This window comes from Schistocerca serialis, chromosome 5, assembly GCF_023864345.2.
Source record: "Schistocerca serialis cubense isolate TAMUIC-IGC-003099 chromosome 5, iqSchSeri2.2, whole genome shotgun sequence".
Taxonomy (NCBI): Eukaryota; Metazoa; Arthropoda; class Insecta; order Orthoptera; family Acrididae; genus Schistocerca; species Schistocerca serialis.
The window spans coordinates 772,317,751-772,389,839 of NC_064642.1; positions in this window are offsets into that span (position 1 = coordinate 772,317,751).

Below are 72,089 nucleotides of genomic sequence, written 5' to 3' on the forward strand. Positions count from 1 at the left end.
ATGCCATTACATGTAAAGCTTAACGTTGTCTGAGCTACCTTAACGAAGATATCCTCGAGTTTTCAAAAAACATTTCACATGGTGACGAGGCATTTGGCTACCTTAAGAGAGTCATAGTACCCCTGCCTGCTGCTCCCACTTTTCTAAGCGTTTCTATCATTCTTGCTATGGCCTGTCCTACGGAACCGATGTGCCACTATATGTCCACGTTAACGTCGTCACTGTTACTCCCACTACGAGTCTCTCGAGTTAGCAAATGTGCCTCGCCAGATGACGAGGCATTTGGCTACCTTAAGACAGTCATAATTACTGCAGCCAGCTGCTCCCCCTTCTTTGAATCTTTCCTCTCTTTAATTCGTACTGTGGTCAGTCCTGCAGAAGCTATACGCCACCACCTGTCCATGTTACCGTTGTCTGAGTTACTTCAACGACGATTTCCTCGAGTTTTCAAATAAATTTCGCCGAGTGACGAGGCATTTGGCTACCTTAAGAGAGTCGTAGTTACTGCTGCCAGCTGCTCGACGTACTTTGCATCTTTCCACTCTTTAATTATTACTGTGGTCAGTCCTGCCGGACAATATGCCATTACATGTAAAGCTTAACGTTGTCTGAGCTACCTTAACGAAGATATCCTCGAGTTTTCAAAAAACATTTCACATGGTGACGAGGCATTTGGCTACCTTAAGAGAGTCATAGTACCCCTGCCTGCTGCTCCCACTTTTCTAAGCGTTTCTATCATTCTTGCTATGGCCTGTCCTACGGAACCGATGTGCCACTATATGTCCACGTTAACGTCGTCACTGTTACTCCCACTACGAGTCTCTCGAGTTAGCAAATGTGCCTCGCCAGATGACGAGGCATTTGGCTACCTTAAGACAGTCATAATTACTGCAGCCAGCTGCTCCCCCTTCTTTGAATCTTTCCTCTCTTTAATTCGTACTGTGGTCAGTCCTGCAGAAGCTATACGCCACCACCTGTCCATATTACCGTTGTCTGAGTTACTTCAACGACGATTTCCTAGAGTTTTCAACTAAATTTCGCCAAGTGACGAGGCATTAGGCTACCTTAAGAGAGTCATAAATACTGCTGCCATCTGCTCGACCTACTTTCTTTCATTCCACTCTTTAATTATTACTGTGGTCAGTCCTGCAGGAGCAATATGCCACTACATGTAAACCATAACGTTGTCTGAGCTACCTTAACGAAGATATCCTCGAGTTTTCAAAAAAAATTTCACATGGTGACGAGGCATTTGGCTACCTTAAGAGAGTCATAGTACCCCTGCCTGCTGCTCCCACTTTTCCAAGCGTTTCTATCATTCTTGCTATGGCCTGTCCTACGGAACCGATGTGCCACTATATGTCCACGTTAACGTCGTCACTGTTACTCCCACTACGAGTCTCTCGAGTTAGCAAATGTACCTCGCCGGATGACGAGGCATTTGGGTACCTTAAGGGAGTCATAGTTACTGCAGCCAGCTGCTCCCCCTTCTTTGAATCTGTCCTCTCTTTAATTTGTACTGTGGTCAGTCTTGCAGAAGCGATACGCCACCACCTGTCCGTGTTACCGTTGTCTGAGTTACTTCAACGACGATTTCCTCGAGTTTTCAAATAAATTTCGCCGAGTGACGAGGCATTTGGCTACCTTAAGAGAGTCGTAGTTACTGCTGCCAGCTGCTCGACGTACTTTGCATCTTTCCACTCTTTAATTATTACTGTGGTCAGTCCTGCCGGACAATATGCCATTACATGTAAAGCTCAACGTTGTCTGAGCTACCTTAACGAAGATATCCTCGAGTTTTCAAAAAACGTTTCACATGGTGACGAGGCATTTGGCTACCTTAAGAGAGTCATAGTACCCCTGCCTGCTGCTCCCACTTTTCTAAGCGTTTCTATCATTCTTGCTATGGCCTGTCCTACGGAACCGATGTGCCACTATATGTCCACGTTAACGTCGTCACTGTTACTCCCACTACGAGTCTCTCGAGTTAGCAAATGTGCCTCGCCAGATGACGAGGCATTTGGCTACCTTAAGACAGTCATAATTACTGCAGCCAGCTGCTCCCCCTTCTTTGAATCTTTCCTCTCTTTAATTCGTACTGTGGTCAGTCCTGCAGAAGCTATACGCCACCACCTGTCCATGTTACCGTTGTCTGAGTTACTTCAACGACGATTTCCTAGAGTTTTCAACTAAATTTCGCCAAGTGACGAGGCATTAGGCTACCTTAAGAGAGTCATAAATACTGCTGCCATCTGCTCGACCTACTTTCTTTCATTCCACTCTTTAATTATTACTGTGGTCAGTCCTGCAGGAGCAATATGCCACTACATGTAAACCATAACGTTGTCTGAGCTACCTTAACGAAGATATCCTCGAGTTTTCAAAAAACATTTCACATGGTGACGAGGCATTTGGCTACCTTAAGAGAGTCATAGTACCCCTGCCTGCTGCTCCCACTTTTCTAAGCGTTTCTATCATTCTTGCTATGGCCTGTCCTACGGAACCGATGTGCCACTATATGTCCACGTTAACGTCGTCACTGTTACTCCCACTACGAGTCTCTCGAGTTAGCAAATGTACCTCGCCGGATGACGAGGCATTTGGGTACCGTAAGGGAGTCATTGTTACTGCAGCCAGCTGCTCCCCCTTCTTTGAATCTGTCCTCTCTTTAATTTGTACTGTGGTCAGTCCTGCAGAAGCGATACGCCACCACCTGTCCATGTTACCGTTGTCTGAGTTACTTCAACGACGATTTCCTCGAGTTTTCAAATAAATTTCGCCGAGTGACGAGGCATTTGGCTACCTTAAGAGAGTCGTAGTTACTGCTGCCAGCTGCTCGACGTACTTTGCATCTTTCCACTCTTTAATTATTACTGTGGTCAGTCCTGCCGGACAATATGCCATTACATGTAAAGCTTAACGTTGTCTGAGCTACCTTAACGAAGATATCCTCGAGTTTTCAAAAAACATTTCACATGGTGACGAGGCATTTGGCTACCTTAAGAGAGTCATAGTACCCCTGCCTGCTGCTCCCACTTTTCTAAGCGTTTCTATCATTCTTGCTATGGCCTGTCCTACGGAACCGATGTGCCACTATATGTCCACGTTAACGTCGTCACTGTTACTCCCACTACGAGTCTCTCGTGTTAGCAAATGTGCCTCGCCAGATGACGAGGCATTTGGCTACCTTAAGACAGTCATAATTACTGCAGCCAGCTGCTCCCCCTTCTTTGAATCTTTCCTCTCTTTAATTCGTACTGTGGTCAGTCCTGCAGAAGCTATACGCCACCACCTGTCCATGTTACCGTTGTCTGAGTTACTTCAACGACGATTTCCTAGAGTTTTCAACTAAATTTCGCCAAGTGACGAGGCATTAGGCTACCTTAAGAGAGTCATAAATACTGCTGCCATCTGCTCGACCTACTTTCTTTCATTCCACTCTTTAATTATTACTGTGGTCAGTCCTGCAGGAGCAATATGCCACTACATGTAAACCATAACGTTGTCTGAGCTACCTTAACGAAGATATCCTCGAGTTTTCAAAAAACATTTCACATGGTGACGAGGCATTTGGCTACCTTAAGAGAGTCATAGTACCCCTGCCTGCTGCTCCCACTTTTCTAAGCGTTTCTATCATTCTTGCTATGGCCTGTCCTACGGAACCGATGTGCCACTATACAGGGCGTTTCAAAAAGAAAGAGCAGATTTCAAACATTTATTTCTCAAAAACTACAAATGATAGAAACACAATTCAAACGTTTCTTGTCAGAGAAAGGTTCAAAGTTTTTCAATGGTCCGCGCAGAAGTTCCATGCAAATCCGCAGTGGCGCTGGCGTTTGTTTGTAGGAAAATGGCGACGACACCACAGGAACGATCATTTTGTGTGCTGCAATTTGCAAAGTTAGAGTCCATTGTTGGTGTGCAACGTGCATTCCGCCGTCAATTCAACAAACAGCCGCCTCGTCATAAGCAAATTTATGAGTGGCATCACAGATTCGTAGAAGATGGTTGCATCTGCAAGCGAAAAAGCACGGGTCGTCCACGCACATCGGATGAAAATGTCGAGCGTGTCCGTGCAGCTTACGAAAGGAGCCCTAGAAAATCCACGGCACGGGCAAGTCACGAACTAAACATGTCTAAAACAACGGTATGGCGCGTTCTGAGTAACCGTCTGCACATGAAGCCGTACAAACTGCAGTTATTGCAAGCATTGCGTCCTGACGACCACAACAAAAGGTTCGAATTTTCAACTGCAATTCTACAGGACATGGAAGAGGACAATTTTGCCGAACGATTAATTTTTTCAGATGAATCAACGTTTCACATTTCTGGTAAAGTTAATCGGCATAACGTACGAATTTGGGCGAGTGAAACTCCGAGGGACGTTATTCAACATGAAAGAGACTCACCAAAGGTTAACGTCTTTTGTGCAATTTCGGTAAACAAAGTTTATGGACCTTTCTTTTTCATGGAGAAAACTATCACAGGAACCATTTACCTGGACATGTTAGAAAACTGGCTATTTCCTCAACTTCAGGAAGATTCAAATCACTTCATCTTCATGCAAGATGGCGCCCCACCACACTTCTCTGAACCTGTACGACGGTACCTAAATAACACCATTCCAGGACGGTGGATTGGAAGAGCAGGAGCACAAGATCAATGTCATCGTCTGTGGCCTCCCAGGTCACCAGACCTTACTCCCTGCGATTTTTATTTGTGGGGGTACATAAAGGACTGTGTTTATGTCCCACCTATGCCCGCTACTCTTCAAGAGGTACGACATCGAATTGTTGCGGCCGTGAATTCGGTAACTAAAGACCAGTTGCGTCGTGTGTGGCAAGAAATGAGATACCGGTTTGATATTTGTCGTGTAACAAATGGTGCTCATATTGAGGTACAGTTTTGATATTTGTTGTGTAACATTTGGTACTCATATTGAGTGAAGGACCGTTGGAATTGTGTTTCTATCATTTGTAGTTTTTGAGAAATAAATGTTTGAAATCTGCTCTTTCTTTTTGAAACGCCCTGTATGTCCACGTTAACGTCGTCACTGTTACTCCCACTACGAGTCTCTCGAGTTAGCAAATGTACCTCGCCGGATGACGAGGCATTTGGGTACCGTAAGGGAGTCATAGTTACTGCAGCCTGCTGCTCCCCCTTCTTTGAATCTGTCCTCTCTTTAATTTGTACTGTGGTCAGTCCTGCAGAAGCGATACGCCACCACCTGTCCATGTTACCGTTGTCTGAGTTACTTCAACGACGATTTCCTCGAGTTTTCAAATAAATTTCGCCGAGTGGCGAGGCATTTGGCTACCTTAAGAGAGTCGTAGTTACTGCTGCCAGCTGCTCGACGTACTTTGCATCTTTCCACTCTTTAATTATTACTGTGGTCAGTCCTGCCGGACAATATGCCATTACATGTAAAGCTTAACGTTGTCTGAGCTACCTTAACGAAGATATCCTCGAGTTTTCAAAAAACATTTCACATGGTGACGAGGCATTTGGCTACCTTAAGAGAGTCATAGTACCCCTGCCTGCTGCTCCCACTTTTCTAAGCATTTCTATCATTCTTGCTATGGCCTGTCCTACGGAACCGATGTGCCACTATATGTCCACGTTAACGTCGTCACTGTTACTCCCACTACGAGTCTCTCGAGTTAGCAAATGTGCCTCGCCAGATGACGAGGCATTTGGCTACCTTATGACAGTCATAATTACTGCAGCCAGCTGCTCCCCCTTCTTTGAATCTTTCCTCTCTTTAATTCGTACTGTGGTCAGTCCTGCAGAAGCTATACGCCACCACCTGTCCATGTTACCGTTGTCTGAGTTACTTCAACGACGATTTCCTAGAGTTTTCAACTAAATTTCGCCAAGTGACGAGGCATTAGGCTACCTTAAGAGAGTCATAAATACTGCTGCCATCTGCTCGACCTACTTTCTTTCATTCCACTCTTTAATTATTACTGTGGTCAGTCCTGCAGGAGCAATATGCCACTACATGTAAACCATAACGTTGTCTGAGCTACCTTAACGAAGATATCCTCGAGTTTTCAAAAAAAATTTCACATGGTGACGAGGCATTTGGCTACCTTAAGAGAGTCATAGTACCCCTGCCTGCTGCTCCCACTTTTCCAAGCGTTTCTATCATTCTTGCTATGGCCTGTCCTACGGAACCGATGTGCCACTATATGTCCACGTTAACGTCGTCACTGTTACTCCCACTACGAGTCTCTCGAGTTAGCAAATGTACCTCGCCGGATGACGAGGCATTTGGGTACCTTAAGGGAGTCATAGTTACTGCAGCCAGCTGCTCCCCCTTCTTTGAATCTGTCCTCTCTTTAATTTGTACTGTGGTCAGTCTTGCAGAAGCGATACGCCACCACCTGTCCATGTTACCGTTGTCTGAGTTACTTCAACGACGATTTCCTCGAGTTTTCAAATAAATTTCGCCGAGTGACGAGGCATTTGGCTACCTTAAGAGAGTCGTAGTTACTGCTGCCAGCTGCTCGACGTACTTTGCATCTGTCCACTCTTTAATTATTACTGTGGTCAGTCCTGCCGGACAATATGCCATTACATGTAAAGCTTAACGTTGTCTGAGCTACCTTAACGAAGATATCCTCGAGTTTTCAAAAAACATTTCACATGGTGACGAGGCATTTGGCTACCTTAAGAGAGTCATAGTACCCCTGCCTGCTGCTCCCACTTTTCTAAGCGTTTCTATCATTCTTGCTATGGCCTGTCCTACGGAACCGATGTGCCACTATATGTCCACGTTAACGTCGTCACTGTTACTCCCACTACGAGTCTCTCGAGTTAGCAAATGTGCCTCGCCAGATGACGAGGCATTTGGCTACCTTAAGACAGTCATAATTACTGCAGCCAGCTGCTCCCCCTTCTTTGAATCTTTCCTCTCTTTAATTCGTACTGTGAAAGTCCTGCAGAAGCTATACGCCACCACCTGTCCATGTTACCGTTGTCTGAGTTACTTCAACGACGATTTCCTAGAGTTTTCAACTAAATTTCGCCAAGTGACGAGGCATTAGGCCACCTTAAGAGAGTCATAAATACTGCTGCCATCTGCTCGACCTACTTTCTTTCATTCCACTCTTTAATTATTACTGTGGTCAGTCCTGCAGGAGCAATATGCCACTACATGTAAACCATAACGTTGTCTGAGCTACCTTAACGAAGATATCCTCGAGTTTTCAAAAAACATTTCACATGGTGACGAGGCATTTGGCTACCTTATGAGAGTCATAGTACCCCTGCCTGCTGCTCCCACTTTTCTAAGCGTTTCTATCATTCTTGCTATGGCCTGTCCTACGGAACCGATGTGCCACTATATGTCCACGTTAACGTCGTCACTGTTACTCCCACTACGAGTCTCTCGAGTTAGCAAATGTACCTCGCCGGATGACGAGGCATTTGGGTACCGTAAGGGAGTCATAGTTACTGCAGCCAGCTGCTCCCCCTTCTTTGAATCTGACCTCTCTTTAATTTGTACTGTGGTCAGTCCTGCAGAAGCGATACGCCACCACCTGTCCATGTTACCGTTGTCTGAGTTACTTCAACGACGATTTCCTCGAGTTTTCAAATAAATTTCGCCGAGTGGCGAGGCATTTGGCTACCTTAAGAGAGTCGTAGTTACTGCTGCCAGCTGCTCGACGTACTTTGCATCTTTCCACTCTTTAATTATTACTGTGGTCAGTCCTGCCGGACAATATGCCATTACATGTAAAGCTTAACGTTGTCTGAGCTACCTTAACGAAGATATCCTCGAGTTTTCAAAAAACATTTCACATGGTGACGAGGCATTTGGCTACCTTAAGAGAGTCATAGTACCCCTGCCTGCTGCTCATACTTTTCTAAGCATTTCTATCATTCTTGCTATGGCCTGTCCTACGGAACCGATGTGCCACTATATGTCCACGTTAACGTCGTCACTGTTACTCCCACTACGAGTCTCTCGAGTTAGCAAATGTGCCTCGCCAGATGACGAGGCATTTGGCTACCTTAAGACAGTCATAATTACTGCAGCCAGCTGCTCCCCCTTCTTTGAATCTTTCCTCTCTTTAATTCGTACTGTGGTCAGTCCTGCAGAAGCTATACGCCACCACCTGTCCATGTTACCGTTGTCTGAGTTACTTCAACGACGATTTCCTAGAGTTTTCAACTAAATTTCGCCAAGTGACGAGGCATTAGGCTGCCTTAAGAGAGTCATAAATACTGCTGCCATCTGCTCGACCTACTTTCTTTCATTCCACTCTTTAATTATTACTGTGGTCAGTCCTGCAGGAGCAATATGCCACTACATGTAAACCATAACGTTGTCTGAGCTACCTTAACGAAGATATCCTCGAGTTTTCAAAAAACATTTCACATGGTGACGAGGCATTTGGCTACCTTATGAGAGTCATAGTACCCCTGCCTGCTGCTCCCACTTTTCTAAGCGTTTCTATCATTCTTGCTATGGCCTGTCCTACGGAACCGATGTGCCACTATATGTCCACGTTAACGTCGTCACTGTTACTCCCACTACGAGTCTCTCGAGTTAGCAAATGTACCTCGCCGGATGACGAGGCATTTGGGTACCGTAAGGGAGTCATAGTTACTGCAGCCAGCTGCTCCCCCTTCTTTGAATCTGACCTCTCTTTAATTTGTACTGTGGTCAGTCCTGCAGAAGCGATACGCCACCACCTGTCCATGTTACCGTTGTCTGAGTTACTTCAACGACGATTTCCTCGAGTTTTCAAATAAATTTCGCCGAGTGGCGAGGCATTTGGCTACCTTAAGAGAGTCGTAGTTACTGCTGCCAGCTGCTCGACGTACTTTGCATCTTTCCACTCTTTAATTATTACTGTGGTCAGTCCTGCCGGACAATATGCCATTACATGTAAAGCTTAACGTTGTCTGAGCTACCTTAACGAAGATATCCTCGAGTTTTCAAAAAACATTTCACATGGTGACGAGGCATTTGGCTACCTTAAGAGAGTCATAGTACCCCTGCCTGCTGCTCATACTTTTCTAAGCATTTCTATCATTCTTGCTATGGCCTGTCCTACGGAACCGATGTGCCACTATATGTCCACGTTAACGTCGTCACTGTTACTCCCACTACGAGTCTCTCGAGTTAGCAAATGTGCCTCGCCAGATGACGAGGCATTTGGCTACCTTAAGACAGTCATAATTACTGCAGCCAGCTGCTCCCCCTTCTTTGAATCTTTCCTCTCTTTAATTCGTACTGTGGTCAGTCCTGCAGAAGCTATACGCCACCACCTGTCCATGTTACCGTTGTCTGAGTTACTTCAACGACGATTTCCTAGAGTTTTCAACTAAATTTCGCCAAGTGACGAGGCATTAGGCTGCCTTAAGAGAGTCATAAATACTGCTGCCATCTGCTCGACCTACTTTCTTTCATTCCACTCTTTAATTATTACTGTGGTCAGTCCTGCAGGAGCAATATGCCACTACATGTAAACCATAACGTTGTCTGAGCTACCTTAACGAAGATATCCTCGAGTTTTCAAAAAAAATTTCACATGGTGACGAGGCATTTGGCTACCTTAAGAGAGTCATAGTACCCCTGCCTGCTGCTCCCACTTTTCCAAGCGTTTCTATCATTCTTGCTATGGCCTGTCCTACGGAACCGATGTGCCACTATATGTCCACGTTAACGTCGTCACTGTTACTCCCACTACGAGTCTCTCGAGTTAGCAAATGTACCTCGCCGGATGACGAGGCATTTGGGTACCTTAAGGGAGTCATAGTTACTGCAGCCAGCTGCTCCCCCTTCTTTGAATCTGTCCTCTCTTTAATTTGTACTGTGGTCAGTCTTGCAGAAGCGATACGCCACCACCTGTCCATGTTACCGTTGTCTGAGTTACTTCAACGACGATTTCCTCGAGTTTTCAAATCAATTTCGCCGAGTGACGAGGCATTTGGCTACCTTAAGAGAGTCGTAGTTACTGCTGCCAGCTGCTCGACGTACTTTGCATCTTTCCACTCTTTAATTATTACTGTGGTCAGTCCTGCCGGACAATATGCCATTACATGTAAAGCTTAACGTTGTCTGAGCTACCTTAACGAAGATATCCTCGAGTTTTCAAAAAACATTTCACATGGTGACGAGGCATTTGGCTACCTTAAGAGAGTCATAGTACCCCTGCCTGCTGCTCCCACTTTTCTAAGCGTTTCTATCATTCTTGCTATGGCCTGTCCTACGGAACCGATGTGCCACTATATGTCCACGTTAACGTCGTCACTGTTACTCCCACTACGAGTCTCTCGAGTTAGCAAATGTGCCTCGCCAGATGACGAGGCATTTGGCTACCTTAAGACAGTCATAATTACTGCAGCCAGCTGCTCCCCCTTCTTTGAATCTTTCCTCTCTTTAATTCGTACTGTGGTCAGTCCTGCAGAAGCTATACGCCACCACCTGTCCATGTTACCGTTGTCTGAGTTACTTCAACGACGATTTCCTAGAGTTTTCAACTAAATTTCGCCAAGTGACGAGGCATTAGGCCACCTTAAGATAGTCATAAATACTGCTGCCATCTGCTCGACCTACTTTCTTTCATTCCACTCTTTAATTATTACTGTGGTCAGTCCTGCAGGAGCAATATGCCACTACATGTAAACCATAACGTTGTCTGAGCTACCTTAACGAAGATATCCTCGAGTTTTCAAAAAACATTTCACATGGTGACGAGGCATTTGGCTACCTTAAGAGAGTCATAGTACCCCTGCCTGCTGCTCCCACTTTTCTAAGCGTTTCTATCATTCTTGCTATGGCCTGTCCTACGGAACCGATGTGCCACTATATGTCCACGTTAACGTCGTCACTGTTACTCCCACTACGAGTCTCTCGAGTTAGCAAATGTACCTCGCCGGATGACGAGGCATTTGGGTACCGTAAGGGAGTCATAGTTACTGCAGCCAGCTGCTCCCCCTTCTTTGAATCTGTCCTCTCTTTAATTTGTACTGTGGTCAGTCCTGCAGAAGCGATACGCCACCACCTGTCCATGTTACCGTTGTCTGAGTTACTTCAACGACGATTTCCTCGAGTTTTCAAATAAATTTCGCCGAGTGACGAGGCATTTGGCTACCTTAAGAGAGTCGTAGTTACTGCTGCCAGCTGCTCGACGTACTTTGCATCTTTCCACTCTTTAATTATTACTGTGGTCAGTCCTGCCGGACAATATGCCATTACATGTAAAGCTTAACGTTGTCTGAGCTACCTTAACGAAGATATCCTCGAGTTTTCAAAAAACATTTCACATGGTGACGAGGCATTTGGCTACCTTAAGAGAGTCATAGTACCCCTGCCTGCTGCTCCCACTTTTCTAAGCGTTTCTATCATTCTTGCTATGGCCTGTCCTACGGAACCGATGTGCCACTATATGTCCACGTTAACGTCGTCACTGTTACTCCCACTACGAGTCTCTCGAGTTAGCAAATGTGCCTCGCCAGATGACGAGGCATTTGGCTACCTTAAGACAGTCATAATTACTGCAGCCAACTGCTCCCCCTTCTTTGAATCTTTCCTCTCTTTAATTCGTACTGTGGTCAGTCCTGCAGAAGCTATACGCCACCACCTGTCCATGTTACCGTTGTCTGAGTTACTTCAACGACGATTTCCTAGAGTTTTCAACTAAATTTCGCCAAGTGACGAGGCATTAGGCTACCTTAAGAGAGTCCTAAATACTGCTGCCATCTGCTCGACCTACTTTCTTTCATTCCACTCTTTAATTATTACTGTGGTCAGTCCTGCAGGAGCAATATGCCACTACATGTAAACCATAACGTTGTCTGAGCTACCTTAACGAAGATATCCTCGAGTTTTCAAAAAACATTTCACATGGTGACGAGGCATTTGGCTACCTTAAGAGAGTCATAGTACCCCTGCCTGCTGCTCCCACTTTTTTAAGCGTTTCTATCATTCTTGCTATGGCCTGTCCTACGGAACCGATGTGCCACTATATGTCCACGTTAACGTCGTCACTGTTACTCCCACTACGAGTCTCTCGAGTTAGCAAATGTACCTCGCCGGATGACGAGGCATTTGGGTACCGTAAGGGAGTCATAGTTACTGCAGCCAGCTGCTCCCCCTTCTTTGAATCTGTCCTCTCTTTAATTTGTACTGTGGTCAGTCCTGCAGAAGCGATACGCCACCACCTGTCCATGTTACCGTTGTCTGAGTTACTTCAACGACGATTTCCTCGAGTTTTCAAATAAATTTCGCCGAGTGACGAGGCATTTGGCTACCTTAAGAGAGTCGTAGTTACTGCTGCCAGCTGCTCGACGTACTTTGCATCTTTCCACTCTTTAATTATTACTGTGGTCAGTCCTGCCGGACAATATGCCATTACATGTAAAGCTTAACGTTGTCTGAGCTACCTTAACGAAGATATCCTCGAGTTTTCAAAAAACATTTCACATGGTGACGAGGCATTTGGCTACCTTAAGAGAGTCATAGTACCCCTGCCTGCTGCTCCCACTTTTCTAAGCGTTTCTATCATTCTTGCTATGGCCTGTCCTACGGAACCGATGTGCCACTATATGTCCACGTTAACGTCGTCACTGTTACTCCCACTACGAGTCTCTCGAGTTAGCAAATGTGCCTCGCCAGATGACGAGGCATTTGGCTACCTTAAGACAGTCATAATTACTGCAGCCAGCTGCTCCCCCTTCTTTGAATCTTTCCTCTCTTTAATTCGTACTGTGGTCAGTCCTGCAGAAGCTATACGCCACCACCTGTCCATGTTACCGTTGTCTGAGTTACTTCAACGACGATTTCCTAGAGTTTTCAACTAAATTTCGCCAAGTGACGAGGCATTAGGCCACCTTAAGATAGTCATAAATACTGCTGCCATCTGCTCGACCTACTTTCTTTCATTCCACTCTTTAATTATTACTGTGGTCAGTCCTGCAGGAGCAATATGCCACTACATGTAAACCATAACGTTGTCTGAGCTACCTTAACGAAGATATCCTCGAGTTTTCAAAAAACATTTCACATGGTGACGAGGCATTTGGCTACCTTAAGAGAGTCATAGTACCCCTGCCTGCTGCTCCCACTTTTCTAAGCGTTTCTATCATTCTTGCTATGGCCTGTCCTACGGAACCGATGTGCCACTATATGTCCACGTTAACGTCGTCACTGTTACTCCCACTACGAGTCTCTTGAGTTAGCAAATGTACCTCGCCGGATGACGAGGCATTTGGGTACCGTAAGGGAGTCATAGTTACTGCAGCCAGCTGCTCCCCCTTCTTTGAATCTGTCCTCTCTTTAATTTGTACTGTGGTCAGTCCTGCAGAAGCGATACGCCACCACCTGTCCATGTTACCGTTGTCTGAGTTACTTCAACGACGATTTCCTCGAGTTTTCAAATAAATTTCGCCGAGTGGCGAGGCATTTGGCTACCTTAAGAGAGTCGTAGTTACTGCTGCCAGCTGCTCGACGTACTTTGCATCTTTCCACTCTTTAATTATTACTGTGGTCAGTCCTGCCGGACAATATGCCATTACATGTAAAGCTTAACGTTGTCTGAGCTACCTTAACGAAGATATCCTCGAGTTTTCAAAAAACATTTCACATGGTGACGAGGCATTTGGCTACCTTAAGAGAGTCATAGTACCCCTGCCTGCTGCTCCCACTTTTCTAAGCATTTCTATCATTCTTGCTATGGCCTGTCCTACGGAACCGATGTGCCACTATATGTCCACGTTAACGTCGTCGCTGTTACTCCCACTACGAGTCTCTCGAGTTAGCAAATGTGCCTCGCCAGATGACGAGGCATTTGGCTACCTTAAGACAGTCATAATTACTGCAGCCAGCTGCTCCCCCTTCTTTGAATCTTTCCTCTCTTTAATTCGTACTGTGGTCAGTCCTGCAGAAGCTATACGCCACCACCTGTCCATGTTACCGTTGTCTGAGTTACTTCAACGACGATTTCCTAGAGTTTTCAACTAAATTTCGCCAAGTGACGAGGCATTAGGCTACCTTAAGAGAGTCATAAATACTGCTGCCATCTACTCGACCTACTTTCTTTCATTCCACTCTTTAATTATTACTGTGGTCAGTCCTGCAGGAGCAATATGCCACTACATGTAAACCATAACGTTGTCTGAGCTACCTTAACGAAGATATCCTCGAGTTTTCAAAAAAAATTTCACATGGTGACGAGGCATTTGGCTACCTTAAGAGAGTCATAGTACCCCTGCCTGCTGCTCCCACTTTTCCAAGCGTTTCTATCATTCTTGCTATGGCCTGTCCTACGGAACCGATGTGCCACTATATGTCCACGTTAACGTCGTCACTGTTACTCCCACTACGAGTCTCTCGAGTTAGCAAATGTACCTCGCCGGATGACGAGGCATTTGGGTACCTTAAGGGAGTCATAGTTACTGCAGCCAGCTGCTCCCCCTTCTTTGAATCTGTCCTCTCTTTAATTTGTACTGTGGTCAGTCTTGCAGAAGCGATACGCCACCACCTGTCCATGTTACCGTTGTCTGAGTTACTTCAACGACGATTTCCTCGAGTTTTCAAATAAATTTCGCCGAGTGACGAGGCATTTGGCTACCTTAAGAGAGTCGTAGTTACTGCTGCCAGCTGCTCGACGTACTTTGCATCTTTCCACTCTTTAATTATTACTGTGGTCAGTCCTGCCGGACAATATGCCATTACATGTAAAGCTTAACGTTGTCTGAGCTACCTTAACGAAGATATCCTCGAGTTTTCAAAAAACATTTCACATGGTGACGAGGCATTTGGCTACCTTAAGAGAGTCATAGTACCCCTGCCTGCTGCTCCCACTTTTCTAAGCGTTTCTATCATTCTTGCTATGGCCTGTCCTACGGAACCGATGTGCCACTATATGTCCACGTTAACGTCGTCACTGTTACTCCCACTACGAGTCTCTCGAGTTAGCAAATGTGCCTCGCCAGATGACGAGGCATTTGGCTACCTTAAGACAGTCATAATTACTGCAGCCAGCTGCTCCCCCTTCTTTGAATCTTTCCTCTCTTTAATTCGTACTGTGGTCAGTCCTGCAGAAGCTATACGCCACCACCTGTCCATGTTACCGTTGTCTGAGTTACTTCAACGACGATTTCCTAGAGTTTTCAACTAAATTTCGCCAAGTGACGAGGCATTAGGCCACCTTAAGAGAGTCATAAATACTGCTGCCATCTGCTCGACCTACTTTCTTTCATTCCACTCTTTAATTATTACTGTGGTCAGTCCTGCAGGAGCAATATGCCACTACATGTAAACCATAACGTTGTCTGAGCTACCTTAACGAAGATATCCTCGAGTTTTCAAAAAACATTTCATATGGTGACGAGGCATTTGGCTACCTTAAGAGAGTCATAGTACCCCTGCCTGCTGCTCCCACTTTTCTAAGCGTTTCTATCATTCTTGCTATTGCCTGTCCTACGGAACCGATGTGCCACTATATGTCCACGTTAACGTCGTCACTGTTACTCCCACTACGAGTCTCTCGAGTTAGCAAATGTACCTCGCCGGATGACGAGGCATTTGGGTACCGTAAGGGAGTCATAGTTACTGCAGCCAGCTGCTCCCCCTTCTTTGAATCTGTCCTCTCTTTAATTTGTACTGTGGTCAGTCCTGCAGAAGCGATACGCCACCACCTGTCCATGTTACCGTTGTCTGAGTTACTTCAACGACGATTTCCTCGAGTTTTCAAATAAATTTCGCCGAGTGACGAGGCATTTGGCTACCTTAAGAGAGTCGTAGTTACTGCTGCCAGCTGCTCGACGTACTTTGCATCTTTCCACTCTTTAATTATTACTGTGGTCAGTCCTGCCGGACAATATGCCATTACATGTAAAGCTTAACGTTGTCTGAGCTACCTTAACGAAGATATCCTCGAGTTTTCAAAAAACATTTCACATGGTGACGAGGCATTTGGCTACCTTAAGAGAGTCATAGTACCCCTGCCTGCTGCTCCCACTTTTCTAAGCGTTTCTATCATTCTTGCTATGGCCTGTCCTACGGAACCGATGTGCCACTATATGTCCACGTTAACGTCGTCACTGTTACTCCCACTACGAGTCTCTCGAGTTAGCAAATGTGCCTCGCCAGATGACGAGGCATTTGGCTACCTTAAGACAGTCATAATTACTGCAGCCAACTGCTCCCCCTTCTTTGAATCTTTCCTCTCTTTAATTCGTACTGTGGTCAGTCCTGCAGAAGCTATACGCCACCACCTGTCCATGTTACCGTTGTCTGAGTTACTTCAACGACGATTTCCTAGAGTTTTCAACTAAATTTCGCCAAGTGACGAGGCATTAGGCTACCTTAAGAGGGTCATAAATACTGCTGCCATCTGCTCGACCTACTTTCTTTCATTCCACTCTTTAATTATTACTGTGGTCAGTCCTGCAGGAGCAATATGCCACTACATGTAAACCATAACGTTGTCTGAGCTACCTTAACGAAGATATCCTCGAGTTTTCAAAAAACATTTCACATGGTGACGAGGCATTTGGCTACCTTAAGAGAGTCATAGTACCCCTGCCTGCTGCTCCCACTTTTCTAAGCGTTTCTATCATTCTTGCTATGGCCTGTCCTACGGAACCGATGTGCCACTATATGTCCACGTTAACGTCGTCACTGTTACTCCCACTACGAGTCTCTCGAGTTAGCAAATGTACCTCGCCGGATGACGAGGCATTTGGGTACCGTAAGGGAGTCATAGTTACTGCAGCCAGCTGCTCCCCCTTCTTTGAATCTGTCCTCTCTTTAATTTGTACTGTGGTCAGTCCTGCAGAAGCGATACGCCACCACCTGTCCATGTTACCGTTGTCTGAGTTACTTCAACGACGATTTCCTCGAGTTTTCAAATTAATTTCGCCGAGTGACGAGGCATTTGGCTACCTTAAGAGAGTCGTAGTTACTGCTGCCAGCTGCTCGACGTACTTTGCATCTTTCCACTCTTTAATTATTACTGTGGTCAGTCCTGCCGGACAATATGCCATTACATGTAAAGCTTAACGTTGTCTGAGCTACCTTAACGAAGATATCCTCGAGTTTTCAAAAAACATTTCACATGGTGACGAGGCATTTGGCTACCTTAAGAGAGTCATAGTACCCCTGCCTGCTGCTCCCACTTTTCTAAGCGTTTCTATCATTCTTGCTATGGCCTGTCCTACGGAACCGATGTGCCACTATATGTCCACGTTAACGTCGTCACTGTTACTCCCACTACGAGTCTCTCGAGTTAGCAAATGTGCCTCGCCAGATGACGAGGCATTTGGCTACCTTAAGACAGTCATAATTACTGCAGCCAACTGCTCCCCCTTCTTTGAATCTTTCCTCTCTTTAATTCGTACTGTGGTCAGTTATGCAGAAGCTATACGCCACCACCTGTCCATGTTACCGTTGTCTGAGTTACTTCAACGACGATTTCCTAGAGTTTTCAACTAAATTTCGCCAAGTGACGAGGCATTAGGCTACCTTAAGAGGGTCCTAAATACTGCTGCCATCTGCTCGACCTACTTTCTTTCATTCCACTCTTTAATTATTACTGTGGTCAGTCCTGCAGGAGCAATATGCCACTACATGTAAACCATAACGTTGTCTGAGCTACCTTAACGAAGATATCCTCGAGTTTTCAAAAAACATTTCACATGGTGACGAGGCATTTGGCTACCTTAAGAGAGTCATAGTACCCCTGCCTGCTGCTCCCACTTTTCTAAGCGTTTCTATCATTCTTGCTATGGCCTGTCCTACGGAACCGATGTGCCACTATATGTCCACGTTAACGTCGTCACTGTTACTCCCACTACGAGTCTCTCGAGTTAGCAAATGTACCTCGCCGGATGACGAGGCATTTGGGTACCGTAAGGGAGTCATAGTTACTGCAGCCAGCTGCTCCCCCTTCTTTGAATCTGTCCTCTCTTTAATTTGTACTGTGGTCAGTCCTGCAGAAGCGATACGCCACCACCTGTCCATGTTACCGTTGTCTGAGTTACTTCAACGACGATTTCCTCGAGTTTTCAAATAAATTTCGCCGAGTGACGAGGCATTTGGCTACCTTAAGAGAGTCGTAGTTACTGCTGCCAGCTGCTCGACGTACTTTGCATCTTTCCACTCTTTAATTATTACTGTGGTCAGTCCTGCCGGACAATATGCCATTACATGTAAAGCTTAACGTTGTCTGAGCTACCTTAACGAAGATATCCTCGAGTTTTCAAAAAACATTTCACATGGTGACGAGGCATTTGGCTACCTTAAGAGAGTCATAGTACCCCTGCCTGCTGCTCCCACTTTTCTAAGCGTTTCTATCATTCTTGCTATGGCCTGTCCTACGGAACCGATGTGCCACTATATGTCCACGTTAACGTCGTCACTGTTACTCCCACTACGAGTCTCTCGAGTTAGCAAATGTGCCTCGCCAGATGACGAGGCATTTGGCTACCTTAAGACAGTCATAATTACTGCAGCCAGCTGCTCCCCCTTCTTTGAATCTTTCCTCTCTTTAATTCGTACTGTGGTCAGTCCTGCAGAAGCTATACGCCACCACCTGTCCATGTTACCGTTGTCTGAGTTACTTCAACGACGATTTCCTAGAGTTTTCAACTAAATTTCGCCAAGTGACGAGGCATTAGGCCACCTTAAGAGAGTCATAAATACTGCTGCCATCTGCTCGACCTACTTTCTTTCATTCCACTCTTTAATTATTACTGTGGTCAGTCCTGCAGGAGCAATATGCCACTACATGTAAACCATAACGTTGTCTGAGCTACCTTAACGAAGATATCCTCGAGTTTTCAAAAAACATTTCACATGGTGACGAGGCATTTGGCTACCTTAAGAGAGTCATAGTACCCCTGCCTGCTGCTCCCACTTTTCCAAGCGTTTCTATCATTCTTGCTATGGCCTGTCCTACGGAACCGATGTGCCACTATATGTCCACGTTAACGTCGTCACTGTTACTCCCACTACGAGTCTCTCGAGTTAGCAAATGTACCTCGCCGGATGACGAGGCATTTGGGTACCTTAAGGGAGTCATAGTTACTGCAGCCAGCTGCTCCCCCTTCTTTGAATCTGTCCTCTCTTTAATTTGTACTGTGGTCAGTCTTGCAGAAGCGATACGCCACCACCTGTCCATGTTACCGTTGTCTGAGTTACTTCAACGACGATTTCCTCGAGTTTTCAAATAAATTTCGCCGAGTGACGAGGCATTTGGCTACCTTAAGAGAGTCGTAGTTACTGCTGCCAGCTGCTCGACGTACTTTGCATCTTTCCACTCTTTAATTATTACTGTGGTCAGTCCTGCCGGACAATATGCCATTACATGTAAAGCTTAACGTTGTCTGAGCTACCTTAACGAAGATATCCTCGAGTTTTCAAAAAACATTTCACATGGTGACGAGGCATTTGGCTACCTTAAGAGAGTCATAGTACCCCTGCCTGCTGCTCCCACTTTTCTAAGCGTTTCTATCATTCTTGCTATGGCCTGTCCTACGGAACCGATGTGCCACTATATGTCCACGTTAACGTCGTCACTGTTACTCCCACTACGAGTCTCTCGAGTTAGCAAATGTGCCTCGCCAGATGACGAGGCATTTGGCTACCTTAAGACAGTCATAATTACTGCAGCCAGCTGCTCCCCCTTCTCTGAAACTTTCCTCTCTTTAATTCGTACTGTGGTCAGTCCTGCAGAAGCTATACGCCACCACCTGTCCATGTTACCGTTGTCTGAGTTACTTCAACGACGATTTCCTAGAGTTTTCAACTAAATTTCGCCAAGTGACGAGGCATTAGGCTACCTTAAGAGAGTCATAAATACTGCTGCCATCTGCTCGACCTACTTTCTTTCATTCCACTCTTTAATTATTACTGTGGTCAGTCCTGCAGGAGCAATATGCCACTACATGTAAACCATAACGTTGTCTGAGCTACCTTAACGAAGATATCCTCGAGTTTTCAAAAAACATTTCACATGGTGACGAGGCATTTGGCTACCTTAAGAGAGTCATAGTACCCCTGCCTGCTGCTCCCACTTTTCTAAGCGTTTCTATCATTCTTGCTATGGCCTGTCCTACGGAACCGATGTGCCACTATATGTCCACGTTAACGTCGTCACTGTTACTCCCACTACGAGTCTCTCGAGTTAGCAAATGTACCTCGCCGGATGACGAGGCATTTGGGTACCGTAAGGGAGTCATAGTTACTGCAGCCAGCTGCTCCCCCTTCTTTGAATCTGTCCTCTCTTTAATTTGTACTGTGGTCAGTCCTGCAGAAGCGATACGCCACCACCTGTCCATGTTACCGTTGTCTGAGTTACTTCAACGACGATTTCCTCGAGTTTTCAAATAAATTTCGCCGAGTGACGAGGCATTTGGCTACCTTAAGAGAGTCGTAGTTACTGCTGCCAGCTGCTCGACGTACTTTGCATCTTTCCACTCTTTAATTATTACTGTGGTCAGTCCTGCCGGACAATATGCCATTACATGTAAAGCTTAACGTTGTCTGAGCTACCTTAACGAAGATATCCTCGAGTTTTCAAAAAACATTTCACATGGTGACGAGGCATTTGGCTACCTTAAGAGAGTCATAGTACCCCTGCCTGCTGCTCCCACTTTTCTAAGCGTTTCTATCATTCTTGCTATGGCCTGTCCTACGGAACCGATGTGCCACTATATGTCCACGTTAACGTCGTCACTGTTACTCCCACTACGAGTCTCTCGAGTTAGCAAATGTGCCTCGCCAGATGACGAGGCATTTGGCTACCTTAAGACAGTCATAATTACTGCAGCCAGCTGCTCCCCCTTCTCTGAAACTTTCCTCTCTTTAATTCGTACTGTGGTCAGTCCTGCAGAAGCTATACGCCACCACCTGTCCATGTTACCGTTGTCTGAGTTACTTCAACGACGATTTCCTAGAGTTTTCAACTAAATTTCGCCAAGTGACGAGGCATTAGGCTACCTTAAGAGAGTCATAAATACTGCTGCCATCTGCTCGACCTACTTTCTTTCATTCCACTCTTTAATTATTACTGTGGTCAGTCCTGCAGGAGCAATATGCCACTACATGTAAACCATAACGTTGTCTGAGCTACCTTAACGAAGATATCCTCGAGTTTTCAAAAAACATTTCACATGGTGACGAGGCATTTGGCTACCTTAAGAGAGTCATAGTACCCCTGCCTGCTGCTCCCACTTTTCTAAGCGTTTCTATCATTCTTGCTATGGCCTGTCCTACGGAACCGATGTGCCACTATATGTCCACGTTAACGTCGTCACTGTTACTCCCACTACGAGTCTCTCGAGTTAGCAAATGTACCTCGCCGGATGACGAGGCATTTGGGTACCGTAAGGGAGTCATAGTTACTGCAGCCAGCTGCTCCCCCTTCTTTGAATCTGTCCTCTCTTTAATTTGTACTGTGGTCAGTCCTGCAGAAGCGATACGCCACCACCTGTCCATGTTACCGTTGTCTGAGTTACTTCAACGACGATTTCCTCGAGTTTTCAAATAAATTTCGCCGAGTGACGAGGCATTTGGCTACCTTAAGAGAGTCGTAGTTACTGCTGCCAGCTGCTCGACGTACTTTGCATCTTTCCACTCTTTAATTATTACTGTGGTCAGTCCTGCCGGACAATATGCCATTACATGTAAAGCTTAACGTTGTCTGAGCTACCTTAACGAAGATATCCTCGAGTTTTCAAAAAACATTTCACATGGTGACGAGGCATTTGGCTACCTTAAGAGAGTCATAGTACCCCTGCCTGCTGCTCCCACTTTTCTAAGCGTTTCTATCATTCTTGCTATGGCCTGTCCTACGGAACCGATGTGCCACTATATGTCCACGTTAACGTCGTCACTGTTACTCCCACTACGAGTCTCTCGAGTTAGCAAATGTGCCTCGCCAGATGACGAGGCATTTGGCTACCTTAAGACAGTCATAATTACTGCAGCCAACTGCTCCCCCTTCTTTGAATCTTTCCTCTCTTTAATTCGTACTGTGGTCAGTCCTGCAGAAGCTATACGCCACCACCTGTCCATGTTACCGTTGTCTGAGTTACTTCAACGACGATTTCCTAGAGTTTTCAACTAAATTTCGCCAAGTGACGAGGCATTAGGCTACCTTAAGAGGGTCCTAAATACTGCTGCCATCTGCTCGACCTACTTTCTTTCATTCCACTCTTTAATTATTACTGTGGTCAGTCCTGCAGGAGCAATATGCCACTACATGTAAACCATAACGTTGTCTGAGCTACCTTAACGAAGATATCCTCGAGTTTTCAAAAAACATTTCACATGGTGACGAGGCATTTGGCTACCTTAAGAGAGTCATAGTACCCCTGCCTGCTGCTCCCACTTTTCTAAGCGTTTCTATCATTCTTGCTATGGCCTGTCCTACGGAACCGATGTGCCACTATATGTCCACGTTAACGTCGTCACTGTTACTCCCACTACGAGTCTCTCGAGTTAGCAAATGTACCTCGCCGGATGACGAGGCATTTGGGTACCGTAAGGGAGTCATAGTTACTGCAGCCAGCTGCTCCCCCTTCTTTGAATCTGTCCTCTCTTTAATTTGTACTGTGGTCAGTCCTGCAGAAGCGATACGCCACCACCTGTCCATGTTACCGTTGTCTGAGTTACTTCAACGACGATTTCCTCGAGTTTTCAAATAAATTTCGCCGAGTGACGAGGCATTTGGCTACCTTAAGAGAGTCGTAGTTACTGCTGCCAGCTGCTCGACGTACTTTGCATCTTTCCACTCTTTAATTATTACTGTGGTCAGTCCTGCCGGACAATATGCCATTACATGTAAAGCTTAACGTTGTCTGAGCTACCTTAACGAAGATATCCTCGAGTTTTCAAAAAACATTTCACATGGTGACGAGGCATTTGGCTACCTTAAGAGAGTCATAGTACCCCTGCCTGCTGCTCCCACTTTTCTAAGCGTTTCTATCATTCTTGCTATGGCCTGTCCTACGGAACCGATGTGCCACTATATGTCCACGTTAACGTCGTCACTGTTACTCCCACTACGAGTCTCTCGAGTTAGCAAATGTGCCTCGCCAGATGACGAGGCATTTGGCTACCTTAAGACAGTCATAATTACTGCAGCCAGCTGCTCCCCCTTCTTTGAATCTTTCCTCTCTTTAATTCGTACTGTGGTCAGTCCTGCAGAAGCTATACGCCACCACCTGTCCATGTTACCGTTGTCTGAGTTACTTCAACGACGATTTCCTAGAGTTTTCAACTAAATTTCGCCAAGTGACGAGGCATTAGGCCACCTTAAGAGAGTCATAAATACTGCTGCCATCTGCTCGACCTACTTTCTTTCATTCCACTCTTTAATTATTACTGTGGTCAGTCCTGCAGGAGCAATATGCCACTACATGTAAACCATAACGTTGTCTGAGCTACCTTAACGAAGATATCCTCGAGTTTTCAAAAAACATTTCACATGGTGACGAGGCATTTGGCTACCTTAAGAGAGTCATAGTACCCCTGCCTGCTGCTCCCACTTTTCCAAGCGTTTCTATCATTCTTGCTATGGCCTGTCCTACGGAACCGATGTGCCACTATATGTCCACGTTAACGTCGTCACTGTTACTCCCACTACGAGTCTCTCGAGTTAGCAAATGTACCTCGCCGGATGACGAGGCATTTGGGTACCTTAAGGGAGTCATAGTTACTGCAGCCAGCTGCTCCCCCTTCTTTGAATCTGTCCTCTCTTTAATTTGTACTGTGGTCAGTCTTGCAGAAGCGATACGCCACCACCTGTCCATGTTACCGTTGTCTGAGTTACTTCAACGACGATTTCCTCGAGTTTTCAAATAAATTTCGCCGAGTGACGAGGCATTTGGCTACCTTAAGAGAGTCGTAGTTACTGCTGCCAGCTGCTCGACGTACTTTGCATCTTTCCACTCTTTAATTATTACTGTGGTCAGTCCTGCCGGACAATATGCCATTACATGTAAAGCTTAACGTTGTCTGAGCTACCTTAACGAAGATATCCTCGAGTTTTCAAAAAACATTTCACATGGTGACGAGGCATTTGGCTACCTTAAGAGAGTCATAGTACCCCTGCCTGCTGCTCCCACTTTTCTAAGCGTTTCTATCATTCTTGCTATGGCCTGTCCTACGGAACCGATGTGCCACTATATGTCCACGTTAACGTCGTCACTGTTACTCCCACTACGAGTCTCTCGAGTTAGCAAATGTGCCTCGCCAGATGACGAGGCATTTGGCTACCTTAAGACAGTCATAATTACTGCAGCCAGCTGCTCCCCCTTCTCTGAAACTTTCCTCTCTTTAATTCGTACTGTGGTCAGTCCTGCAGAAGCTATACGCCACCACCTGTCCATGTTACCGTTGTCTGAGTTACTTCAACGACGATTTCCTAGAGTTTTCAACTAAATTTCGCCAAGTGACGAGGCATTAGGCTACCTTAAGAGAGTCATAAATACTGCTGCCATCTGCTCGACCTACTTTCTTTCATTCCACTCTTTAATTATTACTGTGGTCAGTCCTGCAGGAGCAATATGCCACTACATGTAAACCATAACGTTGTCTGAGCTACCTTAACGAAGATATCCTCGAGTTTTCAAAAAACATTTCACATGGTGACGAGGCATTTGGCTACCTTAAGAGAGTCATAGTACCCCTGCCTGCTGCTCCCACTTTTCTAAGCGTTTCTATCATTCTTGCTATGGCCTGTCCTACGGAACCGATGTGCCACTATATGTCCACGTTAACGTCGTCACTGTTACTCCCACTACGAGTCTCTCGAGTTAGCAAATGTACCTCGCCGGATGACGAGGCATTTGGGTACCGTAAGGGAGTCATAGTTACTGCAGCCAGCTGCTCCCCCTTCTTTGAATCTGTCCTCTCTTTAATTTGTACTGTGGTCAGTCCTGCAGAAGCGATACGCCACCACCTGTCCATGTTACCGTTGTCTGAGTTACTTCAACGACGATTTCCTCGAGTTTTCAAATAAATTTCGCCGAGTGACGAGGCATTTGGCTACCTTAAGAGAGTCGTAGTTACTGCTGCCAGCTGCTCGACGTACTTTGCATCTTTCCACTCTTTAATTATTACTGTGGTCAGTCCTGCCGGACAATATGCCATTACATGTAAAGCTTAACGTTGTCTGAGCTACCTTAACGAAGATATCCTCGAGTTTTCAAAAAACATTTCACATGGTGACGAGGCATTTGGCTACCTTAAGAGAGTCATAGTACCCCTGCCTGCTGCTCCCACTTTTCTAAGCGTTTCTATCATTCTTGCTATGGCCTGTCCTACGGAACCGATGTGCCACTATATGTCCACGTTAACGTCGTCACTGTTACTCCCACTACGAGTCTCTCGAGTTAGCAAATGTACCTCGCCGGATGACGAGGCATTTGGGTACCGTAAGGGAGTCATAGTTACTGCAGCCAGCTGCTCCCCCTTCTTTGAATCTGTCCTCTCTTTAATTTGTACTGTGGTCAGTCCTGCAGAAGCGATACGCCACCACCTGTCCATGTTACCGTTGTCTGAGTTACTTCAACGACGATTTCCTCGAGTTTTCAAATAAATTTCGCCGAGTGACGAGGCATTTGGCTACCTTAAGAGAGTCGTAGTTACTGCTGCCAGCTGCTCGACGTACTTTGCATCTTTCCACTCTTTAATTATTACTGTGGTCAGTCCTGCCGGACAATATGCCATTACATGTAAAGCTTAACGTTGTCTGAGCTACCTTAACGAAGATATCCTCGAGTTTTCAAAAAACATTTCACATGGTGACGAGGCATTTGGCTACCTTAAGAGAGTCATAGTACCCCTGCCTGCTGCTCCCACTTTTCTAAGCGTTTCTATCATTCTTGCTATGGCCTGTCCTACGGAACCGATGTGCCACTATATGTCCACGTTAACGTCGTCACTGTTACTCCCACTACGAGTCTCTCGAGTTAGCAAATGCGCCTCGCCAGATGACGAGGCATTTGGCTACCTTAAGACAGTCATAATTACTGCAGCCAGCTGCTCCCCCTTCTTTGAATCTTTCCTCTCTTTAATTCGTACTGTGGTCAGTCCTGCAGAAGCTATACGCCACCACCTGTCCATGTACCGTTGTCTGAGTTACTTCAACGACGATTTCCTAGAGTTTTCAACTAAATTTCGCCAAGTGACGAGGCATTAGGCCACCTTAAGAGAGTCATAAATACTGCTGCCATCTGCTCGACCTACTTTCTTTCATTCCACTCTTTAATTATTACTGTGGTCAGTCCTGCAGGAGCAATATGCCACTACATGTAAACCATAACGTTGTCTGAGCTACCTTAACGAAGATATCCTCGAGTTTTCAAAAAACATTTCACATGGTGACGAGGCATTTGGCTACCTTAAGAGAGTCATAGTACCCCTGCCTGCTGCTCCCACTTTTCCAAGCGTTTCTATCATTCTTGCTATGGCCTGTCCTACGGAACCGATGTGCCACTATATGTCCACGTTAACGTCGTCACTGTTACTCCCACTACGAGTCTCTCGAGTTAGCAAATGTACCTCGCCGGATGACGAGGCATTTGGGTACCTTAAGGGAGTCATAGTTACTGCAGCCAGCTGCTCCCCCTTCTTTGAATCTGTCCTCTCTTTAATTTGTACTGTGGTCAGTCTTGCAGAAGCGATACGCCACCACCTGTCCATGTTACCGTTGTCTGAGTTACTTCAACGACGATTTCCTCGAGTTTTCAAATAAATTTCGCCGAGTGACGAGGCATTTGGCTACCTTAAGAGAGTCGTAGTTACTGCTGCCAGCTGCTCGACGTACTTTGCATCTTTCCACTCTTTAATTATTACTGTGGTCAGTCCTGCCGGACAATATGCCATTACATGTAAAGCTTAACGTTGTCTGAGCTACCTTAACGAAGATATCCTCGAGTTTTCAAAAAACATTTCACATGGTGACGAGGCATTTGGCTACCTTAAGAGAGTCATAGTACCCCTGCCTGCTGCTCCCACTTTTCTAAGCGTTTCTATCATTCTTGCTATGGCCTGTCCTACGGAACCGATGTGCCACTATATGTCCACGTTAACGTCGTCACTGTTACTCCCACTACGAGTCTCTCGAGTTAGCAAATGTGCCTCGCCAGATGACGAGGCATTTGGCTACCTTAAGACAGTCATAATTACTGCAGCCAGCTGCTCCCCCTTCTCTGAAACTTTCCTCTCTTTAATTCGTACTGTGGTCAGTCCTGCAGAAGCTATACGCCACCACCTGTCCATGTTACCGTTGTCTGAGTTACTTCAACGACGATTTCCTAGAGTTTTCAACTAAATTTCGCCAAGTGACGAGGCATTAGGCTACCTTAAGAGAGTCATAAATACTGCTGCCATCTGCTCGACCTACTTTCTTTCATTCCACTCTTTAATTATTACTGTGGTCAGTCCTGCAGGAGCAATATGCCACTACATGTAAACCATAACGTTGTCTGAGCTACCTTAACGAAGATATCCTCGAGTTTTCAAAAAACATTTCACATGGTGACGAGGCATTTGGCTACCTTAAGAGAGTCATAGTACCCCTGCCTGCTGCTCCCACTTTTCTAAGCGTTTCTATCATTCTTGCTATGGCCTGTCCTACGGAACCGATGTGCCACTATATGTCCACGTTAACGTCGTCACTGTTACTCCCACTACGAGTCTCTCGAGTTAGCAAATGTACCTCGCCGGATGACGAGGCATTTGGGTACCGTAAGGGAGTCATAGTTACTGCAGCCAGCTGCTCCCCCTTCTTTGAATCTGTCCTCTCTTTAATTTGTACTGTGGTCAGTCCTGCAGAAGCGATACGCCACCACCTGTCCATGTTACCGTTGTCTGAGTTACTTCAACGACGATTTCCTCGAGTTTTCAAATAAATTTCGCCGAGTGACGAGGCATTTGGCTACCTTAAGAGAGTCGTAGTTACTGCTGCCAGCTGCTCGACGTACTTTGCACCTTTCCACTCTTTAATTATTACTGTGGTCAGTCCTGCCGGACAATATGCCATTACATGTAAAGCTTAACGTTGTCTGAGCTACCTTAACGAAGATATCCTCGAGTTTTCAAAAAACATTTCACATGGTGACGAGGCATTTGGCTACCTTAAGAGAGTCATAGTACCCCTGCCTGCTGCTCCCACTTTTCTAAGCATTTCTATCATTCTTGCTATGGCCTGTCCTACGGAACCGATGTGCCACTATATGTCCACGTTAACGTCGTCACTGTTACTCCCACTACGAGTCTCTCGAGTTAGCAAATGTGCCTCGCCAGATGACGAGGCATTTGGCTACCTTAAGACAGTCATAATTACTGCAGCCAGCTGCTCCCCCTTCTTTGAATCTTTCCTCTCTTTAATTCGTACTGTGGTCAGTCCTGCAGAAGCTATACGCCACCACCTGTCCATGTTACCGTTGTCTGAGTTACTTCAACGACGATTTCCTAGAGTTTTCAACTAAATTTCGCCAAGTGACGAGGCATTAGGCTACCTTAAGAGAGTCCTAAATACTGCTGCCATCTGCTCGACCTACTTTCTTTCATTCCACTCTTTAATTATTACTGTGGTCAGTCCTGCAGGAGCAATATGCCACTACATGTAAACCATAACGTTGTCTGAGCTACCTTAACGAAGATATCCTCGAGTTTTCAAAAAACATTTCACATGGTGACGAGGCATTTGGCTACCTTAAGAGAGTCATAGTACCCCTGCCTGCTGCTCCCACTTTTCTAAGCGTTTCTATCATTCTTGCTATGGCCTGTCCTACGGAACCGATGTGCCACTATATGTCCACGTTAACGTCGTCACTGTTACTCCCACTACGAGTCTCTCGAGTTAGCAAATGTACCTCGCCGGATGACGAGGCATTTGGGTACCGTAAGGGAGTCATAGTTACTGCAGCCAGCTGCTCCCCCTTCTTTGAATCTGTCCTCTCTTTAATTTGTACTGTGGTCAGTCCTGCAGAAGCGATACGCCACCACCTGTCCATGTTACCGTTGTCTGAGTTACTTCAACGACGATTTCCTCGAGTTTTCAAATAAATTTCGCCGAGTGGCGAGGCATTTGGCTACCTTAAGAGAGTCGTAGTTACTGCTGCCAGCTGCTCGACGTACTTTGCATCTTTCCACTCTTTAATTATTACTGTGGTCACTCCTGCCGGACAATATGCCATTACATGTAAAGCTTAACGTTGTCTGAGCTACCTTAACGAAGATATCCTCGAGTTTTCAAAAAACATTTCACATGGTGACGAGGCATTTGGCTACCTTAAGAGAGTCATAGTACCCCTGCCTGCTGCTCCCACTTTTCCAAGCGTTTCTATCATTCTTGCTATGGCCTGTCCTACGGAACCGATGTGCCACTATATGTCCACGTTAACGTCGTCACTGTTACTCCCACTACGAGTCTCTCGAGTTAGCAAATGTACCTCGCCGGATGACGAGGCATTTGGGTACCTTAAGGGAGTCATAGTTACTGCAGCCAGCTGCTCCCCCTTCTTTGAATCTGTCCTCTCTTTAATTTGTACTGTGGTCAGTCTTGCAGAAGCGATACGCCACCACCTGTCCATGTTACCGTTGTCTGAGTTACTTCAACGACGATTTCCTCGAGTTTTCAAATCAATTTCGCCGAGTGACGAGGCATTTGGCTACCTTAAGAGAGTCGTAGTTACTGCTGCCAGCTGCTCGACGTACTTTGCATCTTTCCACTCTTTAATTATTACTGTGGTCAGTCCTGCCGGACATTATGCCATTACATGTAAAGCTTAACGTTGTCTGAGCTACCTTAACGAAGATATCCTCGAGTTTTCAAAAAACATTTCACATGGTGACGAGGCATTTGGCTACCTTAAGAGAGTCATAGTACCCCTGCCTGCTGCTCCCACTTTTCTAAGCGTTTCTATCATTCTTGCTATGGCCTGTCCTACGGAACCGATGTGCCACTATATGTCCACGTTAACGTCGTCACTGTTACTCCCACTACGAGTCTCTCGAGTTAGCAAATGTGCCTCGCCAGATGACGAGGCATTTGGCTACCTTAAGACAGTCATAATTACTGCAGCCAGCTGCTCCCCCTTCTTTGAAACTTTCCTCTCTTTAATTCGTACTGTGGTCAGTCCTGCAGAAGCTATACGCCACCACCTGTCCATGTTACCGTTGTCTGAGTTACTTCAACGACGATTTCCTAGAGTTTTCAACTAAATTTCGCCAAGTGACGAGGCATTAGGCTACCTTAAGAGAGTCATAAATACTGCTGCCATCTGCTCGACCTACTTTCTTTCATTCCACTCTTTAATTATTACTGTGGTCAGTCCTGCAGGAGCAACATGCCACTACATGTAAACCATAACGTTGTCTGAGCTACCTTAACGAAGATATCCTCGAGTTTTCAAAAAACATTTCACATGGTGACGAGGCATTTGGCTACCTTAAGAGAGTCATAGTACCCCTGCCTGCTGCTCCCACTTTTCTAAGCGTTTCTATCATTCTTGCTATGGCCTGTCCTACGGAACCGATGTGCCACTATATGTCCACGTTAACGTCGTCACTGTTACTCCCACTACGAGTCTCTCGAGTTAGCAAATGTACCTCGCCGGATGACGAGGCATTTGGGTACCGTAAGGGAGTCATAGTTACTGCAGCCAGCTGCTCCCCCTTCTTTGAATCTGTCCTCTCTTTAATTTGTACTGTGGTCAGTCCTGCAGAAGCGATACGCCACCACCTGTCCATGTTACCGTTGTCTGAGTTACTTCAACGACGATTTCCTCGAGTTTTCAAATAAATTTCGCCGAGTGACGAGGCATTTGGCTACCTTAAGAGAGTCGTAGTTACTGCTGCCAGCTGCTCGACGTACTTTGCACCTTTCCACTCTTTAATTATTACTGTGGTCAGTCCTGCCGGACAATATGCCATTACATGTAAAGCTTAACGTTGTCTGAGCTACCTTAACGAAGATATCCTCGAGTTTTCAAAAAACATTTCACATGGTGACGAGGCATTTGGCTACCTTAAGAGAGTCATAGTACCCCTGCCTGCTGCTCCCACTTTTCTAAGCATTTCTATCATTCTTGCTATGGCCTGTCCTACGGAACCGATGTGCCACTATATGTCCACGTTAACGTCGTCACTGTTACTCCCACTACGAGTCTCTCGAGTTAGCAAATGTGCCTCGCCAGATGACGAGGCATTTGGCTACCTTAAGACAGTCATAATTACTGCAGCCAGCTGCTCCCCCTTCTTTGAATCTTTCCTCTCTTTAATTCGTACTGTGGTCAGTCCTGCAGAAGCTATACGCCACCACCTGTCCATGTTACCGTTGTCTGAGTTACTTCAACGACGATTTCCTAGAGTTTTCAACTAAATTTCGCCAAGTGACGAGGCATTAGGCTACCTTAAGAGAGTCATAAATACTGCTGCCATCTGCTCGACCTACTTTCTTTCATTCCACTCTTTAATTATTACTGTGGTCAGTCCTGCAGGAGCAATATGCCACTACATGTAAACCATAACGTTGTCTGAGCTACCTTAACGAAGATATCCTCGAGTTTTCAAAAAACATTTCACATGGTGACGAGGCATTTGGCTACCTTAAGAGAGTCATAGTACCCCTGCCTGCTGCTCCCACTTTTCTAAGCGTTTCTATCATTCTTGCTATGGCCTGTCCTACGGAACCGATGTGCCACTATATGTCCACGTTAACGTCGTCACTGTTACTCCCACTACGAGTCTCTCGAGTTAGCAAATGTACCTCGCCGGATGACGAGGCATTTGGGTACCGTAAGGGAGTCATAGTTACTGCAGCCAGCTGCTCCCCCTTCTTTGAATCTGTCCTCTCTTTAATTTGTACTGTGGTCAGTCCTGCAGAAGCGATACGCCACCACCTGTCCATGTTACCGTTGTCTGAGTTACTTCAACGACGATTTCCTCGAGTTTTCAAATAAATTTCGCCGAGTGACGAGGCATTTGGCTACCTTAAGAGAGTCGTAGTTACTGCTGCCAGCTGCTCGACGTACTTTGCACCTTTCCACTCTTTAATTATTACTGTGGTCAGTCCTGCCGGACAATATGCCATTACATGTAAAGCTTAACGTTGTCTGAGCTACCTTAACGAAGATATCCTCGAGTTTTCAAAAAACATTTCACATGGTGACGAGGCATTTGGCTACCTTAAGAGAGTCATAGTACCCCTGCCTGCTGCTCCCACTTTTCTAAGCGTTTCTATCATTCTTGCTATGGCCTGTCCTACGGAACCGATGTGCCACTATATGTCCACGTTAACGTCGTCACTGTTACTCCCACTACGAGTCTCTCGAGTTAGCAAATGTACCTCGCCGGATGACGAGGCATTTGGGTACCGTAAGGGAGTCATAGTTACTGCAGCCAGCTGCTCCCCCTTCTTTGAATCTGTCCTCTCTTTAATTTGTACTGTGGTCAGTCCTGCAGAAGCGATACGCCACCACCTGTCCATGTTACCGTTGTCTGAGTTACTTCAACGACGATTTCCTCGAGTTTTCAAATAAATTTCGCCGAGTGACGAGGCATTTGGCTACCTTAAGAGAGTCGTAGTTACTGCTGCCAGCTGCTCGACGTACTTTGCACCTTTCCACTCTTTAATTATTACTGTGGTCAGTCCTGCCGGACAATATGCCATTACATGTAAAGCTTAACGTTGTCTGAGCTACCTTAACGAAGATATCCTCGAGTTTTCAAAAAACATTTCACATGGTGACGAGGCATTTGGCTACCTTAAGAGAGTCATAGTACCCCTGCCTGCTGCTCCCACTTTTCTAAGCATTTCTATCATTCTTGCTATGGCCTGTCCTACGGAACCGATGTGCCACTATATGTCCACGTTAACGTCGTCACTGTTACTCCCACTACGAGTCTCTCGAGTTAGCAAATGTGCCTCGCCAGATGACGAGGCATTTGGCTACCTTAAGACAGTCATAATTACTGCAGCCAGCTGCTCCCCCTTCTTTGAATCTTTCCTCTCTTTAATTCGTACTGTGGTCAGTCCTGCAGAAGCTATACGCCACCACCTGTCCATGTTACCGTTGTCTGAGTTACTTCAACGACGATTTCCTAGAGTTTTCAACTAAATTTCGCCAAGTGACGAGGCATTAGGCTACCTTAAGAGAGTCATAAATACTGCTGCCATCTGCTCGACCTACTTTCTTTCATTCCACTCTTTAATTATTACTGTGGTCAGTCCTGCAGGAGCAATATGCCACTACATGTAAACCATAACGTTGTCTGAGCTACCTTAACGAAGATATCCTCGAGTTTTCAAAAAACATTTCACATGGTGACGAGGCATTTGGCTACCTTAAGAGAGTCATAGTACCCCTGCCCGCTGCTCCCACTTTTCTAAGCGTTTCTATCATTCTTGCTATGGCCTGTCCTACGGAACCGATGTGCCACTATATGTCCACGTTAACGTCGTCACTGTTACTCCCACTACGAGTCTCTCGAGTTAGCAAATGTACCTCGCCGGATGACGAGGCATTTGGGTACCGTAAGGGAGTCATAGTTACTGCAGCCAGCTGCTCCCCCTTCTTTGAATCTGTCCTCTCTTTAATTTGTACTGTGGTCAGTCCTGCAGAAGCGATACGCCACCACCTGTCCATGTTACCGTTGTCTGAGTTACTTCAACGACGATTTCCTCGAGTTTTCAAATAAATTTCGCCGAGTGGCGAGGCATTTGGCTACCTTAAGAGAGTCGTAGTTACTGCTGCCAGCTGCTCGACGTACTTTGCATCTTTCCACTCTTTAATTATTACTGTGGTCAGTCCTGCCGGACAATATGCCATTACATGTAAAGCTTACCGTCGTCTGAGCTACCTTAACGAAGATATCCTCGAGTTTTCAAAAAACATTTCACATGGTGACGAGGCATTTGGCTACCTTAAGAGAGTCATAGTACCCCTGCCTGCTGCTCCCACTTTTCTAAGCATTTCTATCATTCTTGCTATGGCCTGTCCTACGGAACCGATGTGCCACTATATGTCCACGTTAACGTCGTCACTGTTACTCCCACTACGAGTCTCTCGAGTTAGCAAATGTGCCTCGCCAGATGACGAGGCATTTGGCTACCTTAAGACAGTCATAATTACTGCAGCCAGCTGCTCCCCCTTCTTTGAATCTTTCCTCTCTTTAATTCGTACTGTGGTCAGTCCTGCAGAAGCTATACGCCACCACCTGTCCATGTTACCGTTGTCTGAGTTACTTCAACGACGATTTCCTAGAGTTTTCAACTAAATTTCGCCAAGTGACGAGGCATTAGGCTACCTTAAGAGAGTCATAAATACTGCTGCCATCTGCTCGACCTACTTTCTTTCATTCCACTCTTTAATTATTACTGTGGTCAGTCCTGCAGGAGCAATATGCCATTACATGTAAACCATAACGTTGTCTGAGCTACCTTAACGAAGATATCCTCGAGTTTTAAAAAAAAATTTCACATGGTGACGAGGCATTTGGCTACCTTAAGAGAGTCATAGTACCCCTGCCTGCTGCTCCCACTTTTCCAAGCGTTTCTATCATTCTTGCTATGGCCTGTCCTACGGAACCGATGTGCCACTATATGTCCACGTTAACGTCGTCACTGTTACTCCCACTACGAGTCTCTCGAGTTAGCAAATGTACCTCGCCGGATGACGAGGCATTTGGGTACCTTAAGGGAGTCATAGTTACTGCAGCCAGCTGCTCCCCCTTCTTTGATCCTGTCCTCTCTTTAATTTGTACTGTGGTCAGTCCTGCAGAAGCGATACGCCACCACCTGTCCATGTTACCGTTGTCTGAGTTACTTCAACGACGATTTCCTCGAGTTTTCAAATAAATTTCGCCGAGTGGCGAGGCATTTGGCTACCTTAAGAGAGTCGTAGTTACTGCTGCCAGCTGCTCGACGTACTTTGCATCTTTCCACTCTTTAATTATTACTGTGGTCAGTCCTGCCGGACAATATGCCATTACATGTAAAGCTTAACGTTGTCTGAGCTACCTTAACGAAGATATCCTCGAGTTTTCAAAAAACATTTCACATGGTGACGAGGCATTTGGCTACCTTAAGAGAGTCATAGTACCCCTGCCTGCTGCTCCCACTTTTCTAAGCGTTTCTATCATTCTTGCTATGGCCTGTCCTACGGAACCGATGTGCCACTATATGTCCACGTTAACGTCGTCACTGTTACTCCCACTACGAGTCTCTCGAGTTAGCAAATGTGCCTCGCCAGATGACGAGGCATTTGGCTACCTTAAGAGAGTCATAGTACCCCTGCCTGCTGCTCCCACTTTTCTAAGCGTTTCTATCATTCTTGCTATGGCCTGTCCTACGGAACCGATGTGCCACTATATGTCCACGTTAACGTCGTCACTGTTACTCCCACTACGAGTCTCTCGAGTTAGCAAATGTACCTCGCCGGATGACGAGGCATTTGGGTACCGTAAGGGAGTCATAGTTACTGCAGCCAGCTGCTCCCCCTTCTTTGAATCTGTCCTCTCTTTAATTTGTACTGTGGTCAGTCCTGCAGAAGCGATACGCCACCACCTGTCCATGTTACCGTTGTCTGAGTTACTTCAACGACGATTTCCTCGAGTTTTCAAATAAATTTCGCCGAGTGACGAGGCATTTGGCTACCTTAAGAGAGTCGTAGTTACTGCTGCCAGCTGCTCGACGTACTTTGCATCTTTCCACTCTTTAATTATTACTGTGGTCAGTCCTGCCGGACAATATGCCATTACATGTAAAGCTTAACGTTGTCTGAGCTACCTTAACGAAGATATCCTCGAGTTTTCAAAAAACATTTCACATGGTGACGAGGCATTTGGCTACCTTAAGAGAGTCATAGTACCCCTGCCTGCTGCTCCCACTTTTCTAAGCGTTTCTATCATTCTTGCTATGGCCTGTCCTACGGAACCGATGTGCCACTATATGTCCACGTTAACGTCGTCACTGTTACTCCCACTACGAGTCTCTCGAGTTAGCAAATGTGCCTCGCCAGATGACGAGGCATTTGGCTACCTTAAGACAGTCATAATTACTGCAGCCAGCTGCTCCCCCTTCTTTGAATCTTTCCTCTCTTTAATTCGTACTGTGGTCAGTCCTGCAGAAGCGATACGCCACCACCTGTCCATGTTACCGTTGTCTGAGTTACTTCAACGACGATTTCCTCGAGTTTTCAAATAAATTTCGCCGAGTGGCGAGGCATTTGGCTACCTTAAGAGAGTCGTAGTTACTGCTGCCAGCTGCTCGACGTACTTTGCATCTTTCCACTCTTTAATTATTACTGTGGTCAGTCCTGCCGGACAATATGCCATTACATGTAAAGCTTAACGTTGTCTGAGCTACCTTAACGAAGATATCCTCGAGTTTTCAAAAAACATTTCACATGGTGACGAGGCATTTGGCTACCTTAAGAGAGTCATAGTACCCCTGCCTGCTGCTCCCACTTTTCTAAGCATTTCTATCATTCTTGCTATGGCCTGTCCTACGGAACCGATGTGCCACTATATGTCCACGTTAACGTCGTCACTGTTACTCCCACTACGAGTCTCTCGAGTTAGCAAATGTGCCTCGCCAGATGACGAGGCATTTGGCTACCTTAAGACAGTCATAATTACTGCAGCCAGCTGCTCCCCCTTCTTTGAATCTTTCCTCTCTTTAATTCGTACTGTGGTCAGTCCTGCAGAAGCTATACGCCACCACCTGTCCATGTTACCGTTGTCTGAGTTACTTCAACGACGATTTCCTAGAGTTTTCAACTAAATTTCGCCAAGTGACGAGGCATTAGGCTACCTTAAGAGAGTCATAAATACTGCTGCCATCTGCTCGACCTACTTTCTTTCATTCCACTCTTTAATTATTACTGTGGTCAGTCCTGCAGGAGCAATATGCCACTACATGTAAACCATAACGTTGTCTGAGCTACCTTAACGAAGATATCCTCGAGTTTTCAAAAAAAATTTCACATGGTGACGAGGCATTTGGCTACCTTAAGAGAGTCATAGTACCCCTGCCTGCTGCTCCCACTTTTCCAAGCGTTTCTATCATTCTTGCTATGGCCTGTCCTACGGAACCGATGTGCCACTATATGTCCACGTTAACGTCGTCACTGTTACTCCCACTACGAGTCTCTCGAGTTAGCAAATGTACCTCGCCGGATGACGAGGCATTTGGGTACCTTAAGGGAGTCATAGTTACTGCAGCCAGCTGCTCCCCCTTCTTTGAATCTGTCCTCTCTTTAATTTGTACTGTGGTCAGTCTTGCAGAAGCGATACGCCACCACCTGTCCATGTTACCGTTGTCTGAGTTACTTCAACGACGATTTCCTCGAGTTTTCAAATAAATTTCGCCGAGTGACGAGGCATTTGGCTACCTTAAGAGAGTCGTAGTTACTGCTGCCAGCTGCTCGACGTACTTTGCATCTTTCCACTCTTTAATTATTACTGTGGTCAGTCCTGCCGGACAATATGCCATTACATGTAAAGCTTAACGTTGTCTGAGCTACCTTAACGAAGATATCCTCGAGTTTTCAAAAAACATTTCACATGGTGACGAGGCATTTGGCTACCTTAAGAGAGTCATAGTACCCCTGCCTGCTGCTCCCACTTTTCTAAGCGTTTCTATCATTCTTGCTATGGCCTGTCCTACGGAACCGATGTGCCACTATATGTCCACGTTAACGTCGTCACTGTTACTCCCACTACGAGTCTCTCGAGTTAGCAAATGTGCCTCGCCAGATGACGAGGCATTTGGCTACCTTAAGACAGTCATAATTACTGCAGCCAGCTGCTCCCCCTTCTTTGAATCTTTCCTCTCTTTAATTCGTACTGTGGTCAGTCCTGCAGAAGCTATACGCCACCACCTGTCCATGTTACCGTTGTCTGAGTTACTTCAACGACGATTTCCTAGAGTTTTCAACTAAATTTCGCCAAGTGACGAGGCATTAGGCTACCTTAAGAGAGTCATAAATACTGCTGCCATCTGCTCGACCTACTTTCTTTCATTCCACTCTTTAATTATTACTGTGGTCAGTCCTGCAGGAGCAATATGCCACTACATGTAAACCATAACGTTGTCTGAGCTACCTTAACGAAGATATCCTCGAGTTTTCAAAAAAAATTTCACATGGTGACGAGGCATTTGGCTACCTTAAGAGAGTCATAGTACCCCTGCCTGCTGCTCCCACTTTTCCAAGCGTTTCTATCATTCTTGCTATGGCCTGTCCTACGGAACCGATGTGCCACTATATGTCCACGTTAACGTCGTCACTGTTACTCCCACTACGAGTCTCTCGAGTTAGCAAATGTACCTCGCCGGATGACGAGGCATTTGGGTACCTTAAGGGAGTCATAGTTACTGCAGCCAGCTGCTCCCCCTTCTTTGAATCTGTCCTCTCTTTAATTTGTACTGTGGTCAGTCCTGCAGAAGCGATACGCCACCACCTGTCCATGTTACCGTTGTCTGAGTTACTTCAACGACGATTTCCTCGAGTTTTCAAATAAATTTCGCCGAGTGACGAGGCATTTGGCTACCTTAAGAGAGTCGTAGTTACTGCTGCCAGCTGCTCGACGTACTTTGCATCTTTCCACTCTTTAATTATTACTGTGGTCAGTCCTGCCGGACAATATGCCATTACATGTAAAGCTTAACGTTGTCTGAGCTACCTTAACGAAGATATCCTCGAGTTTTCAAAAAACATTTCACATGGTGACGAGGCATTTGGCTACCTTAAGAGAGTCATAGTACCCCTGCCTGCTGCTCCCACTTTTCTAAGCGTTTCTATCATTCTTGCTATGGCCTGTCCTACGGAACCGATGTGCCACTATATGTCCACGTTAACGTCGTCACTGTTACTCCCACTACGAGTCTCTCGAGTTAGCAAATGTGCCTCGCCAGATGACGAGGCATTTGGCTACCTTAAGACAGTCATAATTACTGCAGCCAGCTGCTCCCCCTTCTTTGAATCTTTCCTCTCTTTAATTCGTACTGTGGTCAGTCCTGCAGAAGCGATACGCCACCACCTGTCCATGTTACCGTTGTCTGAGTTACTTCAACGACGATTTCCTCGAGTTTTCAAATAAATTTCGCCGAGTGGCGAGGCATTTGGCTACCTTAAGAGAGTCGTAGTTACTGCTGCCAGCTGCTCGACGTACTTTGCATCTTTCCACTCTTTAATTATTACTGTGGTCAGTCCTGCCGGACAATATGCCATTACATGTAAAGCTTAACGTTGTCTGAGCTACCTTAACGAAGATATCCTCGAGTTTTCAAAAAACATTTCACATGGTGACGAGGCATTTGGCTACCTTAAGAGAGTCATAGTACCCCTGCCTGCTGCTCCCACTTTTCTAAGCATTTCTATCATTCTTGCTATGGCCTGTCCTACGGAACCGATGTGCCACTATATGTCCACGTTAACGTCGTCACTGTTACTCCCACTACGAGTCTCTCGAGTTAGCAAATGTGCCTCGCCAGATGACGAGGCATTTGGCTACCTTAAGACAGTCATAATTACTGCAGCCAGCTGCTCCCCCTTCTTTGAATCTTTCTTCTCTTTAATTCGTACTGTGGTCAGTCCTGCAGAAGCTATACGCCACCACCTGTCCATGTTACCGTTGTCTGAGTTACTTCAACGACGATTTCCTAGAGTTTTCAACTAAATTTCGCCAAGTGACGAGGCATTAGGCTACCTTAAGAGAGTCATAAATACTGCTGCCATCTGCTCGACCTACTTTCTTTCATTCCACTCTTTAATTATTACTGTGGTCAGTCCTGCAGGAGCAATATGCCACTACATGTAAACCATAACGTTGTCTGAGCTACCTTAACGAAGATATCCTCGAGTTTTCAAAAAAATTTCACATGGTGACGAGGCATTTGGCTACCTTAAGAGAGTCATAGTACCCCTGCCTGCTGCTCCCACTTTTCTAAGCGTTTCTATCATTCTTGCTATGGCCTGTCCTACGGAACCGATGTGCCACTATATGTCCACGTTAACGTCGTCACTGTTACTCCCACTACGAGTCTCTCGAGTTAGCAAATGTGCCTCGCCAGATGACGAGGCATTTGGCTACCTTAAGACAGTCATAATTACTGCAGCCAGCTGCTCCCCCTTCTTTGAATCTTTCTTCTCTTTAATTCGTACTGTGGTCAGTCTTGCAGAAGCGATACGCCACCACCTGTCCATGTTACCGTTGTCTGAGTTACTTCAACGACGATTTCCTCGAGTTTTCAAATAAATTTCGCCGAGTGACGAGGCATTTGGCTACCTTAAGAGAGTCGTAGTTACTGCTGCCAGCTGCTCGACGTACTTTGCATCTTTCCACTCTTTAATTATTACTGTGGTCAGTCCTGCCGGACAATATGCCATTACATGTAAAGCTTAACGTTGTCTGAGCTACCTTAACGAAGATATCCTCGAGTTTTCAAAAAACATTTCACATGGTGACGAGGCATTTGGCTACCTTAAGAGAGTCATAGTACCCCTGCCTGCTGCTCCCACTTTTCTAAGCGTTTCTATCATTCTTGCTATGGCCTGTCCTACGGAACCGATGTGCCACTATATGTCCACGTTAACGTCGTCACTGTTACTCCCACTACGAGTCTCTCGAGTTAGCAAATGTGCCTCGCCAGATGACGAGGCATTTGGCTACCTTAAGACAGTCATAATTACTGCAGCCAGCTGCTCCCCCTTCTTTGAATCTTTCCTCTCTTTAATTTGTACTGTGGTCAGTCCTGCAGAAGCTATACGCCACCACCTGTCCATGTTACCGTTGTCTGAGTTACTTCAACGACGATTTCCTCGAGTTTTCAAATAAATTTCGCCGAGTGACGAGGCATTTGGCTACCTTAAGAGAGTCGTAGTTACTGCTGCCAGCTGCTCGACGTACTTTGCATCTTTCCACTCTTTAATTATTACTGTGGTCAGTCCTGCCGGACAATATGCCATTACATGTAAAGCTTAACGTTGTCTGAGCTACCTTAACGAAGATATCCTCGAGTTTTCAAAAAACATTTCACATGGTGACGAGGCATTTGGCTACCTTAAGAGAGTCATAGTACCCCTGCCTGCTGCTCCCACTTTTCTAAGCGTTTCTATCATTCTTGCTATGGCCTGTCCTACGGAACCGATGTGCCACTATATGTCCACGTTAACGTCGTCACTGTTACTCCCACTACGAGTCTCTCGAGTTAGCAAATGTGCCTCGCCAGATGACGAGGCATTTGGCTACCTTAAGACAGTCATAATTACTGCAGCCAGCTGCTCCCCCTTCTTTGAATCTTTCCTCTCTTTAATTCGTACTGTGGTCAGTCCTGCAGAAGCTATACGCCACCACCTGTCCATGTTACCGTTGTCTGAGTTACTTCAACGACGATTTCCTAGAGTTTTCAACTAAATTTCGCCAAGTGACGAGGCATTAGGCTACCTTAAGAGAGTCATAAATACTGCTGCCATCTGCTCGACCTACTTTCTTTCATTCCACTCTTTAATTATTACTGTGGTCAGTCCTGCAGGAGCAATATGCCACTACATGTAAACCATAACGTTGTCTGAGCTACCTTAACGAAGATATCCTCGAGTTTTCAAAAAACATTTCACATGGTGACGAGGCATTTGGCTACCTTAAGAGAGTCGTAGTACCCCTGCCTGCTGCTCCCACTTTTCTAAGCGTTTCTATCATTCTTGCTATGGCCTGTCCTACGGAACCGATGTGCCACTATATGTCCACGTTAACGTCGTCACTGTTACTCCCACTACGAGTCTCTCGAGTTAGCAAATGTACCTCGCCGGATGACGAGGCATTTGGGTACCGTAAGGGAGTCATAGTTACTGCAGCCAGCTGCTCCCCCTTCTTTGAATCTGTCCTCTCTTTAATTTGTACTGTGGTCAGTCCTGCAGAAGCGATACGCCACCACCTGTCCATGTTACCGTTGTCTGAGTTACTTCAACGACGATTTCCTCGAGTTTTCAAATAAATTTCGCCGAGTGACGAGGCATTTGGCTACCTTAAGAGAGTCGTAGTTACTGCTGCCAGCTGCTCGACGTACTTTGCATCTTTCCACTCTTTAATTATTACTGTGGTCAGTCCTGCCGGACAATATGCCATTACATGTAAAGCTTAACGTTGTCTGAGCTACCTTAACGAAGATATCCTCGAGTTTTCAAAAAACATTTCACATGGTGACGAGGCATTTGGCTACCTTAAGAGAGTCATAGTACCCCTGCCTGCTGCTCCCACTTTTCTAAGCATTTCTATCATTCTTGCTATGGCCTGTCCTACGGAACCGATGTGCCACTATATGTCCACGTTAACGTCGTCACTGTTACTCCCACTACGAGTCTCTCGAGTTAGCAAATGTGCCTCGCCAGATGACGAGGCATTTGGCTACCTTAAGACAGTCATAATTACTGCAGCCAGCTGCTCCCCCTTCTTTGAATCTTTCCTCTCTTTAATTCGTACTGTGGTCAGTCCTGCAGAAGCTATACGCCACCACCTGTCCATGTTACCGTTGTCTGAGTTACTTCAACGACGATTTCCTAGAGTTTTCAACTAAATTTCGCCAAGTGACGAGGCATTAGGCTACCTTAAGAGAGTCATAAATACTGCTGCCATCTGCTCGACCTACTTTCTTTCATTCCACTCTTTAATTATTACTGTGGTCAGTCCTGCAGGAGCAATATGCCACTACATGTAAACCATAACGTTGTCTGAGCTACCTTAACGAAGATATCCTCGAGTTTTCAAAAAACATTTCACATGGTGACGAGGCATTTGGCTACCTTAAGAGAGTCATAGTACCCCTGCCTGCTGCTCCCACTTTTCCAAGCGTTTCTATCATTCTTGCTATGGCCTGTCCTACGGAACCGATGTGCCACTATATGTCCACGTTAACGTCGTCACTGTTACTCCCACTACGAGTCTCTCGAGTTAGCAAATGTACCTCGCCGGATGACGAGGCATTTGGGTACCTTAAGGGAGTCATAGTTACTGCAGCCAGCTGCTCCCCCTTCTTTGAATCTGTCCTCTCTTTAATTTGTACTGTGGTCAGTCTTGCAGAAGCGATACGCCACCACCTGTCCATGTTACCGTTGTCTGAGTTACTTCAACGATGATTTCCTCGAGTTTTCAAATAAATTTCGCCGAGTGACGAGGCATTTGGCTACCTTAAGAGAGTCGTAGTTACTGCTGCCAGCTGCTCGACGTACTTTGCATCTTTCCACTCTTTAATTATTACTGTGGTCAGTCCTGCCGGACAATATGCCATTACATGTAAAGCTTAACGTTGTCTGAGCTACCTTAACGAAGATATCCTCGAGTTTTCAAAAAACATTTCACATGGTGACGAGGCATTTGGGTACCTTAAGAGAGTCATAGTACCCCTGCCTGCTGCTCCCACTTTTCTAAGCGTTTCTATCATTCTTGCTATGGCCTGTCCTACGGAACCGATGTGCCACTATATGTCCACGTTAACGTCGTCACTGTTACTCCCACTACGAGTCTCTCGAGTTAGCAAATGTGCCTCGCCAGATGACGAGGCATTTGGCTACCTTAAGACAGTCATAATTACTGCAGCCAGCTGCTCCCCCTTCTTTGAATCTTTCCTCTCTTTAATTCGTACTGTGGTCAGTCCTGCAGAAGCTATACGCCACCACCTGTCCATGTTACCGTTGTCTGAGTTACTTCAACGACGATTTCCTAGAGTTTTCAACTAAATTTCGCCAAGTGACGAGGCATTAGGCTACCTTAAGAGAGTCATAAATACTGCTGCCATCTGCTCGACCTACTTTCTTTCATTCCACTCTTTAATTATTACTGTGGTCAGTCCTGCAGGAGCAATATGCCACTACATGTAAACCATAACGTTGTCTGAGCTACCTTAACGAAGATATCCTCGAGTTTTCAAAAAACATTTCACATGATGACGAGGCATTTGGCTACCTTAAGAGAGTCATAGTACCCCTGCCTGCTGCTCCCACTTTTCTAAGCGTTTCTATCATTCTTGCTATGGCCTGTCCTACGGAACCGATGTGCCACTATATGTCCACGTTAACGTCGTCACTGTTACTCCCACTACGAGTCTCTCGAGTTAGCAAATGTACCTCGCCGGATGACGAGGCATTTGGGTACCTTAAGGGAGTCATAGTTACTGCAGCCAGCTGCTCCCCCTTCTTTGAATCTGTCCTCTCTTTAATTTGTACTGTGGTCAGTCTTGCAGAAGCGATACGCCACCACCTGTCCATGTTACCGTTGTCTGAGTTACTTCAACGATGATTTCCTCGAGTTTTCAAATAAATTTCGCCGAGTGACGAGGCATTTGGCTACCTTAAGAGAGTCGTAGTTACTGCTGCCAGCTGCTCGACGTACTTTGCATCTTTCCACTCTTTAATTATTACTGTGGTCAGTCCTGCCGGACAATATGCCATTACATGTAAAGCTTAACGTTGTCTGAGCTACCTTAACGAAGATATCCTCGAGTTTTCAAAAAACATTTCACATGGTGACGAGGCATTTGGGTACCTTAAGAGAGTCATAGTACCCCTGCCTGCTGCTCCCACTTCTCTAAGCGTTTCTATCATTCTTGCTATGGCCTGTCCTACGGAACCGATGAGCCACTATATGTCCACGTTAACGTCGTCACTGTTACTCCCACTACGAGTCTCTCGAGTTAGCAAATGTGCCTCGCCAGATGACGAGGCATTTGGCTACCTTAAGACAGTCATAATTACTGCAGCCAGCTGCTCCCCCTTCTTTGAATCTTTCCTCTCTTTAATTCGTACTGTGTTCAGTCCTGCAGAAGCTATACGCCACCACCTGTCCATGTTACCGTTGTCTGAGTTACTTCAACGACGATTTCCTAGAGTTTTCAACTAAATTTCGCCAAGTGACGAGGCATTAGGCTACCTTAAGAGAGTCATAAATACTGCTGCCATCTGCTCGACCTACTTTCTTTCATTCCACTCTTTAATTATTACTGTGGTCAGTCCTGCAGGAGCAATATGCCACTACATGTAAACCATAACGTTGTCTGAGCTACCTTAACGAAGATATCCTCGAGTTTTCAAAAAACATTTCACATGGTGACGAGGCATTTGGCTACCTTAAGAGAGTCATAGTACCCCTGCCTGCTGCTCCCACTTTTCTAAGCGTTTCTATCATTCTTGCTATGGCCTGTCCTACGGAACCGATGTGCCACTATATGTCCACGTTAACGTCGTCACTGTTACTCCCACTACGAGTCTCTCGAGTTAGCAAATGTACCTCGCCGGATGACGAGGCATTTGGGTACCTTAAGGGAGTCATAGTTACTGCAGCCAGCTGCTCCCCCTTCTTTGAATCTGTCCTCTCTTTAATTTGTACTGTGGTCAGTCTTGCAGAAGCGATACGCCACCACCTGTCCATGTTACCGTTGTCTGAGTTACTTCAACGATGATTTCCTCGAGTTTTCAAATAAATTTCGCCGAGTGACGAGGCATTTGGCTACCTTAAGAGAGTCGTAGTTACTGCTGCCAGCTGCTCGACGTACTTTGCATCTTTCCACTCTTTAATTATTACTGTGGTCAGTCCTGCCGGACAATATGCCATTACATGTAAAGCTTAACGTTGTCTGAGCTACCTTAACGAAGATATCCTCGAGTTTTCAAAAAACATTTCACATGGTGACGAGGCATTTGGGTACCTTAAGAGAGTCATAGTACCCCTGCCTGCTGCTCCCACTTTTCTAAGCGTTTCTATCATTCTTGCTATGGCCTGTCCTACGGAACCGATGTGCCACTATATGTCCACGTTAACGTCGTCACTGTTACTCCCACTACGAGTCTCTCGAGTTAGCAAATGTGCCTCGCCAGATGACGAGGCATTTGGCTACCTTAAGACAGTCATAATTACTGCAGCCAGCTGCTCCCCCTTCTTTGAATCTTTCCTCTCTTTAATTCGTACTGTGGTCAGTCCTGCAGAAGCTATACGCCACCACCTGTCCATGTTACCGTTGTCTGAGTTACTTCAACGACGATTTCCTAGAGTTTTCAACTAAATTTCGCCAAGTGACGAGGCATTAGGCTACCTTAAGAGAGTCATAAATACTGCTGCCATCTGCTCGACCTACTTTCTTTCATTCCACTCTTTAATTATTACTGTGGTCAGTCCTGCAGGAGCAATATGCCACTACATGTAAACCATAACGTTGTCTGAGCTACCTTAACGAAGATATCCTCGAGTTTTCAAAAAACATTTCACATGGTGACGAGGCATTTGGCTACCTTAAGAGAGTCATAGTACCCCTGCCTGCTGCTCCCACTTTTCTAAGCGTTTCTATCATTCTTGCTATGGCCTGTCCTACGGAACCGATGTGCCACTATATGTCCACGTTAACGTCGTCACTGTTACTCCCACTACGAGTCTCTCGAGTTAGCAAATGTACCTCGCCGGATGACGAGGCATTTGGGTACCTTAAGGGAGTCATAGTTACTGCAGCCAGCTGCTCCCCCTTCTTTGAATCTGTCCTCTCTTTAATTTGTACTGTGGTCAGTCTTGCAGAAGCGATACGCCACCACCTGTCCATGTTACCGTTGTCTGAGTTACTTCAACGATGATTTCCTCGAGTTTTCAAATAAATTTCGCCGAGTGACGAGGCATTTGGCTACCTTAAGAGAGTCGTAGTTACTGCTGCCAGCTGCTCGACGTACTTTGCATCTTTCCACTCTTTAATTATTACTGTGGTCAGTCCTGCCGGACAATATGCCATTACATGTAAAGCTTAACGTTGTCTGAGCTACCTTAACGAAGATATCCTCGAGTTTTCAAAAAACATTTCACATGGTGACGAGGCATTTGGGTACCTTAAGAGAGTCATAGTACCCCTGCCTGCTGCTCCCACTTTTCTAAGCGTTTCTATCATTCTTGCTATGGCCTGTCCTACGGAACCGATGTGCCACTATATGTCCACGTTAACGTCGTCACTGTTACTCCCACTACGAGTCTCTCGAGTTAGCAAATGTGCCTCGCCAGATGACGAGGCATTTGGCTACCTTAAGACAGTCATAATTACTGCAGCCAGCTGCTCCCCCTTCTTTGAATCTTTCCTCTCTTTAATTCGTACTGTGGTCAGTCCTGCAGAAGCTATACGCCACCACCTGTCCATGTTACCGTTGTCTGAGTTACTTCAACGACGATTTCCTAGAGTTTTCAACTAAATTTCGCCAAGTGACGAGGCATTAGGCTACCTTAAGAGAGTCATAAATACTGCTGCCATCTGCTCGACCTACTTTCTTTCATTCCACTCTTTAATTATTACTGTGGTCAGTCCTGCAGGAGCAATATGCCACTACATGTAAACCATAACGTTGTCTGAGCTACCTTAACGAAGATATCCTCGAGTTTTCAAAAAACATTTCACATGGTGACGAGGCATTTGGCTACCTTAAGAGAGTCATAGTACCCCTGCCTGCTGCTCCCACTTTTCTAAGCGTTTCTATCATTCTTGCTATGGCCTGTCCTACGGAACCGATGTGCCACTATATGTCCACGTTAACGTCGTCACTGTTACTCCCACTACGAGTCTCTCGAGTTAGCAAATGTACCTCGCCGGATGACGAGGCATTTGGGTACCGTAAGGGAGTCATAGTTACTGCAGCCAGCTGCTCCCCCTTCTTTGAATCTGTCCTCTCTTTAATTTGTACTGTGGTCAGTCCTGCAGAAGCGATACGCCACCACCTGTCCATGTTACCGTTGTCTGAGTTACTTCAACGACGATTTCCTCGAGTTTTCAAATAAATTTCGCCGAGTGACGAGGCATTTGGCTACCTTAAGAGAGTCGTAGTTACTGCTGCCAGCTGCTCGACGTACTTTGCATCTTTCCACTCTTTAATTATTACTGTGGTCAGTCCTGCCGGACAATATGCCATTACATGTAAAGCTTAACGTTGTCTGAGCTACCTTAACGAAGATATCCTCGAGTTTTCAAAAAACATTTCACATGGTGACGAGGCATTTGGCTACCTTAAGAGAGTCATAGTACCCCTGCCTGCTGCTCCCACTTTTCTAAGCATTTCTATCATTCTTGCTATGGCCTGTCCTACGGAACCGATGTGCCACTATATGTCCACGTTAACGTCGTCACTGTTACTCCCACTACGAGTCTCTCGAGTTAGCAAATGTGCCTCGCCAGATGACGAGGCATTTGGCTACCTTAAGACAGTCATAATTACTGCAGCCAGCTGCTCCCCCTTCTTTGAATCTTTCCTCTCTTTAATTCGTACTGTGGTCAGTCCTGCAGAAGCTATACGCCACCACCTGTCCATGTTACCGTTGTCTGAGTTACTTCAACGACGATTTCCTAGAGTTTTCAACTAAATTTCGCCAAGTGACGAGGCATTAGGCTACCTTAAGAGAGTCATAAATACTGCTGCCATCTGCTCGACCTACTTTCTTTCATTCCACTCTTTAATTATTACTGTGGTCAGTCCTGCAGGAGCAATATGCCACTACATGTAAACCATAACGTTGTCTGAGCTACCTTAACGAAGATATCCTCGAGTTTTCAAAAAACATTTCACATGGTGACGAGGCATTTGGCTACCTTAAGAGAGTCATAGTACCCCTGCCTGCTGCTCCCACTTTTCCAAGCGTTTCTATCATTCTTGCTATGGCCTGTCCTACGGAACCGATGTGCCACTATATGTCCACGTTAACGTCGTCACTGTTACTCCCACTACGAGTCTCTCGAGTTAGCAAATGTACCTCGCCGGATGACGAGGCATTTGGGTACCTTAAGGGAGTCATAGTTACTGCAGCCAGCTGCTCCCCCTTCTTTGAATCTGTCCTCTCTTTAATTTGTACTGTGGTCAGTCTTGCAGAAGCGATACGCCACCACCTGTCCATGTTACCGTTGTCTGAGTTACTTCAACGATGATTTCCTCGAGTTTTCAAATAAATTTCGCCGAGTGACGAGGCATTTGGCTACCTTAAGAGAGTCGTAGTTACTGCTGCCAGCTGCTCGACGTACTTTGCATCTTTCCACTCTTTAATTATTACTGTGGTCAGTCCTGCCGGACAATATGCCATTACATGTAAAGCTTAACGTTGTCTGAGCTACCTTAACGAAGATATCCTCGAGTTTTCAAAAAACATTTCACATTTTGACGAGGCATTTGGGTACCTTAAGAGAGTCATAGTACCCCTGCCTGCTGCTCCCACTTTTCTAAGCGTTTCTATCATTCTTGCTATGGCCTGTCCTACGGAACCGATGTGCCACTATATGTCCACGTTAACGTCGTCACTGTTACTCCCACTACGAGTCTCTCGAGTTAGCAAATGTGCCTCGCCAGATGACGAGGCATTTGGCTACCTTAAGACAGTCATAATTACTGCAGCCAGCTGCTCCCCCTTCTTTGAATCTTTCCTCTCTTTAATTCGTACTGTGGTCAGTCCAGCAGAAGCTATACGCCACCACCTGTCCATGTTACCGTTGTCTGAGTTACTTCAACGACGATTTCCTAGAGTTTTCAACTAAATTTCGCCAAGTGACGAGGCATTAGGCTACCTTAAGAGAGTCATAAATACTGCTGCCATCTGCTCGACCTACTTTCTTTCATTCCACTCTTTAATTATTACTGTGGTCAGTCCTGCAGGAGCAATATGCCACTACATGTAAACCATAACGTTGTCTGAGCTACCTTAACGAAGATATCCTCGAGTTTTCAAAAAACATTTCACATGGTGACGAGGCATTTGGCTACCTTAAGAGAGTCATAGTACCCCTGCCTGCTGCTCCCACTTTTCTAAGCGTTTCTATCATTCTTGCTATGGCCTGTCCTACGGAACCGATGTGCCACTATATGTCCACGTTAACGTCGTCACTGTTACTCCCACTACGAGTCTCTCGAGTTAGCAAATGTACCTCGCCGGATGACGAGGCATTTGGGTACCGTAAGGGAGTCATAGTTACTGCAGCCAGCTGCTCCCCCTTCTTTGAATCTGTCCTCTCTTTAATTTGTACTGTGGTCAGTCCTGCAGAAGCGATACGCCACCACCTGTCCATGTTACCGTTGTCTGAGTTACTTCAACGACGATTTCCTCGAGTTTTCAAATAAATTTCGCCGAGTGACGAGGCATTTGGCTACCTTAAGAGAGTCGTAGTTACTGCTGCCAGCTGCTCGACGTACTTTGCATCTTTCCACTCTTTAATTATTACTGTGGTCAGTCCTGCCGGACAATATGCCATTACATGTAAAGCTTAACGTTGTCTGAGCTACCTTAACGAAGATATCCTCGAGTTTTCAAAAAACATTTCACATGGTGACGAGGCATTTGGCTACCTTAAGAGAGTCATAGTACCCCTGCCTGCTGCTCCCACTTTTCTAAGCATTTCTATCATTCTTGCTATGGCCTGTCCTACGGAACCGATGTGCCACTATATGTCCACGTTAACGTCGTCACTGTTACTCCCACTACGAGTCTCTCGAGTTAGCAAATGTGCCTCGCCAGATGACGAGGCATTTGGCTACCTTAAGACAGTCATAATTACTGCAGCCAGCTGCTCCCCCTTCTTTGAATCTTTCCTCTCTTTAATTCGTACTGTGGTCAGTCCTGCAGAAGCTATACGCCACCACCTGTCCATGTTACCGTTGTCTGAGTTACTTCAACGACGATTTCCTAGAGTTTTCAACTAAATTTCGCCAAGTGACGAGGCATTAGGCTACCTTAAGAGAGTCATAAATACTGCTGCCATCTGCTCGACCTACTTTCTTTCATTCCACTCTTTAATTATTACTGTGGTCAGTCCTGCAGGAGCAATATGCCACTACATGTAAACCATAACGTTGTCTGAGCTACCTTAACGAAGATATCCTCGAGTTTTCAAAAAAAATTTCACATGGTGACGAGGCATTTGGCTACCTTAAGAGAGTCATAGTACCCCTGCCTGCTGCTCCCACTTTTCCAAGCGTTTCTATCATTCTTGCTATGGCCTGTCCTACGGAACCGATGTGCCACTATATGTCCACGTTAACGTCGTCACTGTTACTCCCACTACGAGTCTCTCGAGTTAGCAAATGTACCTCGCCGGATGACGAGGCATTTGGGTACCTTAAGGGAGTCATAGTTACTGCAGCCAGCTGCTCCCCCTTCTTTGAATCTGTCCTCTCTTTAATTTGTACTGTGGTCAGTCTTGCAGAAGCGATACGCCACCACCTGTCCATGTTACCGTTGTCTGAGTTACTTCAACGACGATTTCCTCGAGTTTTCAAATAAATTTCGCCGAGTGACGAGGCATTTGGCTACCTTAAGAGAGTCGTAGTTGCTGCCAGCTGCTCGACGTACTTTGCATCTTTCCACTCTTTAATTATTACTGTGGTCAGTCCTGCCGGACAATATGCCATTACATGTAAAGCTTAACGTTGTCTGAGCTACCTTAACGTAGATATCCTCGAGTTTTCAAAAAACATTTCACATGGTGACGAGGCATTTGGCTACCTTAAGAGAGTCATAGTACCCCTGCCTGCTGCTCCCACTTTTCTAAGCGTTTCTATCATTCTTGCTATGGCCTGTCCTACGGAACCGATGTGCCACTATATGTCCACGTTAACGTCGTCACTGTTACTCCCACTACGAGTCTCTCGAGTTAGCAAATGTACCTCGCCGGATGACGAGGCATTTGGGTACCTTAAGGGAGTCATAGTTACTGCAGCCAGCTGCTCCCCCTTCTTTGAATCTGTCCTCTCTTTAATTTGTACTGTGGTCAGTCTTGCAGAAGCGATACGCCACCACCTGTCCATGTTACCGTTGTCTGAGTTACTTCAACGACGATTTCCTCGAGTTTTCAAATAAATTTCGCCGAGTGACGAGGCATTTGGCTACCTTAAGAGAGTCGTAGTTACTGCTGCCAGCTGCTCGACGTACTTTGCATCTTTCCACTCTTTAATTATTACTGTGGTCAGTCCTGCCGGACAATATGCCATTACATGTAAAGCTTAACGTTGTCTGAGCTACCTTAACGAAGATATCCTCGAGTTTTCAAAAAACATTTCACATGGTGACGAGGCATTTGGCTACCTTAAGAGAGTCATAGTACCCCTGCCTGCTGCTCCCACTTTTCTAAGCATTTCTATCACTCTTGCTATGGCCTGTCCTACGGAACCGATGTGCCACTATATGTCCACGTTAACGTCGTCACTGTTACTCCCACTACGAGTCTCTCGAGTTAGGAAATGTGCCTCGCCAGATGACGAGGCATTTGGCTACCTTAAGACAGTCATAATTACTGCAGCCAGCTGCTCCCCCTTCTTTGAATCTTTCCTCTCTTTAATTCGTACTGTGGTCAGTCCTGCAGAAGCTATACGCCACCACCTGTCCATGTTACCGTTGTCTGAGTTACTTCAACGACGATTTCCTAGAGTTTTCAACTAAATTTCGCCAAGTGACGAGGCATTAGGCTACCTTAAGAGAGTCATAAATACTGCTGCCATCTGCTCGACCTACTTTCTTTCATTCCACTCTTTAATTATTACTGTGGTCAGTCCTGCAGGAGCAATATGCCACTACATGTAAACCATAACGTTGTCTGAGCTACCTTAACGAAGATTTCCTCGAGTTTTCAAAAAAAATTTCACATGGTGACGAGGCATTTGGCTACCTTAAGAGAGTCATAGTACCCCTGCCTGCTGCTCCCACTTTTCCAAGCGTTTCTATCATTCTTGCTATGGCCTGTCCTACGGAACCGATGTGCCACTATATGTCCACGTTAACGTCGTCACTGTTACTCCCACTACGAGTCTCTCGAGTTAGCAAATGTACCTCGCCGGATGACGAGGCATTTGGGTACCTTAAGGGAGTCATAGTTACTGCAGCCAGCTGCTCCCCCTTCTTTGAATCTGTCCTCTCTTTAATTTGTACTGTGGTCAGTCTTGCAGAAGCGATACGCCACCACCTGTCCATGTTACCGTTGTCTGAGTTACTTCAACGACGATTTCCTCGAGTTTTCAAATAAATTTCGCCGAGTGACGAGGCATTTGGCTACCTTAAGAGAGTCGTAGTTGCTGCCAGCTGCTCGACGTACTTTGCATCTTTCCACTCTTTAATTATTACTGTGGTCAGTCCTGCCGGACAATATGCCATTACATGTAAAGCTTAACGTTGTCTGAGCTACCTTAACGTAGATATCCTCGAGTTTTCAAAAAACATTTCACATGGTGACGAGGCATTTGGCTACCTTAAGAGAGTCATAGTACCCCTGCCTGCTGCTCCCACTTTTCTAAGCGTTTCTATCATTCTTGCTATGGCCTGTCCTACGGAACCGATGTGCCACTATATGTCCACGTTAACGTCGTCACTGTTACTCCCACTACGAGTCTCTCGAGTTAGCAAATGTACCTCGCCGGATGACGAGGCATTTGGGTACCTTAAGGGAGTCATAGTTACTGCAGCCAGCTGCTCCCCCTTCTTTGAATCTGTCCTCTCTTTAATTTGTACTGTGGTCAGTCTTGCAGAAGCGATACGCCACCACCTGTCCATGTTACCGTTGTCTGAGTTACTTCAACGACGATTTCCTCGAGTTTTCAAATAAATTTCGCCGAGTGACGAGGCATTTGGCTACCTTAAGAGAGTCGTAGTTACTGCTGCCAGCTGCTCGACGTACTTTGCATCTTTCCACTCTTTAATTATTACTGTGGTCAGTCCTGCCGGACAATATGCCATTACATGTAAAGCTTAACGTTGTCTGAGCTACCTTAACGAAGATATCCTCGAGTTTTCAAAAAACATTTCACATGGTGACGAGGCATTTGGCTACCTTAAGAGAGTCATAGTACCCCTGCCTGCTGCTCCCACTTTTCTAAGCATTTCTATCACTCTTGCTATGGCCTGTCCTACGGAACCGATGTGCCACTATATGTCCACGTTAACGTCGTCACTGTTACTCCCACTACGAGTCTCTCGAGTTAGGAAATGTGCCTCGCCAGATGACGAGGCATTTGGCTACCTTAAGACAGTCATAATTACTGCAGCCAGCTGCTCCCCCTTCTTTGAATCTTTCCTCTCTTTAATTCGTACTGTGGTCAGTCCTGCAGAAGCTATACGCCACCACCTGTCCATGTTACCGTTGTCTGAGTTACTTCAACGACGATTTCCTAGAGTTTTCAACTAAATTTCGCCAAGTGACGAGGCATTAGGCTACCTTAAGAGAGTCATAAATACTGCTGCCATCTGCTCGACCTACTTTCTTTCATTCCACTCTTTAATTATTACTGTGGTCAGTCCTGCAGGAGCAATATGCCACTACATGTAAACCATAACGTTGTCTGAGCTACCTTAACGAAGATATCCTCGAGTTTTCAAAAAAAATTTCACATGGTGACGAGGCATTTGGCTACCTTAAGAGAGTCATAGTACCCCTGCCTGCTGCTCCCACTTTTCTAAGCGTTTCTATCATTCTTGCTATGGCCTGTCCTACGGAACCGATGTGCCACTATATGTCCACGTTAACGTCGTCACTGTTACTCCCACTACGAGTCTCTCGAGTTAGCAAATGTGCCTCGCCAGATGACGAGGCATTTGGCTACCTTAAGACAGTCATAATTACTGCAGCCAGCTGCTCCCCCTTCTTTGAATCTTTCCTCTCTTTAATTCGTACTGTGGTCAGTCCTGCAGAAGCTATACGCCACCACCTGTCCATGTTACCGTTGTCTGAGTTACTTCAACGACGATTTCCTAGAGTTTTCAAATAAATTTCGCCGAGTGACGAGGCATTTGGCTACCTTAAGAGAGTCGTAGTTACTGCTGCCAGCTGCTCGACGTACTTTGCATCTTTCCACTCTTTAATTATTACTGTGGTCAGTCCTGCCGGACAATATGCCATTACATGTAAAGCTTAACGTTGTCTGAGCTACCTTAACGAAGATATCCTCGAGTTTTCAAAAAACGTTTCACATGGTGACGAGGCATTTGGCTACCTTAAGAGAGTCATAGTACCCCTGCCTGCTGCTCCCACTTTTCTAAGCGTTTCTATCATTCTTGCTATGGCCTGTCCTACGGAACCGATGTGCCACTATATGTCCACGTTAACGTCGTCACTGTTACTCCCACTACGAGTCTCTCGAGTTAGCAAATGTACCTCGCCGGATGACGAGGCATTTGGGTACCGTAAGGGAGTCATAGTTACTGCAGCCAGCTGCTCCCCCTTCTTTGAATCTGTCCTCTCTTTAATTTGTACTGTGGTCAGTCTTGCAGAAGCGATACGCCACCACCTGTCCATGTTACCGTTGTCTGAGTTACTTCAACGACGATTTCCTCGAGTTTTCAAATAAATTTCGCCGAGTGACGAGGCATTTGGCTACCTTAAGAGAGTCGTAGTTACTGCTGCCAGCTGCTCGACGTACTTTGCATCTTTCCACTCTTTAATTATTACTGTGGTCAGTCCTGCCGGACAATATGCCATTACATGTAAAGCTTAACGTTGTCTGAGCTACCTTAACGAAGATATCCTCGAGTTTTCAAAAAACATTTCACATGGTGACGAGGCATTTGGCTACCTTAAGAGAGTCATAGTACCCCTGCCTGCTGCTCCCACTTTTCTAAGCATTTCTATCACTCTTGCTATGGCCTGTCCTACGGAACCGATGTGCCACTATATGTCCACGTTAACGTCGTCACTGTTACTCCCACTACGAGTCTCTCGAGTTAGCAAATGTGCCTCGCCAGATGACGAGGCATTTGGCTACCTTAAGACAGTCATAATTACTGCAGCCAGCTGCTCCCCCTTCTTTGAATCTTTCCTCTCTTTAATTCGTACTGTGGTCAGTCCTGCAGAAGCTATACGCCACCACCTGTCCATGTTACCGTTGTCTGAGTTACTTCAACGACGATTTCCTAGAGTTTTCAACTAAATTTCGCCAAGTGACGAGGCATTAGGCTACCTTAAGAGAGTCATAAATACTGCTGCCATCTGCTCGACCTACTTTCTTTCATTCCACTCTTTAATTATTACTGTGGTCAGTCCTGCAGGAGCAATATGCCACTACATGTAAACCATAACGTTGTCTGAGCTACCTTAACGAAGATATCCTCGAGTTTTCAAAAAAAATTTCACATGGTGACGAGGCATTTGGCTACCTTAAGAGAGTCATAGTACCCCTGCCTGCTGCTCCCACTTTTCCAAGCGTTTCTATCATTCTTGCTATGGCCTGTCCTACGGAACCGATGTGCCACTATATGTCCACGTTAACGTCGTCACTGTTACTCCCACTACGAGTCTCTCGAGTTAGCAAATGTGCCTCGCCAGATGACGAGGCATTTGGCTACCTTAAGACAGTCATAATTACTGCAGCCAGCTGCTCCCCCTTCTTTGAATCTTTCCTCTCTTTAATTCGTACTGTGGTCAGTCCTGCAGAAGCTATACGCCACCACCTGTCCATGTTACCGTTGTCTGAGTTACTTCAACGACGATTTCCTAGAGTTTTCAACTAAATTTCGCCAAGTGACGAGGCATTAGGCTACCTTAAGAGAGTCATAAATACTGCTGCCATCTGCTCGACCTACTTTCTTTCATTCCACTCTTTAATTATTACTGTGGTCAGTCCTGCAGGAGCAATATGCCACTACATGTAAACCATAACGTTGTCTGAGCTACCTTAACGAAGATATCCTCGAGTTTTCAAAAAAAATTTCACATGGTGACGAGGCATTTGGCTACCTTAAGAGAGTCATAGTACCCCTGCCTGCTGCTCCCACTTTTCTAAGCGTTTCTATCATTCTTGCTATGGCCTGTCCTACGGAACCGATGTGCCACTATATGTCCACGTTAACGTCGTCACTGTTACTCCCACTACGAGTCTCTCGAGTTAGCAAATGTGCCTCGCCAGATGACGAGGCATTTGGCTACCTTAAGACAGTCATAATTACTGCAGCCAGCTGCTCCCCCTTCTTTGAATCTTTCCTCTCTTTAATTCGTACTGTGGTCAGTCCTGCAGAAGCTATACGCCACCACCTGTCCATGTTACCGTTGTCTGAGTTACTTCAACGACGATTTCCTAGAGTTTTCAAATAAATTTCGCCGAGTGACGAGGCATTTGGCTACCTTAAGAGAGTCGTAGTTACTGCTGCCAGCTGCTCGACGTACTTTGCATCTTTCCACTCTTTAATTATTACTGTGGTCAGTCCTGCCGGACAATATGCCATTACATGTAAAGCTTAACGTTGTCTGAGCTACCTTAACGAAGATATCCTCGAGTTTTCAAAAAACATTTCACATGGTGACGAGGCATTTGGCTACCTTAAGAGAGTCATAGTACCCCTGCCTGCTGCTCCCACTTTTCTAAGCGTTTCTATCATTCTTGCTATGGCCTGTCCTACGGAACCGATGTGCCACTATATGTCCACGTTAACGTCGTCACTGTTACTCCCACTACGAGTCTCTCGAGTTAGCAAATGTGCCTCGCCAGATGACGAGGCATTTGGCTACCTTAAGACAGTCATAATTACTGCAGCCAGCTGCTCCCCCTTCTTTGAATCTTTCCTCTCTTTAATTCGTACTGTGGTCAGTCCTGCAGAAGCTATACGCCACCACCTGTCCATGTTACCGTTGTCTGAGTTACTTCAACGACGATTTCCTAGAGTTTTCAACTAAATTTCGCCAAGTGACGAGGCATTAGGCTACCTTAAGAGAGTCATAAATACTGCTGCCATCTGCTCGACCTACTTTCTTTCATTCCACTCTTTAATTATTACTGTGGTCAGTCCTGCAGGAGCAATATGCCACTACATGTAAACCATAACGTTGTCTGAGCTACCTTAACGAAGATATCCTCGAGTTTTCAAAAAACATTTCACATGGTGACGAGGCATTTGGCTACCTTAAGAGAGTCATAGTACCCCTGCCTGCTGCTCCCACTTTTCTAAGCGTTTCTATCATTCTTGCTATGGCCTGTCCTACGGAACCGATGTGCCACTATATGTCCACGTTAACGTCGTCACTGTTACTCCCACTACGAGTCTCTCGAGTTAGCAAATGTACCTCGCCGGATGACGAGGCATTTGGGTACCGTAAGGGAGTCATAGTTACTGCAGCCAGCTGCTCCCCCTTCTTTGAATCTGTCCTCTCTTTAATTTGTACTGTGGTCAGTCTTGCAGAAGCGATACGCCACCACCTGTCCATGTTACCGTTGTCTGAGTTACTTCAACGACGATTTCCTCGAGTTTTCAAATAAATTTCGCCGAGTGACGAGGCATTTGGCTACCTTAAGAGAGTCGTAGTTGCTGCCAGCTGCTCGACGTACTTTGCATCTTTCCACTCTTTAATTATTACTGTGGTCAGTCCTGCCGGACAATATGCCATTACATGTAAAGCTTAACGTTGTCTGAGCTACCTTAACGTAGATATCCTCGAGTTTTCAAAAAACATTTCACATGGTGACGAGGCATTTGGCTACCTTAAGAGAGTCATAGTACCCCTGCCTGCTGCTCCCACTTTTCTAAGCGTTTCTATCATTCTTGCTATGGCCTGTCCTACGGAACCGATGTGCCACTATATGTCCACGTTAACGTCGTCACTGTTACTCCCACTACGAGTCTCTCGAGTTAGCAAATGTACCTCGCCGGATGACGAGGCATTTGGGTACCTTAAGGGTGTCATAGTTACTGCAGCCAGCTGCTCCCCCTTCTTTGAATCTGTCCTCTCTTTAATTTGTACTGTGGTCAGTCTTGCAGAAGCGATACGCCACCACCTGTCCATGTTACCGTTGTCTGAGTTACTTCAACGACGATTTCCTCGAGTTTTCAAATAAATTTCGCCGAGTGTCGAGGCATTTGGCTACCTTAAGAGAGTCGTAGTTACTGCTGCCAGCTGCTCGACGTACTTTGCATCTTTCCACTCTTTAATTATTACTGTGGTCAGTCCTGCCGGACAATATGCCATTACATGTAAAGCTTAACGTTGTCTGAGCTACCTTAACGAAGATATCCTCGAGTTTTCAAAAAACATTTCACATGGGGACGAGGCATTTGGCTACCTTAAGAGAGTCATAGTACCCCTGCCTGCTGCTCCCACTTTTCTAAGCATTTCTATCATTCTTGCTATGGCCTGTCCTACGGAACCGATGTGCCACTATATGTCCACGTTAACGTCGTCACTGTTACTCCCACTACGAGTCTCTCGAGTTAGCAAATGTGCCTCGCCAGATGACGAGGCATTTGGCTACCTTAAGACAGTCATAATTACTGCAGCCAGCTGCTCCCCCTTCTTTGAATCTTTCCTCTCTTTAATTCGTACTGTGGTCAGTCCTGCAGAAGCTATACGCCACCACCTGTCCATGTTACCGTTGTCTGAGTTACTTCAACGACGATTTCCTAGAGTTTTCAACTAAATTTCGCCAAGTGACGAGGCATTAGGCTACCTTAAGAGAGTCATAAATACTGCTGCCATCTGCTCGACCTACTTTCTTTCATTCCACTCTTTAATTATTACTGTGGTCAGTCCTGCAGGAGCAATATGCCACTACATGTAAACCATAACGTTGTCTGAGCTACCTTAACGAAGATATCCTCGAGTTTTCAAAAAAAATTTCACATGGTGACGAGGCATTTGGCTACCTTAAGAGAGTCATAGTACCCCTGCCTGCTGCTCCCACTTTTCCAAGCGTTTCTATCATTCTTGCTATGGCCTGTCCTACGGAACCGATGTGCCACTATATGTCCACGTTAACGTCGTCACTGTTACTCCCACTACGAGTCTCTCGAGTTAGCAAATGTACCTCGCCGGATGACGAGGCATTTGGGTACCTTAAGGGAGTCATAGTTACTGCAGCCAGCTGCTCCCCCTTCTTTGAATCTGTCCTCTCTTTAATTTGTACTGTGGTGTCTTGCAGAAGCGATACGCCACCACCTGTCCATGTTACCGTTGTCTGAGTTACTTCAACGACGATTTCCTCGAGTTTTCAAATAAATTTCGCCGAGTGACGAGGCATTTGGCTACCTTAAGAGAGTCGTAGTTGCTGCCAGCTGCTCGACGTACTTTGCATCTTTCCACTCTTTAATTATTACTGTGGTCAGTCCTGCCGGACAATATGCCATTACATGTAAAGCTTAACGTTGTCTGAGCTACCTTAACGAAGATATCCTCGAGTTTTCAAAAAACATTTCACATGGTGACGAGGCATTTGGCTACCTTAAGAGAGTCATAGTACCCCTGCCTGCTGCTCCCACTTTTCTAAGCGTTTCTATCATTCTTGCTATGGCCTGTCCTACGGAACCGATGTGCCACTATATGTCCACGTTAACGTCGTCACTGTTACTCCCACTACGAGTCTCTCGAGTTAGCAAATGTGCCTCGCCAGATGACGAGGCATTTGGCTACCTTAAGACAGTCATAATTACTGCAGCCAGCTGCTCCCCCTTCTTTGAATCTTTCCTCTCTTTAATTCGTACTGTGGTCAGTCCTGCAGAAGCTATACGCCACCACCTGTCCATGTTACCGTTGTCTGAGTTACTTCAACGACGATTTCCTAGAGTTTTCAACTAAATTTCGCCAAGTGACGAGGCATTAGGCTACCTTAAGAGAGTCATAAATACTGCTGCCATCTGCTCGACCTACTTTCTTTCATTCCACTCTTTAATTATTACTGTGGTCAGTCCTGCAGGAGCAATATGCCACTACATGTAAACCATAACGTTGTCTGAGCTACCTTAACGAAGATATCCTCGAGTTTTCAAAAAAAATTTCACATGGTGACGAGGCATTTGGCTACCTTAAGAGAGTCATAGTACCCCTGCCTGCTGCTCCCACTTTTCCAAGCGTTTCTATCATTCTTGCTATGGCCTGTCCTACGGAACCGATGTGCCACTATATGTCCACGTTAACGTCGTCACTGTTACTCCCACTACGAGTCTCTCGAGTTAGCAAATGTACCTCGCCGGATGACGAGGCATTTGGGTACCTTAAGGGAGTCATAGTTACTGCAGCCAGCTGCTCCCCCTTCTTTGAATCTGTCCTCTCTTTAATTTGTACTGTGGTCAGTCTTGCAGAAGCGATACGCCACCACCTGTCCATGTTACCGTTGTCTGAGTTACTTCAACGACGATTTCCTCGAGTTTTCAAATAAATTTCGCCGAGTGACGAGGCATTTGGCTACCTTAAGAGAGTCGTAGTTACTGCTGCCAGCTGCTCGACGTACTTTGCATCTTTCCACTCTTTAATTATTACTGTGGTCAGTCCTGCCGGACAATATGCCATTACATGTAAAGCTTAACGTTGTCTGAGCTACCTTAACGAAGATATCCTCGAGTTTTCAAAAAACATTTCACATGGTGACGAGGCATTTGGCTACCATAAGAGAGTCATAGTACCCCTGCCTGCTGCTCCCACTTTTCTAAGCGTTTCTATCATTCTTGCTATGGCCTGTCCTACGGAACCGATGTGCCACTATATGTCCACGTTAACGTCGTCACTGTTACTCCCACTACGAGTCTCTTGAGTTAGCAAATGTGCCTCGCCAGATGACGAGGCATTTGGCTACCTTAAGACAGTCATAATTACTGCAGCCAGCTGCTCCCCCTTCTTTGAATCTTTCCTCTCTTTAATTCGTACTGTGGTCAGTCCTGCAGAAGCTATACGCCACCACCTGTCCATGTTACCGTTGTCTGAGTTACTTCAACGACGATTTCCTAGAGTTTTCAACTAAATTTCGCCAAGTGACGAGGCATTAGGCTACCTTAAGAGAGTCATAAATACTGCTGCCATCTGCTCGACCTACTTTCTTTCATTCCACTCTTTAATTATTACTGTGGTCAGCCCTGTAGGAGCAATATGCCACTACATGTAAACCATAACGTTGTCTGAGCTACCTTAACGAAGATATCCTCGAGTTTTCAAAAAAAATTTCACATGGTGACGAGGCATTTGGCTACCTTAAGAGAGTCATAGTACCCCTGCCTGCTGCTCCCACTTTTCCAAGCGTTTCTATCATTCTTGCTATGGCCTGTCCTACGGAACCGATGTGCCACTATATGTCCACGTTAACGTCGTCACTGTTACTCCCACTACGAGTCTCTCGAGTTAGCAAATGTACCTCGCCGGATGACGAGGCATTTGGGTACCTTAAGGGAGTCATAGTTACTGCAGCCAGCTGCTCCCCCTTCTTTGAATCTGTCCTCTCTTTAATTTGTACTGTGGTCAGTCTTGCAGAAGCGATACGCCACCACCTGTCCATGTTACCGTTGTCTGAGTTACTTCAACGACGATTTCCTCGAGTTTTCAAATAAATTTCGCCGAGTGACGAGGCATTTGGCTACCTTAAGAGAGTCGTAGTTGCTGCCAGCTGCTCGACGTACTTTGCATCTTTCCACTCTTTAATTATTACTGTGGTCAGTCCTGCCGGACAATATGCCATTACATGTAAAGCTTAACGTTGTCTGAGCTACCTTAACGAAGATATCCTCGAGTTTTCAAAAAACATTTCACATGGTGACGAGGCATTTGGCTACCTTAAGAGAGTCATAGTACCCCTGCCTGCTGCTCCCACTTTTCTAAGCGTTTCTATCATTCTTGCTATGGCCTGTCCTACGGAACCGATGTGCCACTATATGTCCACGTTAACGTCGTCACTGTTACTCCCACTGCGAGTCTCTCGAGTTAGCAAACGTGCCTCGCCAGATGACGAGGCATTTGGCTACCTTAAGACAGTCATAATTACTGCAGCCAGCTGCTCCCCCTTCTTTGAATCTTTCCTCTCTTTAATTCGTACTGTGGTCAGTCCTGCAGAAGCTATACGCCACCACCTGTCCATGTTACCGTTGTCTGAGTTACTTCAACGACGATTTCCTAGAGTTTTCAACTAAATTTCGCCAAGTGACGAGGCATTAGGCTACCTTAAGAGAGTCATAAATACTGCTGCCATCTGCTCGACCTACTTTCTTTCATTCCACTCTTTAATTATTACTGTGGTCAGTCCTGCAGGAGCAATATGCCACTACATGTAAACCATAACGTTGTCTGAGCTACCTTAACGAAGATATCCTCGAGTTTTCAAAAAAAATTTCACATGGTGACGAGGCATTTGGCTACCTTAAGAGAGTCATAGTACCCCTGCCTGCTGCTCCCACTTTTCCAATTGTTTCTATCATTCTTGCAATGGCCTGTCCTACGGAACCGATGTGCCACTATATGTCCACGTTAACGTCGTCACTGTTACTCCCACTACGAGTCTCTCGAGTTAGCAAATGTACCTCGCCGGATGACGAGGCATTTGGGTACCTTAAGGGAGTCATAGTTACTGCAGCCAGCTGCTCCTCCTTCTTTGAATCTGTCCTCTCTTTAATTTGTACTGTGGTCAGTCTTGCAGAAGCGATACGCCACCACCTGTCCATGTTACCGTTGTCTGAGTTACTTCAACGACGATTTCCTCGAGTTTTCAAATCAATTTCGCCGAGTGACGAGGCATTTGGCTACCTTAAGAGAGTCGTAGTTACTGCTGCCAGCTGCTCGACGTACTTTGCATCTTTCCACTCTTTAATTATTACTGTGGTCAGTCCTGCCGGAGCAATATGCCATTACATGTAAAGCTTAACGTTGTCTGAGCTACCTTAACGAAGATATCCTCGAGTTTTCAAAAAACATTTCACATGGTGACGAGGCATTTGGCTACCTTAAGAGAGTCATAGTACCCCTGCCTGCTGCTCCCACTTTTCTAAGCGTTTCTATCATTCTTGCTATGGCCTGTCCTACGGAACCGATGTGCCACTATATGTCCACGTTAACGTCGTCACTGTTACTCCCACTACGAGTCTCTCGAGTTAGCAAATGTACCTCGCCGGATGACGAGGCATTTGGGTACCGTAAGGGAGTCATAGTTACTAAAGCCAGCTGCTCCCCCTTCTTTGAATCTGTCCTCTCTTTAATTTGTACTGTGGTCAGTCCTGCAGAAGCGATACGCCACCACCTGTCCATGTTACCGTTGTCTGAGTTACTTCAACGACGATTTCCTCGAGTTTTCAAATCAATTTCGCCGAGTGACGAGGCATTTGGCTACCTTAAGAGAGTCGTAGTTACTGCTGCCAGCTGCTCGACGTACTTTGCATCTTTCCACTCTTTAATTATTACTGTGGTCAGTCCTGCCGGACAATATGCCATTACATGTAAAGCTTAACGTTGTCTGAGCTACCTTAACGAAGATATCCTCGAGTTTTCAAAAAACATTTCACATGGTGACGAGGCATTTGGCTACCTTAAGAGAGTCATAGTACCCCTGCCTGCTGCTCCCACTTTTCTAAGCGTTTCTATCATTCTTGCTATGGCCTGTCCTACGGAACCGATGTGCCACTATATGTCCACGTTAACGTCGTCACTGTTACTCCCACTACGAGTCTCTCGAGTTAGCAAATGTGCCTCGCCAGATGACGAGGCATTTGGCTACCTTAAGACAGTCATAATTACTGCAGCCAGCTGCTCCCCCTTCTTTGAATCTTTCCTCTCTTTAATTCGTACTGTGGTCAGTCCTGCAGAAGCTATACGCCACCACCTGTCCATGTTACCGTTGTCTGAGTTACTTCAACGACGATTTCCTAGAGTTTTCAACTAAATTTCGCCAAGTGACGAGGCATTAGGCTACCTTAAGAGAGTCATAAATACTGCTGCCATCTGCTCGACCTACTTTCTTTCATTCCACTCTTTAATTATTACTGTGGTCAGTCCTGCAGGAGCAATATGCCACTACATGTAAACCATAACGTTGTCTGAGCTACCTTAACGAAGATATCCTCGAGTTTTCAAAAAAAATTTCACATGGTGACGAGGCATTTGGCTACCTTAAGAGAGTCATAGTACCCCTGCCTGCTGCTCCCACTTTTCCAAGCGTTTCTATCATTCTTGCTATGGCCTGTCCTACGGAACCGATGTGCCACTATATGTCCACGTTAACGTCGTCACTGTTACTCCCACTACGAGTCTCTCGAGTTAGCAAATGTACCTCGCCGGATGACGAGGCATTTGGGTACCTTAAGGGAGTCATAGTTACTGCAGCCAGCTGCTCCCCCTTCTTTGAATCTTTCCTCTCTTTAATTCGTACTGTGGTCAGTCCTGCAGAAGCTATACGCCACCACCTGTCAATGTTAGAGTTGTCTGAGTTACTTCAACGACGATTTCCTCGAGTTATCAAATAAATTTCGCCGAGTGACGAGGCATTTGGCTACCTTAAGAGAGTCGTAGTTACTGCTGCCAGCTGCTCGACGTACTTTGCATCTTTCCACTCTTTAATTATTACTGTGGTCAGTCCTGCCGGACAATATGCCATTACATGTAAAGCTTAACGTTGTCTGAGCTACCTTAACGAAGATATCCTCGAGTTTTCAAAAAACATTTCACATGGTGACGAGGCATTTGGCTACCTTAAGAGAGTCATAGTACCCCTGCCTGCTGCTCCCACTTTTCTAAGCGTTTCTATCATTCTTGCTATGGCCTGTCCTACGGAACCGATGTGCCACTATATGTCCACGTTAACGTCGTCACTGTTACTCCCACTACGAGTCTCTCGAGTTAGCAAATGTGCCTCGCCAGATGACGAGGCATTTGGCTACCTTAAGACAGTCATAATTACTGCAGCCAGCTGCTCCCCCTTCTTTGAATCTTTCCTCTCTTTAATTCGTACTGTGGTCAGTCCTGCAGAAGCTATACGCCACCACCTGTCCTTGTTACCGTTGTCTGAGTTACTTCAACGACGATTTCCTAGAGTTTTCAACTAAATTTCGCCAAGTGACGAGGCATTAGGCTACCTTAAGAGAGTCATAAATACTGCTGCCATCTGCTCGACCTACTTTCTTTCATTCCACTCTTTAATTATTACTGTGGTCAGTCCTGCAGGAGCAATATGCCACTACATGTAAACCATAACGTTGTCTGAGCTACCTTAACGAAGATATCCTCGAGTTTTCAAAAAAAATTTCACATGGTGACGAGGCATTTGGCTACCTTAAGAGAATCATAGTACCCCTGCCTGCTGCTCCCACTTTTCCAAGCGTTTCTATCATTCTTGCTATGGCCTGTCCTACGGAACCGATGTGCCACTATATGTCCACGTTAACGTCGTCACTGTTACTCCCACTACGAGTCTCTCGAGTTAGCAAATGTACCTCGCCGGATGACGAGGCATTTGGGTACCTTAAGGGAGTCATAGTTACTGCAGCCAGCTGCTCCCCCTTCTTTGAATCTGTCCTCTCTTTAATTTGTACTGTGGTCAGTCTTGCAGAAGCGATACGCCACCACCTGTCCATGTTACCGTTGTCTGAGTTACTTCAACGACGATTTCCTCGAGTTTTCAAATCAATTTCGCCGAGTGACGAGGCATTTGGCTACCTTAAGAGAGTCGTAGTTACTGCTGCCAGCTGCTCGACGTACTTTGCATCTTTCCACTCTTTAATTATTACTGTGGTCAGTCCTGCCGGAGCAATATGCCATTACATGTAAAGCTTAACGTTGTCTGAGCTACCTTAACGAAGATATCCTCGAGTTTTCAAAAAACATTTCACATGGTGACGAGGCATTTGGCTACCTTAAGAGAGTCATAGTACCCCTGCCTGCTGCTCCCACTTTTCTAAGCGTTTCTATCATTCTTGCTATGGCCTGTCCTACGGAACCGATGTGCCACTATATGTCCACGTTAACGTCGTCACTGTTACTCCCACTACGAGTCTCTCGAGTTAGCAAATGTGCCTCGCCAGATGACGAGGCATTTGGCTACCTTAAGACAATCATAATTACTGCAGCCAGCTGCTCCCCCTTCTTTGAATCTTTCCTCTCTTTAATTCGTACTGTGGTCAGTCCTGCAGAAGCTATACGCCACCACCTGTCCATGTTACCGTTGTCTGAGTTACTTCAACGACGATTTCCTAGAGTTTTCAACTAAATTTCGCCAAGTGACGAGGCATTAGGCTACCTTAAGAGAGTCATAAATACTGCTGCCATCTGCTCGACCTACTTTCTTTCATTCCACTCTTTAATTATTACTGTGGTCAGTCCTGCAGGAGCAATATGCCACTACATGTAAACCATAACGTTGTCTGTGCTACCTTAACGAAGATATTCTCGAGTTTTCAAAAAAAATTTTACATGGTGACGAGGCATTTACTACCTTAAGAGAGTCATAGTACCCCTGCCTGCTGCTCCCACTTTTCCAAGCGTTTCTATCATTCTTGCTATGGCCTGTCCTACGGAACCGATGTGCCACTATATGTCCACGTTAACGTCGTCACTGTTACTCCCACTACGAGTCTCTCGAGTTAGCAAATGTACCTCGCCGGATGACGAGGCATTTGGGTACCGTAAGGGAGTCATAGTTACTGCAGCCAGCTGCTCCCCCTTCTTTGAATCTGTCCTCTCTATAATTTGTACTGTGGTCAGTCCTGCAGAAGCGATACGCCACCACCTGTCCATGTTACCGTTGTCTGAGTTACTTCAACGACGATTTCCTCGAGTTTTCAAATAAATTTCGCCGAGTGACGAGGCATTTGGCTACCTTAAGAGAGTCGTAGTTACTGCTGCCAGCTGCTCGACGTACTTTGCATCTTTCCACTCTTTAATTATTACTGTGGTCAGTCCTGCCGGACAATATGCCATTACATGTAAAGCTTAACGTTGTCTGAGCTACCTTAACGAAGATATCCTCGAGTTTTCAAAAATCATTTCACATGGTGACGAGGCATTTGGCTACCTTAAGAGAGTCATAGTACCCCTGCCTGCTGCTCCCACTTTTCTAAGCGTTTCTATCATTCTTGCTATGGCCTGTCCTACGGAACCGATGTGCCACTATATGTCCACGTTAACGTCGTCACTGTTACTCCCACTACGAGTCTCTCGAGTTAGCAAATGTGCCTCGCCAGATGACAAGGCATTTGGCTACCTTAAGACAGTCATAATTACTGCAGCCAGCTGCTCCCCCTTCTTTGAATCTTTCCTCTCTTTAATTCGTACTGTGGTCAGTCCTGCAGAAGCTATACGCCACCACCTGTCCATGTTACCGTTGTCTGAGTTACTTCAACGACGATTTCCTAGAGTTTTCAACTAAATTTCGCCAAGTGACGAGGCATTAGGCTACCTTAAGAGAGTCATAAATACTGCTGCCATCTGCTCGACCTACTTTCTTTCATTCCACTCTTTAATTATTACTGTGGTCAGTCCTGCAGGAGCAATATGCCACTACATGTAAACCATAACGTTGTCTGAGCTACCTTAACGAAGATATTCTCGAGTTTTCAAAAAAAATTTCACATGGTGACGAGGCATTTGGCTACCTTAAGAGAGTCATAGTACCCCTGCCTGCTGCTCCCACTTTTCCAAGCGTTTCTATCATTCTTGCTATGGCCTGTCCTACGGAACCGATGTGCCACTATATGTCCACGTTAACGTCGTCACTGTTACTCCCACTACGAGTCTCTCGAGTTAGCAAATGTACCTCGCCGGATGACGAGGCATTTGGGTACCGTAAGGGAGTCATAGTTACTGCAGCCAGCTGCTCCCCCTTCTTTGAATCTGTCCTCTCTTTAATTTGTACTGTGGTCAGTCCTGCAGAAGCGATACGCCACCACCTGTCCATGTTACCGTTGTCTGAGTTACTTCAACGACGATTTCCTCGAGTTTTCAAATAAATTTCGCCGAGTGACGAGGCATTTGGCTACCTTAAGAGAGTCGTAGTTACTGCTGCCAGCTGCTCGACGTACTTTGCATCTTTCCACTCTTTAATTATTACTGTGGTCAGTCCTGCCGGACAATATGCCATTACATGTAAAGCTTAACGTTGTCTGAGCTACCTTAACGAAGATATCCTCGAGTTTTCAAAAATCATTTCACATGGTGACGAGGCATTTGGCTACCTTAAGAGAGTCATAGTACCCCTGCCTGCTGCTCCCACTTTTCTAAGCGTTTCTATCATTCTTGCTATGGCCTGTCCTACGGAACCGATGTGCCACTATATGTCCACGTTAACGTCGTCACTGTTACTCCCACTACGAGTCTCTCGAGTTAGCAAATGTGCCTCGCCAGATGACAAGGCATTTGGCTACCTTAAGACAGTCATAATTACTGCAGCCAGCTGCTCCCCCTTCTTTGAATCTTTCCTCTCTTTAATTCGTACTGTGGTCAGTCCTGCAGAAGCTATACGCCACCACCTGTCCATGTTACCGTTGTCTGAGTTACTTCAACGACGATTTCCTAGAGTTTTCAACTAAATTTCGCCAAGTGACGAGGCATTAGGCTACCTTAAGAGAGTCATAAATACTGCTGCCATCTGCTCGACCTACTTTCTTTCATTCCACTCTTTAATTATTACTGTGGTCAGTCCTGCAGGAGCAATATGCCACTACATGTAAACCATAACGTTGTCTGAGCTACCTTAACGAAGATATTCTCGAGTTTTCAAAAAAAATTTCACATGGTGACGAGGCATTTGGCTACCTTAAGAGAGTCATAGTACCCCTGCCTGCTGCTCCCACTTTTCCAAGCGTTTCTATCATTCTTGCTATGGCCTGTCCTACGGAACCGATGTGCCACTATATGTCCACGTTAACGTCGTCACTGTTACTCCCACTACGAGTCTCTCGAGTTAGCAAATGTACCTCGCCGGATGACGAGGCATTTGGGTACCGTAAGGGAGTCATAGTTACTGCAGCCAGCTGCTCCCCCTTCTTTGAATCTGTCCTCTCTTTAATTTGTACTGTGGTCAGTCCTGCAGAAGCGATACGCCACCACCTGTCCATGTTACCGTTGTCTGAGCTACTTCAACGACGATTTCCTCGAGTTTTCAAATAAATTTCGCCGAGTGACGAGGCATTTGGCTACCTTAAGAGAGTCGTAGTTACTGCTGCCAGCTGCTCGACGTACTTTGCATCTTTCCACTCTTTAATTATTACTGTGGTCAGTCCTGCCGGACAATATGCCATTACATGTAAAGCTTACCGTTGTCTGAGCTACCTTAACGAAGATATCCTCGAGTTTTCAAAAAACATTTCACATGGTGACGAGGCATTTGGCTACCTTAAGAGAGTCATAGTACCCCTGCCTGCTGCTCCCACTTTTCTAAGCGTTTCTATCATTCTTGCTATGGCCTGTCCTACGGAACCGATGTGCCACTATATGTCCACGTTAACGTCGTCACTGTTACTCCCACTACGAGTCTCTCGAGTTAGCAAATGTGCCTCGCCAGATGACGAGGCATTTGGCTACCTTAAGACAGTCATAATTACTGCAGCCAGCTGCTCCCCCTTCTTTGAATCTTTCCTCTCTTTAATTCGTACTGTGGTCAGTCCTGCAGAAGCTATACGCCACCACCTGTCCATGTTACCGTTGTCTGAGTTACTTCAACGACGATTTCCTAGAGTTTTCAACTAAATTTCGCCAAGTGACGAGGCATTAGGCTACCTTAAGAGAGTCATAAATACTGCTGCCATCTGCTCGACCTACTTTCTTTCATTCCACTCTTTAATTATTACTGTGGTCAGTCCTGCAGGAGCAATATGCCACTACATGTAAACCATAACGTTGTCTGAGCTACCTTAACGAAGATATCCTCGAGTTTTCAAAAAAAATTTCACATGGTGACGAGGCATTTGGCTACCTTAAGAGAGTCATAGTACCCCTGCCTGCTGCTCCCACTTTTCCAAGCGTTTCTATCATTCTTGCTATGGCCTGTCCTACGGAACCGATGTGCCACTATATGTCCACGTTAACGTCGTCACTGTTACTCCCACTACGAGTCTCTCGAGTTAGCAAATGTGCCTCGCCAGATGACGAGGCATTTGGCTACCTTAAGACAGTCATAATTACTGCAGCCAGCTGCTCCCCCTTCTTTGAATCTTTCCTCTCTTTAATTCGTACTGTGGTCAGTCCTGCAGAAGCTATACGCCACCACCTGTCCATGTTACCGTTGTCTGAGTTACTTCAACGACGATTTCCTAGAGTTTTCAACTAAATTTCGCCAAGTGACGAGGCATTAGGCTACCTTAAGAGAGTCATAAATACTGCTGCCATCTGCTCGACCTACTTTCTTTCATTCCACTCTTTAATTATTACTGTGGTCAGTCCTGCAGGAGCAATATGCCACTACATGTAAACCATAACGTTGTCTGAGCTACCTTAACGAAGATATCCTCGAGTTTTCAAAAAAAATTTCACATGGTGACGAGGCATTTGGCTACCTTAAGAGAGTCATAGTACCCCTGCCTGCTGCTCCCACTTTTCCAAGCGTTTCTATCATTCTTGCTATGGCCTGTCCTACGGAACCGATGTGCCACTATATGTCCACGTTAACGTCGTCACTGTTACTCCCACTACGAGTCTCTCGAGTTAGCAAATGTACCTCGCCGGATGACGAGGCATTTGGGTACCTTAAGGGAGTCATAGTTACTGCAGCCAGCTGCTCCCCCTTCTTTGAATCTGTCCTCTCTTTAATTTGTACTGTGGTCAGTCTTGCAGAAGCGATACGCCACCACCTGTCCATGTTACCGTTGTCTGAGTTACTTCAACGACGATTTCCTCGAGTTTTCAAATCAATTTCGCCGAGTGACGAGGCATTTGGCTACCTTAAGAGAGTCGTAGTTACTGCTGCCAGCTGCTCGACGTACTTTGCATCTTTCCACTCTTTAATTATTACTGTGGTCAGTCCTGCCGGAGCAATATGCCATTACATGTAAAGCTTAACGTTGTCTGAGCTACCTTAACGAAGATATCCTCGAGTTTTCAAAAAACATTTCACATGGTGACGAGGCATTTGGCTACCTTAAGAGAGTCATAGTACCCCTGCCTGCTGCTCCCACTTTTCTAAGCGTTTCTATCATTCTTGCTATGGCCTGTCCTACGGAACCGATGTGCCACTATATGTCCACGTTAACGTCGTCACTGTTACTCCCACTACGAGTCTCTCGAGTTAGCAAATGTACCTCGCCGGATGACGAGGCATTTGGGTACCGTAAGGGAGTCATAGTTACTGCAGCCAGCTGCTCCCCCTTCTTTGAATCTGTCCTCTCTTTAATTTGTACTGGGGTCAGTCCTGCAGAAGCGATACGCCGCCACCTGTCCATGTTACCGTTGTCTGAGTTACTTCAACGACGATTTCCTCGAGTTTTC